At 46.5% G+C, this 70,643-nt stretch overlaps 2 protein-coding genes across 2 annotated transcripts; both read left to right on the top strand.

Annotated features, from left to right (window-relative positions):
- Window positions 1-13,467: 13,467 nt before the first annotated feature.
- On the top strand, window positions 13,468-31,297 carry LOC123062445 (protein DECREASED SIZE EXCLUSION LIMIT 1). Its single transcript, XM_044485966.1, has 13 exons — window positions 13,468-13,754; window positions 13,886-13,948; window positions 14,040-14,108; window positions 14,588-14,644; window positions 15,632-15,831; window positions 16,141-16,196; window positions 16,363-16,456; window positions 17,081-17,147; window positions 18,672-18,754; window positions 18,876-18,967; window positions 29,150-29,256; window positions 30,630-30,693; window positions 30,910-31,297. Exons 1-13 carry the CDS (start codon window positions 13,630-13,632, stop codon window positions 31,045-31,047), a joined length of 1,215 nt encoding a protein of 404 aa, XP_044341901.1. The 5' UTR covers window positions 13,468-13,629; the 3' UTR covers window positions 31,048-31,297.
- A 10,139-nt stretch (window positions 31,298-41,436) lies between these two features.
- On the top strand, window positions 41,437-45,721 carry LOC123062444 (probable serine/threonine-protein kinase PBL1). The gene is made up of 5 exons (XM_044485965.1): window positions 41,437-41,683; window positions 42,675-43,328; window positions 44,128-44,385; window positions 44,492-44,611; window positions 44,769-45,721. Exons 2-5 carry the CDS (start codon window positions 42,696-42,698, stop codon window positions 45,393-45,395), a joined length of 1,638 nt encoding a protein of 545 aa, XP_044341900.1. The 5' UTR covers window positions 41,437-41,683; window positions 42,675-42,695; the 3' UTR covers window positions 45,396-45,721.
- Window positions 45,722-70,643: the final 24,922 nt, after the last annotated feature.

Raw genomic sequence — 70,643 nt, 5'->3', positions numbered from 1 at the left:
CTCGTGGGCCCCCTGTTGCTCCATCGACGTACTTCTTCCTCCTATATATACCTACGCACCCCCAAACGATCAGATACGGAGCCAAAACCCTAATTTCACCGACGTAACTTTCTATATCCACGAGATCCCATCTTGGGGCCTGTTCCCGAGCTCCGCCGGAGGGGGCATCGATCATGGAGGGATTCTACATCAACACCCTAGCCTCTCCGATGAAGTTTGAGTAGTTTACCTCAGACCTTCGGGTCCATAGTTATTAGCTAGATGGCTTCTTCTCTCTTTTTGGATCTCAATACAAAGTTCTCCCCCTCTCTTGTGGAGATCTATTCGATGTAATCTTCTTTTGCGGTGTGTTTGTTGAGATCGATGAATTGTGGGTTTATGATCAAGTTTATCTATGAACAATATTTGAATCTTCTCTGAATTCTTTTATGTATGATTGGTTATCTTTGCAAGTCTCTTCGAATTATCAGTTTGGTTTGGCCTACTAGATTGATCTTTCTTGCAATGGGAGAAGTGCTTAGCTTTGGGTTCAATCTTGCGGTGTCCTTTCCCAGTGATAGTAGGGGCAGCAAGACACGTATTGTATTGTTGCCATCGAGGATAACAAGATGGTTTTTTTATCATATTGCATGAATTTATCCCTCCACATCATGTCATCTTGCTTAAGGCGTTACTCTGTTCTTATGAACTTAATACTCTAGATGCATGTTGGATAACGGTCGATGTGTGGAGTAATAGTAGTAGATGCAGGCAGGAGTCGGTCTACTTGTCTTGGACGTGATGCCTATATACATGATTATACCTAGATATTCTCATAACTATTCTCAATTCTGTCAATTGCTCAACATAATTTGTTCACCCACCGTAAAATACCTATGCTCTTGAGAGAAGCCACTAGTGAAACATATGGCCCCGGGTCTATCTTCATCATATTAATCTTCCAATACTTAATTATTTTCATTGCTTTTATTTTACTTTGCATCTTTATCATAAAAACACCAAAAATATTATCTTATCATATCTATCAGATCTCACTCTCGTAAGTGACCGTGTAGGGATTGACAACCCCTTATCGCGTTGGTTGCGAGGATTTATTTGTTTTGTGTAGGTGCGAGGGACTCGCACGTAGCCTCCTACTGGATTGATACCTTGGTTCTCAAAAACTGAGGAAAATACTTACGCTACTTTGCTGCACCACCCTTTCCTCTTCAAGGGAAAACCAACGCAAGTGCTCAAGAAGTAGCAGATATAAATCCCAAGTGAATCAAAGAATAGAGCTATGCTCCCCGGCAACAGCGCCAGAAAATAGTCTTGATAACCCACAAGTATAGGGGATCACAACAGTTTTCGAGGGTAGAGTATTCAACCCAAATTTATTGATTCGACACAAGGGGAGCCAAAGAATATTCTCAAGTATTAACAGTTGAGTTGTCAATTCAACCGCACCTGAAAGACTTAATATCTGCAGTAAAGTATTTAGTAGCAAAGTAATATGGAAGTAACGGTAACGGTGGCAAAAGTATCAGTATTAGTTTTGTAGTGATTGTAGGCAAAGATCAATATGTGAAAAGCTCGTAGGCAATGGATCAGTGATGGATAATTATGTCGGATGTGATTCCTCATGCAACAGTTATAACATAGGGTGACACATAACTAGCTCCAGTTCATCAGTGTAATATAGGCATGTATTCCGAATATAGCCATACGTGCTTATGGAAAAGAACTTGCATGACATCTTTTGTCCTACCCTCCCATGGCAGCGGGGTCCTATCGGAAACTAAGGGATATTAAGGCATCCTTTTAATAGAGTACCAGAACAAAGCATTAACACTTAGTGAATACATGAACTCCTCAAACTATAGTCATCACCAAGAATGGTCCCGATTATTGTCACTTGGGGGTTAACGGATCATAACACATAGTAGGTGACTATTGACTTGCAAAATAAGATCAAGAACTCACATATATTCATGGAAACATAATAGATTCAGATCTGAAATCATGGCACTCGGGCCCTAGTGACGAGCATTAAGCATAGCAAAGTCATAGCAACATCAATCTCAGAACATAATGGATACTAGGTATCAAACCCTAACGAAACTAACTCAATTACATGATAAATCTCATCCTATCCATCACCGTCCAGCAAGCCTACGATGGAATTACTCATGCATGGCGGTGAGCATCATGAAATTGGTGATGGAGGAAGATTGATGATAACGATGGCGACGGATTCCCCTCTCTGGAGCCCCGAACGGACTCTAGATCAGCCTTCCCGAGAGAGATTAGGGCTTGGCGGCGGCTCCGTATCGTAAAACGCGATGAATTCTTCTCCCTGTTTTTTCTCCGCGAACATGAATATATAGAGTTGGAGTTAAGGTCGGTGGAGCCTCAGGGGCAATTAGCTAGAGTAGCTCTATGCAAAGCATTGTAGACATAGAAAATTTGCAAAATACATACGACTCTAAATGTGACAGACCCATTGACTAAATTTCTCTCACAAGCAAAACATGATCACTCTTTGGGTGTTAATCACATAGTGATGTGAACTAGATTATCGACTCTAGTAAACCCTTTGGGTGTTAGTCACATGGAGATGTGAACTAATCACATAAAGATATGAACTATTGGTGTTAAATCACATAAAGATGTGAACTAGATTATTGACTCTAGTGCAAGTGGGAGACTGAAGGAAATATGCCCTAGAGGCAATAATAAAGTTATTATTTATTTCCTTATATCATGATAAATGTTTATTATTCATGCTAGAATTGTATTAACCGGAAACTTAGTACATGTGTGAATACATAGACAAACAGAGTGTCACTCGTATGCCTCTACTTGACTAGCTCGTTGAATCAAAGATGGTTAAGTTTCCTAGCCATAGACATGAGTTCTCATTTGATTAAAGGGATCACATAATTAGAGAATTATGTGATTGACTTGACCCATTCCGTTAGCTTAGCACGATGATCGTTTAGTTTGTTGCTACTGCTTTCTTCATGACTTATACATGTTCCTCTGACTATGAGATTATGCAACTCCCGAATACCGGAGGAACACTTTGTGTGCTACCAAACATCACAACGTAACTGGGTGATTATAAAGGTGCTCTACAGGTGTCTCCGATGGTACTTGTTGAGTTGGCATAGATCGAGATTAGGATTTGTCACTCCGATTGTCGGAGAGGTATCTCTGGGCCCTCTCGGTAATGCACCTCACTATAAGCCTTGCAAGCAATGTGACTAATGAGTTAGTTGTGAGATGATGCATTACGGAATGAGTAAAGAGACTTGCAGGTAACAAGATTGAACTAGGTATTGAGATACTGACGATTGAATCTCGGGCAAGTAACATACCGATGACAGAGGGAACAACATATGTTGTTATGCGGTTTGACCGATAAAGATCTTCGTAGAATATGTAGGAGCCAATATGAGCATCCAGGTTCCGCTATTGGTTATTGACCGGAAATGAGTCTCGGTCATGTCTACATAGTTCTCGAACCCGTAGGGTCCACACGCTTAACATTCGGTTACGATCGGTATTGTGAGTTTATGTGTTTTGATGCACCGAAGGTTGTTCGGAGTCCCGGATGAGATCAAGGACATGACGAGGAGTCTCGAAATGATCGAGCCATAAAGATCAATATAATGGAAGGCTATATTCGGACATCAGAAAGGTTCCGAGTGATCCGGGTATTTTTCAGAGTACTGGGGGAGTTACGGGAATACGGGAGTACATATGGGCCTTAGTGGGCTTTAAGGGAAAAAGAGGAGAAGCCACGAGGGCTGGCCGCGCCCCCCCATGGGCCTAGTCCGAATTGGACTAGGGGAGGGGCTGCACCCCCTCTTTCCTTCTCCTCCCCTTCTACTTTCTTCCCCCTTCTAGTAGGACTAGGAAAGGAGGAATCCTACTCCTACTAGGAGGAGGATTCCTCCCCTCCTTCCTTTATATACGTGGGGAGGGGGCACCCTAGAAGACACACAAGTTGATCAGTTGATCTTTTAGCCGTGTGCGGTGCCCCCTCCACCATAATCCACCTCTGTCATATCGTAGTGGTGCTTAGGCGAAGCCCTGCATCGGTAGCATCATCGTCACCATCATCACACCGTCGTGCTGACGGAACTCTCCCTTGAAGCTCTGCTGGATCAGAGTTCGTGGGACGTCACCGAGCTGAACGTGTGCTGAACTCGGAGGTGCCGTACGTTCGGTACTTGGATCGGCGGATCGTGAAGACGTACGACTACATCAACCGCGTTCTCGTAATGCTTTCGCTTACGGTCTACGAGGGTACATGGACGACACTCTCCCCTCTCGTTGTTATGCATCACCATGATCTTGCGTGTGCGTAGGAAAATTTTGAAATTACTGTGTTCCCCAACATGGATGTGGATAGCGAGAGCTCGGGCGCTTGCTCGTATGATCCAGCGCTCTTACCATATATAGAAAATGCAACCGGTCCCTCCGCATGCGCTTCCAAAAAAGGAAGCACCCTGGTCCCTTGCCACCATCTTCCTCCCACGTGATCGTGTTCAGCCAGTCTAGATATTGTTGTCACGTGCATTCGTTGGGGGTTCATAAATTCTTAAAGGTCATAACTTTTGATTCAAGCATCAAAACCCAGTTCATTTTCACCATTGAGTTTCTCACGGTGAGTTCTTCAAAACTAGATCCCATATGGGTAGGTTTCGTCAAAAAAAATTTTGTGGGCAACTTTGGGTGCAATGGAGGCAACTATAGTGTTATACTGAAGCAACTTATTCTTTTTATCCTAGTAGACTGTCTATTAGGTTGGTTTGCATAAAACCAGAAAAAACACAAAACATGAGACCTCTTTAGTGCTATATACAAAACAACTTCGTTGGACAATGTGTTTTTGCTAACATTATCCCAACTTGCCTATCATGGCTACTCGGTTGTCTATTGTTTGATGGTTAGTTGCCTACGGTTGATGTTTAATTGCCTATAAATGCTATAAATCACGTACCATTGATGCTCAGTTACCTGATATTGGTAATTAGTTGCTTATCATTGCTGCCCAGTTTCCTAACTTTGTAGAAATAGTTGAGTACAATATTGTGAAGTGGTTTATCATTATTTTTCTAAGTTGCCTACAAATACTCTAAAGTTGCCTCGATTCACCAGCAAGTTGCCTACCATAATAAAGCAATAGCAGACAAAAGAGTATCAACTGTAGATGGCATTATAGTACTATAGGCAATTTAGAAACAACGACTTATGAGCATGAACAATAAAAAAACTTAGAAGTACCAGTGGTGAAGTTAGGAGAATGTCATACAAAATTAACTAGGACACAAATGACAAGTTGCCTATTTTTAGCACTAAAGTTTCCTCTAGTAGCAAGAAAGTTGCTTATGAAGGTGATGTGATGTTATCTGCGTCTATTTTGAAGTTGTTCTCTATTACTAGTTCGTTGCTTATTGTTGGTAATTAGTTACTTTTAATGGAGTGAAGTTGCTTCTGTTTAGCACTAAAGTTGCCTTATCTGGTATTAAAGTTTCTTTTTGAAAAAAAAATCATCGAAACATATCCATGTGGGGTTTAGTTTTGAAGAGTTCATCACGACCTGGGTAGCCAATACTCACGCGCTTAGTAGTGTTGGCGGGTAGACTCCCCCCTAGAAAAGGAAAGCACACAGATCTTATACCATCCATCCCCACATATATAGTTTCAAAATTTGAAATCATGATAAATGACTTAGATCCCATAAAAACCTTTTAACACTGTAGGCAACTTAGGTACCTTATGGACAACTTCCATAGTATTGCGGGAAATTGAGGATCACTCGTAGCCAACTTCATAGCGACGTAGGCAACTTGGTTTCTGAAGCCATGTTGGAGAAGTTTCCCCTCTATGATAATCAACTTTCACAATATGGTTGGCAACTAAACAATCTACAACTTAGTTTCTGAACCATCATAACCACGTATTACACTAGTGCACACAACTAATTAGGAGGCTACGAGGCGAATTCACTTCTACACACGATGCAATTCCTCTAGCATCAAAGTCGTTGATCTTTAGCACTAAAGTTGCCTCATATAGCATCAAAGATGCTTTAGAAAAATTTTATTAAAACATAGTCATATGGGATCTAGTTTTGAAGAGCTCATCATGAGGAACCCAATGGTGAAAGCGGTTCTCCGTTCTGACACCCGGTTCAAAAATTGTAGCTTTTTGAAAAAATTGAAACGAAATAAATAGGTGACGTTAGCACATGCATGTGCATCGGCGGTGGCTATCCACATGCACGCTGGCACCGTCCCCACACACTGCCATCAACTCGTGTGTTAAATAGTCAAAGCATCAGCACATGCATACATCGAACGGCTCACACGCGTGCACTCGGCTTCGCCGAATTGTGCAGATGCACGATTAAGTATTTGGGCATATATAATCTTGAAATCCCCATAAAAGTGGTGCACTAACTCTAGTTTGGATAACAAACTCATAGAAATCTATCAATGAGCTGACCCGTGTCATTGTTTTTTACCCAAAAACCCCTGAAACTAGTGGAATTTGTATGATGAGGTCCTCAGCTTAAAATCCCCAAATCTACCACCATTTTGGTCGCAACAAAGGGTAATTGCATAGCTGGATCCCATCAGCGGTCGACTGAACCAACCAGCAGCAGCGTGTTTGGTTCTTTATGTCTAGATTATTGTTTTGCAGAGTATTATTTTCAAGAAATAGTTGTTCCCAGTTTTACCAATAGTTATTGTTGCCTTCTGGTAAAAATGTACCAAACAGTATCTCAACATGATGTCTCCACATCAATGAGATCCTCCGGGTCTCACTATGCTTAAAACATCTACCTGTTCAGGATCTTTTCTTTATATTTTACTTTCGTTTCAGCCATGTGGATAAACTACAACAGTGTATCCAATTGAGTTATAGAGTTTTGAGGTGTGCTATTTTTGTTCACATGACAATTGGGAAGACCTGACGAACCATCAAGATTTTGCTTTGTAACTATATATGTCCAAGTAACTGTGATGAATTCCTAAAAAAGTAAATGTGATGAATAGAAGGTTGCTTCCATCTTTTCTGTTATATCTTGCAGGTTGTTCTCAGAGTAATGCAGCGTAACAAGAAGTTATGTGGTTGCAGTTCTTTTATGAGAACAATGGCGGTGGACCTTCAAAGTAGTGAAGGTAGAAAACTTTGCATCTTCATATAGTTATAGTGATGTAATAGAAAGAATTCCTTTATTTCTCCTGATTGTAACTTGTGATTGTATTGCTCCAATAATATTTTTCGTATATATGGGACTAATGTTAAGTTTATTTCTGGTGGTATCTTTAAGTTAGCTTGCGTTTTATGCTCCGACTATACAAAATGACTAAAAAGTTACACGCGTCAGCGAAAATCGGCGCAGCAAAGTGCGTGTTAGCTTCTAGTAATTGCTATGGACAGTTAAAAAAAATCTGCTATGCATATGGATAGTGACACTTTTTCATTGTGCATAGAAGGACATTTATTATTGCTATGTACAGCAGTTTGGTAAACAACACAATTTTTGTGTTTGGTAAATCTGCTATGTACAACAGTTTGGTAAAAAACCTATTGTCCATAGAAATTATTGGTTGCTATTTGATTCATGCTATTTCAATGGACATTGAGCAGGTTCATATCAATTTATTATTGTTTCAATGTTGCATTGTAGATGGACAACAAGCAAAAGTGCTAATATTTGCGCTCGTGTCATATATGCTTGTCTCGATGATGACATGGCAGTTCTGTCTAGAAAAAGAAAAAAAAGCGTGTTGTCACATGTTATGGGCCAATAGATGAGAGCCAGTTGTTGATATATGCTATGTCTAGCGCTCGACGCCTACGCCCAAACACATCCTTAAGCGGCGTTTGGTTCACGGGCAAGGATACCTGGCTAATGATATCCTTGATCTATGGTTGGGGATAGCCAATTTTGGTCGGTTGGTTGTGAGGGATTATGTGAGTTGGATAATCACATTTTTTTTGTTTGGTAACGAGGATAGATGTGGCTAAGGATAGCCATTTGTGTGTTTGGCTGAGAGGATGAAAGAGTGGATGAGATTACCCCTATGATATGTAATTTTAGCAACATAGATATATCGAATATGGTCCCAACTTTGATTTCCAAATTTAGAAGTAAACTTTAACATCACATACCAACATAAAATGTCAACAACAATAATTTTGAAAATATGAATTAAAGTTCAACTTCATAATCCAACATCACAGACAAGTAGCAACTATACATAACAAACTAGTAGTGCATGAGATGGTGCTATGAAACAGTACATCATATCTGAATTATATAGCCCATAGTTCATAGTTTGGTTGAGAGCATCTCCAACAGCCACGCACTGGAAAATTTGTGTTTTTTTGCACGCGCAGCCGCTCCGAGCGCTACAGCGGAGGCACAAAAATTGCGCGTGCGGAATAAGTGGTTCAGCGCGCGGGGTGAAATGGCATCGTGTGCCGTTTATTTGTTGCGCCCGCTCCCGCGTGCTGCACACTCGAGCGCCTGCACCGCAACTTCCACCTACCCCAATCCAGGCGCTGGCGCCACCGCCCGCACCACCCCATTTGTTCTGGCGATCATTCCGGCGCTTCCCCGGCCTATCCCCGCGCCGCCGCTACTTCCCCCGTCTCCCTCTAGTCGACGCCGCCCCTCGCGTGCGCCATTCCTCCGGCGAACTGCTCCCGGGCGCCCACAAGGTGTTCGACAAAACGCTTGCAAGGTATGTATTGCTTCAACTTCACATTTTCACATGAATTTGGTGCGTGTTGTTTGTAGTTTTTATAGACTAGTTTAAATTCAACATTGTAGATGAGTTTGTCATATGATTCTTCCGAAGAAGAATTTGATATTGAAGAGGAGGAGGACCTTGCAATGATCCTAGCTATGCACATCAATAAAAAACCGAAGCACGGTGGTTCGGTTATAGGTCGGCAGAAAATTTGGAGGGATAAGATCGATGACGACAACAGATTGATGAGGCACTATTTTGTGGATAATCCCGTGTACCCCGAGTCGTACTTCCGGCGCCGGTTTGGGATGAGCACCGAGTTATTCAGGCGCATTGCAGAGAAACTAGCGAGCCATGATCGAGTTTTTCAGCAAAGGAGGAATGCCGCCAGAGAGCTCGGGCATAACACCTTTCAGAAGGTGGCAGCTGCTTTGCGTATGTTGGCATACGGTATTCTGGCTGATCTAGTTGATGACCATTTGGCCATGGGTGAGAGTCAAACCATCATGTGTGTCAAACGCTTCGTAACAGGAATTGTGCAAGTGTTTGGCCCGGAGTATTTGACATCTCCTAATGCTGAAGACGCCGTAAGGCTTTTGGAGATGAACAAAGCTCGCGGGTTCCTAGGTATGCTTGGCTCAATAGATTGGATGCATTGGAGTTGGAATAACTGTCCTAAGGCATAGCATGGACAATTCCACGGCCAAAAAAAGGGTTTCACTATAATCCTTGAAGCGGTGACCGATCAAGAGACTTGGATTTGGCATGTTTTTTTTGGAAGCCTGGATCTTTAAATGACATCAATGTTGTTAATCGGTATCACTCATGAATAAGATTGCAAGTGGTGAACTGTCACCGGTGCAGTTTGAAGCAAATAACCATACATACAACTATGGCTACTATCTTGCGGATGGCATCTACCCAAAATGGCAAACATTTGCGAAGCCATTGAAAAAACCGGAAGGTAAGAAAAATCTTGACTTCCACAATGCTCAGGCGACGGCTAGGAAATATGTGAAGAGAGCTTTTAGGATTTTGCAAGCCCGATTTTGCCATTGTGAGAGGACGGGCTAGATTTTGGGATCAAAAGATGTTTTGGTACATCATGCACGCTTGTGTGATCATACACAACATGATCATCCAGAATGAGCATGGCCAAGATTTAGACTACTCTCAATATGAGCTCTTGGGACATCCGGTGCGAGTGCGGCGGAAGGCTGTGAGGGTCGCCTGATTTGTTGCCTCCTATCATGCCATTCGATGTGCCGAAACGCATGATGATCTTCAGGAGGATCTCATCGAGGAGTGGCAGGCATGGAATGACCGACAAAGAGCATCATGATTTGTATGTTTGATCTTGTATGTTTGATGTTGTATTGTTGAACTATTTATTGTATTGCAAAATAAACTACTCTGTTTGAGTTGTAATAATAAAATCGAACTATTTATTGTTGATTTATTTTGTTTGTGTTTGATTTTCTTGGTTATGTTTGGAGTGCATATATTGTTTGTGCTAAGCGCGTGTAGTTTTTTTGCAGCGTCTGCTGGAGCGGATCGCGCGCGCTATACTTATCATCGACCGCCGGAGCCAGCGCTCTGAGACGTGCAAAAACTTGAGATTCCAGCGCTGTAAACGCTTTTTAGCGCGCCTGTGACCAGGGTGCGTTCGGGCCTAGGCGTCGAGAGCTGGACAGGACACAACCGCCTTCTCTATTTGTCTCACACTTAGCCGAGCGACATGGCAGACTGAGATCTAGTGACTTCACTTGGTGAAGTCACATTGCAACTTTAGCCATCTAATCTTCATCCAAAACACATCCAACGGTCTACATGAGACAGAGGCAAAAGCTACATGACTTAGCAGTTTTGCAGTCTAGCAGCAAACAACAGTACAGTCTAGCAGCAAACAACGATACAATGTGCTTCAATTCAGTTTGATTTGAACAGATTGTAATCCAAAAAATTGAACAGATTATACAGTACCATATTATGCAATCAAAGTTGAACAATTCAATTGTATTTGACACCGAATCCAGTAGCATTTGACATTAAAAGGTTGTAGCACATAATATTCGAATGCTACATCAAGAAATGCAATATTGAGTAATCATTCATGTACATAAAAGTAATCCATTTCACTTGTACACTTCGGCCAAAAAAGACTATGATTAACTCCTCAAAATACTGTAGTTAACCTGTCCAAAATAATACCTAACAACTTTGAAGATACTAGATCAGATCATCATAAAGATAGCATCGTCAACTCGTGAAGTTGTCAAGAGCTCGGTAAAGCTGTCAATTACATCATATTCTTGACACTTCTCACTTTCTCCTGTGGGACTTCCTCTGTCTGTACCATCATTCTCCACTTGCACTTGAGGCTGCACACTATCTTTTTTTCTTTCATTGTTGTTGCTGCCAATGAAGGGGAGCCTTGGCGCAGTGGTAAAGTTGCTGTCTTGTGACCATGAGGTCATGGGTTCAAGTCCTGGAAACAGCCTCTTACAGAAATGTAGGGAAAGGCTGCGTACTATAGACCCAAAGTGGTCGGACCCTTTCCTGGACCCTGCGCAAGCGGGAGCTACATGCACCAGGTTGCCCTTTTTTTTGTTGTTGCTGCCAATGTAAATGAAAAATCATTTTGTTAGTTTAGGATTGAATAACATTAGATAGTACATACATACTGCAACTTACCTTTGCTTCTTTTTTTGTTTTTGCCGCTGATTTAGGTTTGCTTTCTCCCCTTGTGTAACTTATCAAACCAAGTCTGCTGTTATGACCGGGCAGACTTATGTCCGTAGGAGGTCCACTGGCCAGGTTTAGTTAGGGGCTTAGCCCACAAGTTATCTATTTTATTTCCATCGTGGTTATATATATTAGTTGTAAGACTCTTTGAGAATCAAGCAATAATACTAATTCTATTGCCCGGCTCCCAGAGGAGCCGGACCCTAACCCTAGCCGTCTCCTGCTCCTTGCGTCGCCGCCTCCTCCCTCGCGCAGGACGGCGCCCTGCCGCCGGCGGCCGCGAGCTCCGCCACGTCCAGTATCCTCCTTCCCCTACAACCTCCGCCCTAGACCCGATAGGGTCCTAACCCCTACCATTTTCTTTTTCCTTAAATTTTTAGATGAAACCTCCTTCTTCTTCAGTTTTGCGAAACTAAGCAAGTCATTGGCTTGCTGCACATTTGGAACATTTTCTTGGTCATTGGAACATCCATTGGTAGCTCTAGTAGCTGATGCATTGAGTTTATCCTCTAGTTGTGGCCAAAGATAATCAAGTGCATTTTCTAACAACAAACGACATTCGGGAGAGTTGGCTATTTTATATGCCATATCGTGAAATCTATGAGACATATCTTTGTATCAAAGTTGAGCTTCCAATTTTGGATTTTCTACCACTTTCCTTCCTTATCTATCTTGTATACTTTCATTGCGTGCTTCTCTAGTCCATCTCTGTGGGACATAATGTGTTGGCAATGTCTTTACATTCATCAGATCAAGAACTTTCAAACTATGTCCACACAATATTCCCGCCCTATTGAACATTTGACAACTACATGAAGCTGTTTGGGTCAAAGGATCACCAATCACTATGCTAAAGAGTTCAGTTAGTATGCTGGAGATGTAGTTTTACTTGCACATCACTAAAATAAATAAGTTTCAGTTTAGCAAAGTTAGTTAAAATATGACTAACAGAAATCAGCTTTACTTAAGGACTGAATATGTACATGAGCTGAACCTGTACATGAGTCTGATCTAATCAGCTTGCTTAGGTACTGAATCTGTACATGAGCCTGATTGATAATCAGTTTGCTTATGTACTGAACCTGATCGGTACGAGTATCTGGACCTGTACATGTACTGAACCTGTACACCCGGCCAATCGGCCATACCAAACCTCATGTTCTACATACAGATACTGAACCGGCCAGCAGAGACATGTAAAATTACCTCTGCGAGCGTGACACTGACAACACGTTTGGTTGTGGGTAATTAGATCTAAAGAATGAGAATTGAAGGGGTATGAGACTTCAAATCTACTGTTTGGTTAGAGGGGTTGAGAGTTTAGAAGGGAATAGGCATGGGACTTTCGACTTCAACTCCCACCGTTTTATTAACAGAGAAGGAGGTGAGAATTGTTTTAGTGAGTCAATTTTAATCCTTCATCATAATTTATGTTAACTTTCCATGTCTAGTCCTTCGTCAATTTTCATGAACCAAACAAGGGAATATAGTTTCTCCTCAAATCTCACACATAATTCATATTATGTGCCAAAGAGAGAACTGGGAATAAAACATCTTATCTCATGTCTAATCTCAATACAACTCCCTACTCTAAGCTCCCATTCCCTTCCCAAATATTGCCAAACGCGCTGTGAAGCGATTTCTCTCCTTCAATGGCGCCAGCGATGGACTTCTCCTTGGCGGAACGAGCTCGCAGTGGCGGCGTGTCCCTCCTCCTCTCCTCCGACGGCGGCCGCCCCTTCTCTTCTCCAGCGATGGCGCGACCTGACCTTCCTCTACTCCGGCGGCAGCCCCCCCCCCCACCCCCACCTCTCCTCCAGCGACGGTGCGGCCAGCTCCCTGTACTCCGCCGCCGCGTCGCTTCGATTCCTCTCTGATGCGGCGGCGTGGAGAGGATCCCTTTTTCGCTTCCTCTCCGACGGGTCGGCGCCGCGGGAGAGTTCCGGACCTGACGCGCAAGCCCGCGAATCCCCAATTTCCTGCCCGCCCCTTGCCCAAAATGCTAAATCATGAAGTTTTTGCCTGTGTCTCATGTTGACCGTTGGATGCGTTTTGGATGGAGATTAGAATGCTAAAGTTGCAGCGTGACCTCACCAAGTGAAGTCACTGGATCTCAGTCCGTGACATGGCCAGCGACCGGGAAAGGCCGCGCCGCCGCCCGTCGCCGGACCCTGTGGCGGTGCTCCGGGGCCACCGCGCCGCCGTCAGCGACGCCTGCTTCCACCACGCCCTCCCTCTCCTCTTCTCCGGGTAAACTTCCTCCCAACCCCTACACCCCTCTCTGGTTGCCCGTATCATCAGCCGCTTGCCATGAACCCTTTTGAATGCGACTCTGCTGTGCTTTGATGCTTGGTTCATGGTCTCTGTTTTTCCTCCACCAGCGCGGCTGACGGGGAGCTCAGGGTCTGGGACACGGCGAGCCACCGCACAGTCTCCTCCATCTGGTAAGCCTGCTGCTTCTGCAGACTGCAGCGGTGGGTGTGATTCGGTTTCTTAGTGGTTGGGTGTGATAGCGTGTGATTCTTCAATTTGCAGGGCTCATGGTGGCGCGGCTGGGGTGTATTCAATCGCTGCTGGCGCCGGACTTGGGAACACAATCATTACGTGAGTGAATTGGGGTGAATTCTGTCAGGAGTGCTGGTTATTGGATATCTCAAACTTAGCTTACCATGTTGCTAGATAAGAAATTCCAGTACCATAACTAGTATAACCATGTCAGAGCTATATTTGAAACACTGTTGGTAAACCCATTTCAGGACTGTGTTACAGTTGCTGAGCATGGCTTTAGGGAAAACTATATATTCCTGAACCATCTAAGTGCATTCTAACTTCTACATAACTTCTTCTGCATTGTTGAATGTAGATGGAAGAGATTTCCTTTGAAGTATATTTCTTTCCAGTGGCGATCTTTTGTTGAATTATGATCAATATCTATGTTTTTTATATTGACTATACATGCTTGAACTGTCCAAGTGCCTTTTAACTTGTACACAGCTTTTATTGCATCACAGAATTTAGATGTAAGAGATTTCCTGTGAGGCTTATTTTGATCCTCAATATCCATGCTTTTGATTTTGGCACAGCCAGGGAAGGGATGGTTTGTGCAAAGGCTGGGCAATTGAGGAAGCTGGGCTCTCACGGTATGACTTTCTGCATCTGCAGTCGCAATATGCCAAGAGTTGTCATATTTCCTTTTCTGAAAGAAGTTGATAACTGTTTACGTCAAACATAAGCTAGGGCACTATCAGTCAGGAATAGGCTCCCGCTTACTTAAATTCAATGAAATACACATGCACATAATCTTTCAAATATTACAAATCGAACATTCCATGAAAAATTGAAAAGAAGTCTTTATTTAATAATTACAAGACAGCTTCTGTCCCTGAAGGCAGAACAACTATCATTCCTGATGTTGACTCTCCTCTGCAAATTGTATTCTGTAACTGCCCTTTGGCCACCAGAAAATACAGCTGCTTATTAGATTTAGGGATAGGGGCGGGGCGAAATAATATACCCGGGTAGGAGTGTAATAAGTATCGCTATCATACTAGGGTTCCTTATCTAATATGTTGAAAGTTTCTTTAACTACCAAGGTCAGATAATCAGTAATGCTATTGATTTTATGGTCAAACTCAATGCAAGCACCCTCAATATCACTTAGCAATGAGCAGAATCTGGATATGTTCTGAGTACCCTTTCATAAGAATTAAGCTATTCATGTTATCTGGTAGTATTTCGTCCTGATTATAGCTTGAAAGCACAACCCTTATGGTCCTTTCCTGTTTTTTGACGGATGTTACGTTGTTATAAACTTGTAATACGATACTTTTAAGTCCAAATGTATAAGGCTCTCATCCGTAAACTGTAGTGGCAACATTTTGAAGAACTTCTAAACAACCAGGTGATTTGTAGAACCTAGAATTATTCTTTTCTTATAAATATATCTGGACTCAACTATGAATGACCTAGACGCGTGGACACTTGTGATTTATTTTAGGAGATAAGACAGTATGTACAGTGTTCATGTGGAAATTTGGAAGAATATATACTTTTTAGCAGGGTTTGTGGCCCGTTCGTGTTCTATGAATTTCTGTGGGATTTATAATCTATTATTTGTGCTCCTGCAGGAGGCCCATATTTACAATCAAAACAAGTACATACCATTTCTGTAAGATGTCACTGGTTAAGGTTCCATGTTCTGCACATGACACACGAACCAGATTGAGTAGCTCAAATAGTGGCACTGAGCCGCAAAGAGTACCTACCGAAGATAATACAGGATCAGATGGTGTAAATCTTGCAGAAGGAACACAAGAATATGAACAAGGTAATGTGCGACCATTTTCGAATCCCATCACGTTTAAAAGCAGCAATAGCCTCTGAATCCTACATGAATTTATTAACTAGTGACTTATTATGGAAGTGTAAGCTTTTCGGTAATGGACAAATAAATAGCAATTTCATTTATTTATGTAGAGGAAAGGAAAGACTGCAAAGGAAATGGCGTAATATAACACTTTGTTGACTTTCAAATGTCACATCGTTTAGAAGAAGGATGTACTGTATGTGTCTGATAACTTCTTGTTTAGACAAGCATGCTATCTCTGCATTGTTGACTTTATTATGTATTTGTTAGGCAGTTCCTTTGATGGGCAAAATATATTGGCAATTGCTGGTGAAGAATCTTCTGAGGTTAGTTCCAAACTATGTTATCTTTTCACTAACTTAAGATCAATAGATAAATTGAGTTGGCTTAATATAATGCAACAAAGCAAGCCTGGCTGAACTTTGGTGTTTATGTTGTTACTTCTTTTGTTGTCACTGCTTTCATGGTGAAACTTCAAAACAAAACCTACAGGTTGAACTTTGGGACATTGAAAATTCAAGGAAGATAATGTGTTTGCCCCAAAGATGTAGTGCTAATATGACAGGTCACCTTACCAAGAAAAAAGGTTTGTCCTCACTCTTCACCACTCCAGTTGTTCAACAAAATACCATGGTGGGTTGTACCTAGTATATGTATCCGGTGGTAACTTCTCGCTTAGTAGAACCGTGAACTATTTAGACTTGACATCAGAGTAGCCTCCACCATTTCCACCATTTTTATTGTTTTAATTTTTTGTCTACCAGAAATCCAGAGTGTTTGGTTTGAGAATTGTCCCTCTTGGCCTAGATCCAGCAGCTCCACCTACATGATCTGTTGATTCATTGTTCAGTTTTCATGGAAGTTATAAATGCATGCCTTTATCTGAGATATGTACACGTTGCAATTTGACTGACCTCTCTGGTATCACGAATGCAAGGATGTATATATGTGATATAGGATCAATCCTTCTTCCATGGCATGAGACTCTCTGGCATCTTGTTTATTTATATTTCTTGTGCTGTTATAGTTTTCTTGTTGTTATTACAAGGTATAATGCATGGCTTTGTTTACAACTATATTGAATTTAAATAATAGTCTTTATCTGCAGAACAGCAATAAAAATCCCTCTTAATTGTTCTGTGTCATCTGTTTTTCCTGACTATTTATGCTTTTAAGTAATCGTTGAAAACTGTAATCCTGTTGTTTGTAGGTCTATGCATGGCTGTGCAAGCTTTCATCCCGTGTGAATCTGGAGGCTATGTTAATATTTTATCAAGGTATCCAGATCAACTTTTCAAAAACCCAATATGTTTGTAACTAATATTGCAAGATATTTTTATATGCCATGGCCTAGTGGAGTATCTGAACAAATACTATTAAGTTATTTTCAGTTAAAAAAACTATTGAGCTCTTTCTTAGGTCAATTGTGGCAAATGGCTTAAATATGAATCTGGTTCTTTTATCAGACCCTAAGTGTTAAGTGTTATGCAGTAATCACACATAATAAAAAATGTCATAAGCTGAACACATCTTATGTTTTATCTGGATAGTAACAATCACGTGGAATGGGAATGGTATTCAAATGCTTAGCATGGTTATATTGCACATGAATCTTCTTTCCAGTCACATATTTGAGAGAATGATGTAAGATAATTCATCTCCCCTCTATGGCAGAAGTTATACTTGATCGAATTCTTATTACAAGTGTAGTGATGGTGTTATGTGAAGTTGTACAAATGACTATATGCAGCATACAAATTTGTTCCTGCTTCGCAATGTTAATCATAACCATTGTTGTGTGTATTCCATGGGGCATGTGCAGCACATAGTAAAATGATATTGTTAATGCATATTGATTCGATTAGCTCACATGTAAAGATTTCAACTGTGAGTGTATGTCACTTACACAATTGAATTGATTCTGTTGTGAAACAACAAAGCAACTTTATCTTACAAATAAAGTCCATTAACTGAAGCGAGTATGCTTCAAGGGTTCAAGCATTTAGTATCATGGCATGAGTTTTTGACTAGTCACATTATGAACTGTAGTATGCTTCTAAATATGGTAAATTGATCTCTAGTACTTGATACGCTAAGCAATCACATAGTATGCTTGTGGAGCAGGTTAAAGCGACTTCGATAATTTTTCCAGAATGAAAAAAAAATTCTCAGCCTTTTTGCATGCACGCTGGATGTTCTCACGGAAATTTCATTTTCAAAGTTCAAACGATATGTCATTTTCAACCCTGACTACTGCTGAAGTTCATTATTCAACCTTGAATTCTGAAAACGGTTGCTTCTAACTTTAAACTGTCGAATCAGTTTATTTTACCCCCTGGACCCTATCCCAAACGGTTGTGCTGGCAGAGATGACACATGGCATCACTTTTACACTCAACTTAAAATATAGAAATCAGGATTCTTTTAATAATAAAATTGCTTTTTTGGGGCACCCTAGAACTCTTTAGGAAATTTGGCAAATAGTTTTTTTCAGATTGACTATTGATTCATTTTCAGTTTGACTATCAGGAAAGAACTATATAGGAAATTCAGGATTTCATATTGACTATTAGAAAAAGTTTAGCTACATGTCATCTGTGGAGTATTGAATATGCCTTTTCTTATTGAGTTTTGACTATTTATGACTTTTTAAAAAGTTCATAATTTTTCAACGGGGTAGGGCCAAGGGGGTGAATTAAACTGATTTAAGAGTTTAAGGTTAAAAACAACCAGTTTGAGGGTTCAAGGTTGAGAAGTGTATGTGTTCATTTTATTGATAAACATCGCTTTTACGCCACCAGTTATGAGGATGGAAGCACTCTCTGGTGGGATGTACGGAAGCCTGGGTCACCTTTATCTTCAGTGAAATATCATTTGGAATCAGGTCTCATTCTACACCCAGTTTTAATTCAATTGTGTAACTTGCCATTTTCAAGAGTAGTTAATTTGTATCTTCCTTTGATGGAATGAAACAACATATGATCTAATAAGATGCAGGTGTGCAGCTTTATCCATTGCTATTGATGGTTTATGCACCGGTGGGATCTCAGGAGGTGCTGATAATAAAGTAGCCATGTTTGCCCTTGATCATCAGCAGGTGTGACATCAATTATTCTATGTTCTGTTTCCTGCTATATAAGATATCATGAAAATGCATGCTGTAAGTGCAAGTCTTGGTTATATATACTTGTTGTAGCTGACAAACCCGAGTTCACTTTGTAATCTGTATCCTTTGCGTATTCTAAGTTATGTCACTCTCAGTACAGTTTTAGTAATATTCTCAAGTATATCCCGACACAATCATACATCCAGAAAGTGCTTCTAACAATTTATGATTACGCTAGAGACATGTAATGGTAGAACCAGGAGTCCTACCGGATCTGCTCCGGAGGTTGTAGGGGAAGGATGGAGTGGGACGGGGCGATGATCGGGCGCGCCGGCGGCTGAGCGCCATCGCGTCGGAGGGAGATGGCGGCGGCGGCTAGGGTTCCGGCTCCTCTGGGAGCCGGGCAATAGGGATAATAATATTCTTATTGCTTAATTCTAAAAAGAGTCTTACAGCCTATATTTATAACCTAGATAACTTGCATAAGAATTAACCTAAGATAACTTGCATAAGAATTAACCTAAGATAACTTGTGGGCTAAGATTGCCCGGTGGGCCTAGCTAAACCGGCCATAACACTTCTCCCCGCCTGCACAAACAGCTCGTCCTCGAGCTGTAAGGTGGGGAAGCGCTTGCGGAACTCCTCGAGGCGATCAACCAGCGTCAAACACCTTCTCGACAGCTGGGGCGGCCAGGTCGGCGGCGACGGCGTCCTCCGGAATGTAGTATGCAACCTCCAGGTAGAAGAGTCGCGGGCAGGCATGGCCGGGCGTGTAGGGCTCGTCGCAGTTGAAGCACAACCCTTGGCGGCGACGCTCGAGTAGCTCGGCTGAGGTGAGCCGGCGGAACGGGCGCGCCGCGAAGCATGCGCAGGCCGACCCTGCGCGGAATCCGGCCCGGGTAGCGACCCAGCGGTCCGGGACGGTGATTCCTGCTGGATGGCCACCGCGTGGCGTTCGAACGCGCGGGCATAGTACATGGCCGACTGGAGATCCTGGGGTCCCCGAAGCTCCACGTCCACGCGGATGTGATCCGGAAATTCACCGACAAAGAGGTCGGCCCGCTGCTGCGCTGTCATGCCCGACGCATGGCATGCTAGGGCCTGGAAACGGTCGGCGAAGTCTTGCACCGTGGAGGTGAAGGGAAGGCGGCCGAGCTCCGCCATGCGGCTCCCGCGAACCGGAGGCCCAAAGCGAAGGAGGCAGAGCTCGCGGAAGCGCTCCCAGGGGGTCATGCTGCCCTCGTCCTGCTCGAGGGCGTAGTACCAGGTCTGGGCTGCACCGCGGAGGTGGTAGGATGCCAGCCAAGTGCGCTCCGACGCGAGCGTGCGCGGGCCACGGAAAAACTGCTCACACTGGTTGAGCCAGTTAAGCGGGTCCTCCGTGCCGTCATAAGTGGCGAAATTGATCTTGGCGAACCGTGGCGGTGTCTGGGTCGGCGCGCCATGGCCGACCGGCTCGGCGGTGCGGAGCAGTGATGATGACGGCGCCCGGTCAACGGTGGGGAGGCCGTCGTAGGCCCTCGCAGAGCCAGGCGAGGCCCTAGACTGCAGCGTGGGTACCGGTGGGTCCTCGGCCTCTGTGTAAACTGGCGGTGGCGACGTCCCGGTTAGCCAGGCCGGGATCGGGGACGGGGACGGCGGAAACCGGACCTGCTGGATCGGAAGTCCTCGGTGTGGATTGGCCCAGTCCGGAGCTGGGCGGCGGCCGTGGGAGTTGGACCGGCGCGGTTGGCGTGGCTGGGGCCGGTGCGGGCCAGTGCAGCCACTGCGGCGCTTGGCGCCGCGAGAACCGGCGTGGGCCACTGCGGCCAGGACGGCGCTGGGGCGGTCGGCGGCTGGAGCGACGGATGGGCCCCGACGATCGCCGCGGGTACCGAGTACCAGGGCAGGTGCAGCAGCGGCGGGGGCCCGTCGGTGTGGCCCGCCTGGAACGGCAGCAGGGGCGTCCCGCTCGGGCCCGACGCGTTCTGGATCGGCCAGTGCGTCGCCGGGTGGCTGTAGGTGGGGGCGCAGCCGGCGGGGTGGTGTGCGGGCCAGCCAAGTACAGGGAGATGCCCTGGACGGCCGTCACGAGGTCCCGCAGGGTGCTGGTCATCTCCTTCGGCGTGAAGACGGAGGTTGTCGGCGGGGCGGAAGTGACGGGGGCCGGCGGCGCGGAGGTGATCGGGGCCGGCGGCGTTGGGGACCCGACAGTGGTCATCGGAGCGGTGATGATGATGGGCAGCGGCGGCGTGGGTGTTGATGACGACATGATCGAACCCGAGTCTCTGGATACCAAATTGGTAGAACCAGGAGTCCTACCCGATCTGCTCCGGAGGTTGTAGGGGAAGGATGGAGTGGGACGGGGCGATGATCGGGCGCGCCGGCGGCTGGGCGCCGTCGCGTCGGAGGGAGATGGCGGCGGGGGTTAGGGTTAGAAGCGGCTAGGGTTCCGGCTCCTCTGGGAGCCGGGCAATAGGGATAATAATATTCTAATTGCTTAATTCTAAAAAGAGTCTTACAGCCTATATTTATAACCTAGATAACTTGCATAAGAATTAACCTAACATAACTTGTGGGCTAAGATTGCCCGGTGGGCCTAGCTAAACCGGCCATAGCATGTAAGAACTGAGATGTGCTTCCTGTGGGAAGGATTAGTAGGCAATAGACTATCAATTAGGGGTCGAGTCCTGACTGCCTTCTACTTGTAGGGATAATAACAAAATGTTTCGTTCCGGGGAAATGGGAAGGGTAAAATAAAAACGTCGACAGCCTTCTATCGTTATCTGGGGTGTGAAAATTTCATCTAGGTGAGGAAAGAAAAGGAAAAACATGTTTTTAAAGTTATCTCAGGATATCTTTGCGTTCATCAATTCTATGTAAAAATTGATGCCTCGGTGTTATGTATTATATCCTCATTTCAGAAGGTTGATGAGTGCTTGCATATCCAAAATGACAGCTACGTTGAGATGTCAGTTTATCAGTTTTTCGTACCTGGATATTAGCCCAGATTTGGAGCAATATGTCCATGTGATAATTCATACATGTGGTGCTAACTAGTTTACACAGTAAGAAAATTGAGCATGAACCATAGCCATCGTAGCCGTAGAGCAAGGCCAGCATGCTCCAGGTCCTGGACACCCAGGCCTCCGTGCGATATGGGGCGGCAAACGCGGCGCCAGTTGACATGGCAGTGGCCTTCATTGGCGGCAGCGCGGCCGGCCCACAAGAAGCCGCGCTCAATCTTCTCAATTTGACGAAGCGTCTTCTTAGGCGGCGCATAGGCGAGTAGTTGATGCAAGGGGATGGCGCTCAGCACAGACTTCACGAGCACAAGCCGCCCAGGCTTGTTCATAAGGTTGGCCTTCCAAGCAGGGAGCCGGCCAGCAATCCCATCAACTAGGGGCTGCAATGGGGCAGCAATTGGTCGGCCTACCGTGAGGGGGATCCCGAGGTAGGTGATCGGCAAGTTGACGATGGGGCAGCCTAGGTGCGCAACTGCTATTGTCGCCTCATCTGTGTCACAGTGCAGCAGCGAGGCGGAGCTCTTGGCATAGTTCACCCTTAGGCCGGAAGCGCGGCCGAAGAGCGTCAGGACCTCACGCACGGCGATGATGTCGCTAGGCAAGCAGTGGCAGAATAGCACCACGTCGTCCGCGTACGGCGACATAGTGGGAATGGAGCGCCTCGGGTGTAGCCGTGCCATGACTCCCATGTCAATAGCGCGCTTGATGAGCCTGCCCAAGATGTCAACGGCGAGCACAAATAGCTGTGGTGACACAGGATCACCCTGCCGGAGCCCCTTGCGGTGCCAGATAGGGGGCCCTGGCTCCCCATTCATCAGTATGCGTGTGCTTGCCGAAGATAGGAGGATGGCGATCCACTCCATAAATCTATTTCCGAAGCCATATTGGCGCAGGGTCTCCATGAGGAAGGGCCAAGCCAGGGAGTCGAAGGGCCGCGCAAGGTCAAGCTTGAGCAAGACTCATGGGGCACCCAACTGGTGGAGAAGCCGGGCTGATTGCTTGACTAGAATGAAGTTGTCGTGGAGGCTCCTGCCGGCGATGAACGCATTTTGGCTCCGGCTCACAAGGCTGTCCAGCTTCGGGGCGAGTCGTAGGGACAGCACTTTAGCAAAGATCTTTGCCACTAGGTGAATAAGACTTATAGGCCGGTAGTCATTCAGAGTGGTCGCGTCCGCGCGCTTCGGCAACATGGTGATCAGTGCTTGGTTGAGTTTGCTGAAGCCGCAGCCCCTCATCCCATAGAGCTGCTGGAAGACATCCACAAAGTATTTGCGTACCGTGGTCCAGCAGGCACGCACGAACTCGGCAGTGAACCCGTCCGGTCCGGGTGCCTTGCGCGCCGGAAGCCGCTTGATCGCCTCCCAGATTTCTACAGCGCTAAAGGGAGCATCAAGGTCTGCCAGGTCAGATGGCGTGATCAGCTCTGATAGGTCCAGCGTGCATTCACGGTCAACTGTGGTGCCCAGCAGTGCATCATAATGTGTGAATGCCGCTTCTGCCATGTGCTCATGATCGGTGACCACCTGTCCGTTAACGGTCAGGCTAAAAATCCTATTCTTCTGCCGCCTGAAGGAACATTGCCGGTGGAAGAAGGCTGTACTGGCATCACCATCTTTCAGAGTGGCTATCCGTGCACGCTGCCGGGCAAATGTGCGCTCCATGGACGCGAGGCCAAGGTAGCCGATCTTGAGCTGTTTGTGGAGCCAGTCCTCATGTGGTGTCAACTGCCAGTCTTCCCGAGCTTTGTCAAAGCGCGAAATGAGTTCGCGCGAGATTGCCATCTTATGCTTAATGTTGCCAATCGATCGTGAGCTCCAGCTTGTCAACTTGCGTGCTGTAGCTTGCAAGCGAAGCATCAGTCGGCGAAAGGGGTCAACGTCATGCACAGACCTCCAAGCCGTGTCCACCGTCGCGTGGAAGCCGTCCATGCGCAACCACAAATCCTCGAAATGAAAGCGCCAAAGGGCAGCCGGGACCGGGGCACAGTCCAGAAATAGCGGGCTATGGTCCGAGATCACAGAAGCGAGGCAGCGAAGGTTGCAAGCAGCATGGGCTTCCTCCCAGTCATAAGTGCAGAGCACTCTGTCTAGATGCACAAGTGTTGGGGGGGGGGGGGCTGCTCGTTCGACCAGGTATACCAGCGGCCATTGAGATAGACCTCTTTCAATGCAAGATCATTGATCAGCCTCCGGAATCTGCCCATCATACGCCTATGAAGGTTGCCATTGTTCTTGTCTTCGTCGCGGTAGATTAGATTGAAATCCCCGCATAGCATCCAAGGTCCCTGGCAAGCGCTCCGGATGTCACGTAGCTCATGGAGGAATGCGATTTTATCCATGTCTTCCTGCGGTCCGTAAACCACTGTCAACCACCAAGGCGCAGCAGAGCCAGCGGAAACCTTGGCGGTGATCACGTTCGTGGAGAACTCTGGGTCCGTGATGCTCACGGCCCTGCTCCTCCAGGCGAGGAGGATGCCGCCTCTCGTGCCAATCGCTGGCAGGTACACGTAGCCATCAAACTCTGAACCAAGTGTGTCCAGGATCACCGAGGAGCAAATCATGGCCATTTTTGTCTCCTGGAGACAAACAATGGTCGCATCGGTGGAGGCCAGCAGGGACCGAACGGCAAATCTCCGTGCGCGGGCGTTAAGGCCACGAACATTCCAAACGACAATCTTAAGGTCGTGATCCATATGCAACAAGATCGACGATAAAAGAGTGCCACTCAACAAGATATAAGTCTCGCAAGCATCGACGCTACGCGTGGAGACGATCGGCGGAGGGGCCACGTCGGCAGGGAGCTCGCGGTCGACAAGCGCGGCAATGGCCGAGAGGACGGCGAGCGGGATGGGCGCGGCGAAGATGCCGTCGTAAGTCTTCATCTCTGCTGCGGTGATCCGCTGGTCTGTGCCCACGATCCTGAGGGTGCGGAGGATATTAACTTGTGCCCGGCGTTCAGCAGTTGGCGGCACTGTCGTGGGCGAGCGTGCTGCGGAGGCTGATCGTCCCCGACGAGGGGTGAAGTTCAGAGGCCGCAGCGGCCTTTTCCCAGGCGCAGGCAGGGCGGCTCCGATATGCTTTGTTGCAGCAGCCAAGAAGTCGCCAAGCGTCCATGCCCTATCAGCGACTCGAGCCGTGGAGCGGCGTAGGGCAACAGGTGGAGATGCGGACCGGCCAGCAGAAGCACGCAGGGAGGCGTGGTTGGGCGTCGTCTCTTGCGCATCCTTGTTTGGCCTAGCCATGGGCGGCACGGGCTGTTGCGATGGCCCAGCGCGCGCTGGGGTGGGCGTGGGCGTCATGGGCCGCTGTAGCAGAGTGAAGGGCTGTGGGGGCAGCGGCCTTGGCCCATCATTGACGACCAGACGGTGGCTGTTGGCGGGGGCATCGTGGTGTGTTGGCGCCGGGTTCGAATCATGCGTGCCCGCGCCAGTCGCGGTCGCGGGGGACCGGGTAGCAGAAGCCTCCAAACCAGCGGCAGGCGCTGACGTTTGGGTATCGCCGCTTTGTCCCGACAAGATATCGACTTTGTCTGCGGGAGAGGAGGTGGGGGCGGGCGGCTGGGAGTCTGGCACTTCACTGACAGAAGTAAAAGCATCTGGATCCCGAGAGGGCTGTGGCAGGCCAAGCCAGGGCTGCACCCCACAGTAGCGGTCTCACGCGCGCCAGGCGACGCGGAGTGGCAAATTTTTGTGTTTTGACCCCTTTCTGAAACCTATTCGAGATTTGACCCTAGTTTGAAATTTTTTCGAGATCTGACCCTTTTGCTACCGCCAGAGTCCATGACGGTAGGGTCTAACAGCCTAACGCCAGGGACTTTGGCGGTAGGAAACATCGCTACCGCCAATGTGCTTGGCGGTAGGCACGAGCACGCACTGTGTTCAATACTTAGGAGGTTTTTGGCGGTAGGGCATGCAACCCTACCGCCAGGGACCTTGGCGGTAGGCTGTTATACCCTACCGCCATGGTCCCTGGCGGTAGCAAAAGGGTCAGATCTCGAAAAAATTTCAAACTAGGGTCAAATCTCAAATAGGTTTCAGAAAAGGGTCAAAACACGAAATTTAGCCACGCGGAGTCCAAGCCACGGGATGAATCTGGTGTGTTCTCCACCAATGGTAGGTCGGCAGCGCGTGGGACCAATGGGGGAGGGGGCCCAGCCGGGTCCACGTCCGCAGCTGGAGCGGCACGGTCAGTAGGGCCTTCCTCCACGTCTGCGGCATCATTAGCTTTGTTGGCAGGCCAACTCTCCAAAAGCAGCCTTTCTTTCCTTCCCGCTTTTCCTTTTCTGGCACGATGACGAGGTCGACGAGCCCCACGCATGCAAGGCCAAGGTAGCATCTCCTTTTCCGGCGCATGTACGGGCGGTGGCGCGTCCTCCCATGAGGAGGTGGAGACGCCGTCGGCCCGCGCGGAGCGGCCGTCAGCGCGCCAGCCAGTGGAGTCGACCGCCATGCCGTCGGCGCGTCCAGAGGGCTGCATGTCGGAGCGGCGGCGCTTGCGGCCACGTCGTCGCTGGCGTCCAGGGTCAGGGCGAGGGCCAGGACCGGAAGCATGCCCAGGGGCAGCGCCGTCGTTGCCATCTCCGCCTTGAGCCGCTCCGAGGGCATCGCGAGCCTGAGCGCAGTCAACCTCGGAACGCACGATGGCGATGGAGATGGGGTACATGAGGGTGCGGACAGTCGGGGCAGAGGAGCTGGAGCGGGCCGGGATTTGCTCGACAATTTCGAGGGTGGTGGCGCGTCGGATGCCAGCGGCGTCGTGGGTTCGTCCAGCTAGCCGGAACATGGCGAGGTCGGCACGGGAGCGTGTCCGCGGGTGGAGGCGCTCAATCCAGACGCTCCGCCCCAAGATGTGCTCGGTCGTGGCCAAGTGCCGGCAGGGATGCCGCGGAGCTCAAGCTCAACGCGGTATTCGAACCCACCGCAGCCGGCATGAGCTAGCTTGCACCATGGGTGGAGCGACAGGGTGAAACGTGGGCAGCTGATGAAGTGGTCACCGCGCATGCGGTCCATGGAAGCTCTGAAGCCGAAGATGATGAGGAAATCCTCAGGGCGGTGCGTGTGGACAGTGAAGTCGCCTTCCTGGAACTCAAATGTGCTTTAGAGCAGCTCGGAGACGTCGCCGGAGGACACCCGGGGCCTGTTGCCCGTGATTGTGTCCACCATCGCACGGGAGAGTACCCCCTCCGCCTCTTCCATCTGGACGGAGCGCGCAATGATGACCCGCGCCGGCTCGGCAGCGGTCGCTTGCGGCGCCGGAGCAGGGGGTGGTGGTGGTGGCATAGGGCGGGGAGGGCTGAGGGCGGCCGGAGGAGTGCGGCCGAGACGTCGATGGTAGTCAGCGCAGCCGCGGGAGTCATGCCCGAAGGTGAGGCAGCGCCTGCATCGGATGTCGTTGGTCCAGTCACGAACCCGATGACGGTAGTCGAGGCAGCGGAAGCAGAGTTCGGCCACCTCCTCCGGCGACCGGCTGCGTTGCCGCTGCGGGGTGGGGCTTGGCATCCGGGCGCGGCGCGGACGGCGGTGATTCCTGCGGCGCGGCTGCCGGAACCCGTCGTCGTCGACCACGGCCTCGCCCGATACACGATGCACCTCCGAGCGGGGGCCGAGGCGGGGCCAGGCAGGCAACCGGGCGCCCGCCGGCGCGGCGGTAGGGGCAGGCAGCGCCGGGGCAACGGTCCGAGGCGCCGGCGGCGTGCGGACGACGTCGCTGTAGGAGCGCGCGGAGGATTCCCCCTCTGAGTCGAACCAGCACCCGTCCCCGGAGGAGACACGCTCGCCGGAGAGGGAGCGGGCATCGGAGGCTGCCATGGGGGAAGGTGGGGAGGGGGGGGGGCTACGGGGGAGGGCCACCGGCGGGGAGTCGACGGCAGCGAGGCTGGTGGTGGGCGGGCTCAGGCTAGGCGAATATCCATCCATGAGATGTTTCTTTTTCTCGCGCACTGACCATGAGCGCGCCTGGAATGGCCTGGACCTACAATTCTCTGCGGCGGAGCAAGCGCTCTTCTTCGCGTCCACCACGATGACCCTCGGAAACGGAACAACGGCATATTTCTGGGAAGACCGCTGGATAAATGGGCAATCCATTTGCGAGATTGCCCCGGCACTTTACAAGTGCATACCCAAACACCAGCGCAAAATCCGGACCGTCGCTGAAGGACTGCAAGGCCATAGCTGGGCCAGGGACATTCATGGGACCCTGGGCATACACGAGATTGGCCAGTACCTTCAAGTCTGGCTGGCGATCGAGCATATCACGCTCTCGGACACCCCTGATCAGCTAGTTTGGAGATGGACGGCCTCCGGTATATACTCTGCTAGCTCATGCTATCTTGCCACCTTCCAGGGATCCATGACTTGCTTCTCGTGGAAGCTCATATGGAAGAATTGGGCGCCGCCAAGAGTGAAGTTTTTTCACTGGTTGGCCAGCCAAGACCGGTGCTGGACGGCCGACCGCTTGGCTCAACGCGGTCTCCAGCACCAGCCAAGATGCCCACTCTGTGACCAGGCTCCCGAGACGATGTGCCACCTCCTCTTGGAGTGCCCCTTCGCCAGGCAGACTTGGCACGAAATCGTGTCCTGGTTACGGATGACCACTGCAGGGCCAAGCCACGAAGATTCACTGATGGACTGGTGGCTGCAGGCAAGGCAAAACACGCCAACACTGATGCGTAAGGGCCTAGCCTCCATTGCTCTGTTGACGCCATGGATGATCTGGAAACAGCGTAACGAATGCATCTTTGAGGGCGCCCAGCCCCTGGTTCAGGTCCTGGTCTTGAAGATCAAAGAGGAAGCCAAGGAGTGGGCAAGAGCGGGCGCCCACGGCCTACGCGTCATCCTGCCGCCCACCTGGGACGTGCACTAGTTTCGCTGACCCTGATTTGTAATTTGTAACTGACCTCCTAGGAGGATTGTATCAAAACTCCACCTTTTCAATGCAATGAAATGCAAAAGCCCTTTGCATTTTCTCGAAAAAAAGAAAGAAAATTGAGCATCTCTTTATGTTCTACTTCATAATTCAGACTCAATAGCTCGACATGTCAACTACTTGTGTGATTGTAATTGTTGCATTCGTTTCATCACAAGCATTACCTGTATTGGAGTGCTTGCAATTTCATTTAGGAATCAAGAAAACTGAAATTCCTAACCGAAATGTAGCTGTCTTGATTACAGGGCACGTTTTCTCTCAGGAATGAGATAGAAATTGAGCGACCCGGTATAGCAGGTATAGCGATTCGGCCAGACAACAAGATTGCAGCAACTGCTGGTTGGGATCACAGGTTTGTTCCCCCATTCTTAGCTTTTATCGCTGACCAGGGATGCTAATATAACCTTTTCTAGTGGCTTCGTGGATCTGATTGCCTGAGTCAATAACTGCATCTGATTTGAATATAGAACTGTTTATTGGTAGGTTATAGATATACTTGAATGGAATCGAAAGTAAATTAATCAAATGTATGTCTCATGATTTCCATGGTGGACTAGGCAATCACAACTCCCATGCTTCGGCTCCCTGGCAGAATCAATCAGGGAAGTCTCACATATACCATGAGTCTCACCTACACCCTGAGTCTCACGTACAGCATGAGTATCACCTGTACCCTGAGTCTCACCTCTACGGTGAATCTCACATATAGTGCAGGGTTGCAGTTCAGCTTCTTGTCACACTTCCACTACCAAAGGCTTGAGCACCGCCAGTCTTTCTGGAAACACTTTTTTTATTCAATTTCTAGTTTTGAACTGAAAAGAGTGGTGTTTGTCACTACGCCAGAGGCAAAGTGTGTGTAACTAAGAACTAAACCATAAAAAACATTAGTCTGTAAAAGGGGTTCTTCATGTAGTTTCTAATATTTTCCAAACATGGCCTGTAAAAGGGCTTCTCCATGTCAAACACGCGATCACCTAGAAATACATAAAACAAAAGATACATTCAATCATAGTATCACCTGTATAAGGTAGTATCACCCAGGAAGCTAGTATGACCCTGATATGTAGATACATTCAATCATAGTATCAGCAGGACGTAAAAAAATATGCTTAGCATCTGGCTCCATCCCCTAACTCTCAACGCTTGCCAGCTCCGCTGTGTCTTATTCAAAATTGGTGTTCCACACCACGAACAGCAGAGCAAAAACAATGTCTTCATTTATCGTCTACATGCAAGCCATGTCGTGGAGTAGAACAACATGTATGAGATACAATAAATTATTAAATTTATGAAAAAATGTGTATGCAGTCTTATCCAAACTCAACGGCTTTGTGAAGGGTATCCTGCTGGACGAGGCACTGCGCCGCGAGTGCGACCTCCATGTAGACCACCGTTGATTAGCAAAGCTGATTTACTGATAGCTGATTATGTCGCGGCAACACCAGTTGTCCCTGATTACCAAACTGATTTAGTGCTGGCTGATTAGGGTTTCAGAAGTAAGTGACACTTGCAAGACAGAGAAGAGACGTCACATCCTGTAGATGACAATAGAATAGGTGCAGAACATAAAATAGGCAGAGCATTATGTGCACAGAATAGGAGTTAAGCAAAGTTGGACAAGGAGTAGGCGATGTCTGCATGACAAGCATGCTTCTAGTTGTTTATATCTGAGATTGTAATCCTTGCGCATTTGTGTAATCTTTCAAGTGTTTTACATCATTGCAGGATTCGAGTGTATAACTACAATAAAGGAAATGCTCTAGCGGTTCTGAAGTATCACAGCGCTGCGGTATGCAGCTTCCTTCAACTAAGTGCTGTTGGCATTTCCATTTTGCATCTAGGGTCCCTCGATCAGTCAAAAATGTCAATTTCAGTCCTCCTGTTTACTTTAATTGGATTTGAGTCATGAGATCGATAATCAGCTCACTTACTTCCTTACTACAACGTGGTCCAATTCTGCTTGATGTGTAGTTTAACTTACATGCTGCTTCTTTTTTGCTGGCAGTGTGCCGGGGTGACTTTCTCACATGACTGCAAACTGTTGGCCTCATGCTCGGCGGACACCACGGTTGCGTTATGGGAGCTGTATCCTCCGAAAACACCCAGCCAAGTTCTCATCGCAACAGAGGGGGTTGAGAGATAGAATCTGATCATGGTGTCATATGACCATGATATCTGTAACTTGGTGGAAAATCATATCTGTAGGCTTCAATATATTGATAAAGAAATTTCCATACATGTAGAGGACAGAGTAAACACGTACTACATGTGAAATTTTCGCGGGAAAAAGGATGTGATTATTTGCGGTCTGTGACATAGTTATTGTAACTCAATGTCACTTGTTGCACAATAACTTATTTCTCCATGCTTGCAAATGTATTTTTTGTATGAAATCTAAGTTTGTAGAACTAAACTGTTATACGATGATCATGGCCTGGTAAGATAGTTTCCGGTCTGAGCGAGGTGTGCTGCTAATTTACTCTGAGTGAAAGTGGATGACCATCTTAAGAAGTGAATGAAAATTCTGTTGAACCCGGCCACTCTCAAGGCAAATTACAAGTTTATAATGCCAGAAACTACTTTGTGAACGGCAGATGCGTGGCCGATTCAGCGCACAGTTTGAATCTCTCATAAAGGAAGCAGAAAGTGTGGAAGTGACTGACAAGAAGCTAGCTGAATAAGAACTACTGTGGATCAGCGAAGGTAACATACAAGGCAATCGTGCGGCCGCCCAGTAAACCAGCTGGACATGGTTCAGAAAAGCCACTCTCCAGCATTTGGCCAATTCTACTGAATACTACAAGATGCCAAAAGAAATCACAGGTGTAGCGTTTCGAAGCGATCGGGATCTTCACTACTTACTCGACCCGCATGTTCTTCTGTACTGGTAAGTAAAGAAATGACAGTTTGCTGGCTGTTTGCACCCGGAGAAAGATAGTGTGGCGCACGATGTGGAAGTGATAGGTGATCAAAGGGTGGCAGCATCCAGGACGAGGTCAGCGCTTGCGTTCAGATTCAGTCCCCGCCCACAAAGGATCCAAGTAAGGAGACATGGTAACATGGCCGTGGTCAGCGCTTGCACTGTTTGCAATACTACTCTAGAGGATTCATGTAATCGCTCATTTCGGGATGCCAATCAGTGTTAAGTGAAAATGGGAGTCGATGCTCCGGACAGATCAAGAAAACCATGAAGATGTTATGGTGCGGCGTGAAGCCGGGAATCTGGCCACGAAGCTCACAATGTACTAGCAAAACAGGCTGTTGCCTTACTATGATAAAGGGCACCTGACGGACGCCCGTGTTACTTTGAGGAAGAAAAACAGTTGTACTGCCATGCATTGCAAAAGAGAGTTCAAGTCTGGTACAGATGTCAAGAAAAAGGATCACGGGGCATAGAGCCTGCCCAAGTGAGCACAGATGTAACGACTACTCGCCGATGATGAGCATGAAGCCCGGCTCATTGTGCTGGTTCGTCGCCCGCCCCCAAGCCAAGCCAGATTTTGAACAAGAACTGAAGGTGAGTTTGCCAACAAAACAAAAGAAGAAGAAGAACTGAAGGTGCGTGCCCGTCGTGTCTGATGCCTTCTTCACCTGCGCCTCCGCGAAGAGCTGCCGCTCGCGGTAGATTGCCCAACCTCCAGCAACTAACAGATGACCCGTGGTAGCTAGGATCGCTGACTGATGGATGGTGCCGACTGCCGACCACCGAGGACGTTGGACGCACAAAAGAAATCGGGTCAGACGCCGACGAAAAGTCCGGTAGCTGCGTGCCGCCAGAACTATTGAAACCACGGAGGAGAAGTTCCTGTGCGGCCACTTGCGATGGTCATTCTGAGTCGGTCCGTCAATTCTACGGTTCTCTTTTACGCACGAGCAGTGGAAGAGATTCAACACCGTTGTCCCGGACCTATAGAACATTCCAAGTGTGTTTATAATTTTACATCGAAGAAGCGCGTCCTGAAGAGCATTCCGAGCGACCCAACTGAACTCCGCCGCCGTCTGGAATTCAGAAATACAGAGCATATACAGACACCAAAGAAGGAGCCACGCCGCCTCGCCACCACCCCGTGGCTTCACGCAGCGTCACCCGTACGTGTAAAACATTTGCGACTCACTGCCGTGCCATGTATCCATGCGCCACACGTGTCCAAGCGGGATGGACAGGTGATTTGTTGTTACTTATCCTTTCGACTGCACTACGCTCTGTGCGTTCACGTCCTTGTCCACGTGAGGTGAGGTGAGTGTGATACATCGGGGTTTGGTTTTTCAAAGTTTGCGTCGGAGTACTATTCTATCGTCTCTGGCGCCTGGCGGTTGGGTCTGCTAAACTCTGTTGACCGGCGTGGGTTTGTGCGTGCGTGCGTGCGTGCTTATCTTATCTCGCGACCACGCCATTTGTATGTGGGCGTGGTCTGCTGTTTCTGCTCAGCATCATTATAAACCGCATAAACTTACTGTTGCCTTGGTTACCACTACTACCAGGAAGCCACGGCTTTGAAACAGTTTTATCTGAAGGGGACGTAAACTAAACAGTAAGCGCATGCAACAAAACGCGGGCTACGTACGTAGACCAAACGCCAAAGACAGGGACCCTCTTGAATTGGAGTACCAATAAAACAGAGCAAAACAGCCTACATAGTCCATTCATTTACGAATGTTAACCTAAGAGGCTTCCAAAGAATGCTCCAACGAGGATGGCAGTGCTTTGCGTTACTAAAGGGCAGGGGCAGCCTGATTTCTGGCCATTTTTCATCATTTGGCACACGGGTTAAAGAATCTTTCCAAATGCAGAACCTGGCGGCTCCACTGGACAAAGGCAAAAAAATAAAAACGAAACTGCCTTGCGTACGATATTTTCCTCATACGATTTTGTACCACAAGACACAGGCCCGTTCCCAACGATTGGGCCCACTACACCAGAATAGTCTGCTCGTACGCAAAATCGTATGAAGTTTGATCATACGTATAGCAGCGCTCAAACAAAAAACTCGGTCTGCTCCTCGTTGCCAAGGACGCGTGGCAGCAAAAGGGGATCCAGATCCGGAGTCGGGAAGGGCGTCGTCACCCGTCGCCGTTGCGCTCGCTCCAGTCTCTAGCTAGCGCTCCGGCAAAGCGCAAACACGTCTCACGTCTGGACGTGCCCGACGAGGTGCGGCTTTCGTTGCGCAATGTTGAGATTTCCGCGATCGTCCTTCCTGTCGTTTGCTCTACGTGCGTGCTCCGGCCTCGTGACCAGCAAACCGATCGATCGGTGCGGAGGCAGACAGGCCACTGACGAGACTGACCGACTCACTCGATACGGGGGAAATTCATGTGAAAAAACGTAGATTTCTCACGGCAGCATCAGGCTAGTAACTTAGACTAGTAAAGTAACATGTACTCCCTCCGTTCCTAAATATAAGTCTTTTTAGAGATTTCAAATGAACTAACACATATGGATGTATATAGACATATTTTAAAGTGTAGATTCACTCATTTTGCTTCGTATGTAGTCACTTGTTGAAATCTCTAAAAAGACCTATATTTAGGAACGGAGGGAGTATATGTTACTAGTCTATGTTACTACCTTCATAGTGGGTAGTGTCATACATGTGGTAACATAAAGGGCTTCATTTATTACTTTTTAGACTCATTTCACATTAAAAACCGCTATGTGATGGTAACATATTATGTTACTCCATTTGCATCTCTTCTTATTAATTACTTGCCACATCATATTTCTTATCTATACAACATGCATGTTATTATCTATATTACTTCCACTATGACTAGCCTCAGGCGGCGACGAGCCAAGAGGCGGCGACGAGCCAAGCGCAAGCGGTCGAAGAGGCAGAGGTGTGAATTGAACGCGAGCTCCGGCGGTCCAGCTCAGTGGGGATCAGCATATTTTATATCTAACCAGCAACGCACGGGCAACATGAAAATTGTGCTAAGTTAAGCACACACGCGTTAAACGACAGATCAACATTACCAGCGGACGTGTATGTGAACACGAAGGTGGCCGTGGAAAAACGAATTCCTTACTTTGGACGCAGGTACCTTTCCGCTTCAGCACGAAGTGCACGTACGGGTACTACTACTATACTAGCGTGCAGGTGTGAGAGCGTGAGACTAGACTTCCGCGGTGTTTGGAATTCAAGTTTAAGAACACACTAAGAGCATCTACATCCGCCTCATACGTTTGGGTGGGCCGCCAGATCACTGACTAGTCTCGATATTTCACCCAAACAATTCCCTCAATGGGTAAACCCAGCGGTCCGGCGGATACCTCCTCTGTCGCTGCGGCGTAAACGTCGCCTGGCGCCGCTTCGGCTCGTCGCCCAAGATCAAATTTTGCTTATTTAAGCCGGTCGGCGTCCCGCAACACTAGCCCACCCTCCTCCTCCCTCTCTCTGCGTCAATTGGAGCCCATCGACCTCCTCCCTCTCCCACTCCGGCGCTCCGCCATGGTCTGGAGGAAGATCACCTACTACAGAATGCTCACGCCAGAGCGCCAGTACGAGATCCAACAGGAGATCTGGGAAGACAAGCCGCGCGCGCCATCCGCATTGCTGCCGGGCTCCCTTCGGCGAGAGGAGGAGGAGCAGCCGGGGGTAGAGAAAGGAGAGGAGCCGGCTCCGATGAAGGTGGAGGAGGCAAAGCAGTCAGAGCCGGAGCTGCCGGAGCAAGAGTTGTCAGGCTTCAACATGGAGCAGACGGAGGTGGAGTTCGCCGTCGCCCAATCGAAGAAGATGGCAGAGCAGGAGGCCATCTTGAAAGTCCATCCAAAATGAGGCATATGTAAAGGCTAGCCGGACGTTCCTCCGGTAGGAGCAGGCGGCGTCCGACGCGCTTTTCGCTGAACTTGACACGGAGATAGAGGAGAAAGAGGCCGGAGCGGAGCAGCCGGGCTGCCGTCCATGCTGACAGAGCCGAGCAAGGAGATCGTCGACATGTTCGACAAGGAGTGGCCAGGTGATCAACATACTACCTCTCTCTCAGTTTACATGGCGTGCGCGTACCCCTAGGTCGTCAATTTGACCAATCTAATACAAGTCATATATTACAAAAAATATACCAACATAAACTTTGGAGTTTCTACTTTCAAAAGGTATAATTTTTGTATTATATAGTTTATATTAGGGTGATAAAATTGACAACCTAAATATACGCGTTGGACTTATAAACTGAAACGGAGGTAGTAATATATATGTTTATTTAATTTATATGTATTTATATGGATTTAAGAATCTAATATGAGATGTCTGGATACGATTCGTGAAATCTGAGACGTGTCATATCACTACATGCAGACGCGCCCGGACGTGGACATTTGAGGGGCTATATTTCACGTAACCGGCTGCAGTACACAGTCAAAACAGAGCATTTAAACTAGAATTTACTACTACTCCGACAGCGGGCACATCAAATATGACGGCATCGCTATTGCAAACTTTGCAAGGCGCACCGGTGCGTGCGACGCCTCGAGATTCGTGCGCCTCGGGGGAGACGCATGATTGCCCAATGATGCCCCCAGGCGGCTCCATCAATGCCCGAGGGTGGTCCTCCACAGCTTTACTCCCGACCGACCGCTGGGGCCGCCGGGCCGCGCGGCGCCGGACGGGCGCGATGCGGTCAAGCGCCGATCCCGTCGCCCCTTCCCACGTTTGACCACACCTACGCCCCCTCCCCTCTTGGAGCACCACCGAAACCTCTTGGATTTTTATTATTTTTTCCGTCTTTGACCAAGCTGTCAGCGTCCCGGTGGGCCCCGCCGCCACCGCAACATCTATGACCACGCCCCCTCTCACAAAATATTCCGTCCGCTCTCCATTCTCTTCTCGATATTTTTTTTTACTGTTCTACTCCTACTACATCCTTACTCATGCTGCTTCTGTCTTCGACTAATCAACCTCCCATGCTTACGCTAATTGCTTCTGCACGGATCTGAACGACGGGTCTTGTCAGGATCGGAATCCAGTAATCCGCAAACGGGTGCATGGTGTGGATCGCATCGTCTACATCTGGTAATTCGTCCGAAGCACTCGAGGGTTTCTCGTGTCTTTGCTTCCGTGGTACGGCTGGTCGCCATCATCTGGCAGCGTAGAACGTACTACTGCTGCACTGCAAAACTAACCCACCTGGCCTAGGAGCAGCCGGTCAAGCTTGCTAATAATTGCGGCAGAAAGCTCGCCCTAGAGCCTAGATCGATCGTACTCCGCCGTCAATGCCGGACCAGGATCATCCACCCGTTCAAGAGCCCGAGTACGAAACTTTGAACGACACACGACAGGAATCAGCCGTATAAAAAATTGGAATCACCCATGACCCATCTACGAATTCCCGCCGTAACGCCGTTCTCGTCGCAGTATTTTTATACGAAATTGCTTCACACGACACAGCTTGAACGATCTGCGAACGATCCCTTCTCCACGCATCAGCTAAAAAGAAAAAAAACAATTGCCTCCTGCCTGCACGGACGCTGTTGAGCTGCCACATGGGATCGTGCATGAGTCGGCTGCAGGTTTGTCGTCCATATAGCAGCGCTCATTTTTATAAGCGTGTGCTCTAGGCGCTTGTAGGACCGGACGGTCGTCTACGTTCGGGTTTCTAGAAGAGCGTCGTTTGTCACCAGGGATTAGGTTATTTTGTCCAGTCCAGTTTTAAAGAATTTGTTCGATCCAACAATGAGGCAGAGCTAGCCGACACGAGGCACGACAGCTTCGGCGAGAGAGATGCCGATCCTTTTCACGGATGGCAAAGCTACCTTCTCTCTCCGTCCCGTCGTCAAGGGTTTCAAGGATTCAAAGCCATGAAAATGACCCAAAACCGGCATTTAAAGTTAAAATAAAATACGGAAAGCAGAAGAGATCAACATGTGTTCCTCTGAGGATTTTTTTTTTCTTTTTGAAAAGGCTTCGGCTGATTTCTTCCGTCCGGTAGTCCCTTTGAAGGGAGGAGTGGCGAATAAGCAATGACTACTCGTCAGACGTTCAAAGCCATCCCCGGCTGCAAATTTCGCGTTCTTTTTCCATCCCCTTGAAAGCAAAAGAGAGGAAAACAAAGAACGGGCGAAGGAGAACTGCATGTATATCCTTGTCGAGTTCAGCAATTGCAACACCCTCGCTTAAGGCATCAATCGTCTCCCCCAGGTCGTTTTCCTCTGTTCTCGGTCACTAGGATTTCTATATGTGCCGAATATATTGCTTCACTGCTACTAGTATGATTTTTTGTTTATAATGAGTACCAAGACTTGTGTTTTTTTTTTTAGCTGATGCGTACAAGAGAGAATTGCAGGTACTCCCACAGTAAAGAAATATAAAAGCCTTTAAATCACTAAAGTAGAAATCTGAACGCTATTATATTTCTTTAACAGAGGGAGTACTAATCATCCAGTCTAGGGATAACTTGGAAATCTTGCTAAACTAGATTCTTGGGCCTGGATGTGTAACGTGTGAGCTGAATAACAGTAAGAAAAATATATTTATAAAAGCAATAGCTACGACCAAAGCAATGGGGCCAACAATATGCCCATGCTGTGGTTGGGCTAAAGTTTTATGGTTTATTGAAGTGGGCTATCTACAATGAGGACCATGTTAAAATTGCTCATCTACAATAACTAGATGATACTCTTCACGTCGTTGTGGGAATCAATTGTATTTCAATGAGATTTGATTGTGTAGAATATAAATACTTAGATTAATAACACATGAACCAAAATGAAAAATACATACAACTTATTATATTGGTTATGTAGAGTTGAAAAATAGTTATTGAATACAAGTAGAATACTACTTCCTCCGTCACGGTTTAGAAGGCGCGCTTGGAAATTCTCTGGGACCTAGGTGGTTATCTATTGGTTGTCAGATGAGCTAAAGAATAGCATTCACACTACGCATGCATATAGAAATTGTATATCGGAGTACTAATTAGCTACTAGAAATAAATGCAATGCGCCCTAAACATTGTCTATTGTGGAAACGCACGCAAATTTAATTGTGCCTTCTAAACTGTGACGGAGGGAGTAGAATGAAAAATGTTTTCCCATGCATGGTGGCAAGTGGTGGTGGGTCTTTTTTCATGCCTGGTTGTATATTGAGCTGAGCTTTATCCCATCCATAATTGTATGTTGATATGATATGCTTGCATGTTAAGATAAATAAGTTAGTGGAGATGACTCTCTTAAATATATAGGATAACATGAACATATTTTTTTCACGTGTATGAATAGAAAAAGCATCATTTCCACGTGAGTTTAGTTCAAAAACATGCCATGATATCTCTTTTTTAGTAGAAATTTTCATAAAGGCTGCGACAATTCATTCCATTTTTGCGGTCTTCAGCCTGAAAACCTTTTCGATTCTATTTATCTTTTTACTATAAATAGTTTGTTTCCACTCCATGAATTTTCTTATTCTCGTTTCTATTTACGTCGGGTATCCGGCATGAAATCACGTTCCATTTCTACTATAACATTTTCTCCATTCACGAAATTTTTGTTTCCATTTTCGTCTCCGCCAGGTGTTCAGCATGAAAAACGGTTCCGTTTCCACTAGAACATTCTGTTCATTTGCAAATTTTTCATTTCCATTTCTGTTTTCGTAGGGTGTTTAACATGAAAACATGTTTCGTTTCCACTAGAGCGTTTTATCCATTCGCGAAGGTTCGTTTTTGTTTCTGTAACCGCTGGATCTTCAGTATGAAAACATGTTTCATTTTCATTGGAACATTTTTACAGTTCACGATTTTTTTGTTTCCGTTTAGGTTTTCGTGGAGTGTTCAGCATAAAAACATGTTATGTTTTTACTTGAACATCTTTTCCATTCACGACATTTTCGTTTCCATTTCTATTTCCTCCTGATGTTGTTCAACATTAAAACATGTGCCGTTCCCACTTGGGCACTTTATCCATTCACGAATTTCTCATTTTCGTTTCTATTTTCGCCGGGTGTTCAGCATGAAAACATGTTCTGTTCCTACTATAGCATTTTACCATTCACGAATTTCTCATTTTCATTTCTGTTTCCACCGGGTGTTTAGCATGAAAACATGTTGCGCTTCCACTATAGCGTTTTATCCATTCACGAATTCCTCGTTTCCGTTCTATTTCCGCCATGTGTTCAGCATGAAAACATGTTCTGTTTGCACTAGAACGTCTTTTCCATTTGCGAAATTTCCGTCTCCATTCCTTCTTTTGCCGGGTTTCCTTCTTCATTCCCGTATCCAAATTTACAATATTTTCTATCTTCCATGAAGCTGATTATGTGCCCTAAGGGGTCTTTTATCTTTCCGCTCATCAGCTCTAGCCCCTCCTACACCCCATCTTAGGAAGATAGTGTAGCTAAAGGGGAAAAATGCGTCAGTAAAAATTTCGGCACACATATTTTTTATGCACCAATAAAATAGTTTACGTTGTTGGTTTACACACGTCTATATATGCAAAAGAAAACAATTTTTTTGAGGCTCCAATTCCCAATACCGGCTACCATGGGACTCGGGATTCAAAACAGCTTTTCTTTCAGTGTTATTTCTTGCGGTGGTTAACCTAGACTTCACGCTTTCACCAGCTCCAAAACTGCGAGTATACCACCGAGGGGTAAAATACAAAATAAGGATCCACCAAGCTACTAGAAAATGCCCAAACATTTCTGTGGCTGCGAATGAAGAGGGCGGTTTGGAAAAATGCGGCGGTAACAAGGTGAAATATAAAAATCCGTTTTTCTCATTTCCGTTTCTGTTTTGAACCGGGTGTTTAGCGTGAAAATGTGTTCCGTTTTCACTATAGCGTTTTATCCATTCACGAATTTCTCGTTTCTGTTTTCTGTTTCCGCCGGGTGTTCAGCATGAAAAGATGTCCCGTTTCCCACTATCGCGTTTTATCCATTCACGAATTTCTCGTTTCCGTTTCTGTTTCCGCCGTGTGTTCAGCATGAAAACATGTTTTTTTTCCACTAGAACGCCTTTTCCATTTGCGAGTTTTTCATTTCCGTTCCTTCTCTTGCCGGGTTTCACTCTTCATTCCTGTATCCAAATTTACAGTATTTCTATTTTTCATGAAGCCGATCCCGTGCTCTAAGGAGCCTTTATCTTTCCGTTCATCAGTCGTAGCGACTCCTACACCTCATCTTAGGAAGATAGTATAGCTAAAGGGAAGAAGAAAAAATGCGTCAATAAAAATTTCGGCACACATATTTTTTGTACACCAATAAAATAGTTTACATACGTCTATATATGCAAAACAAAACATATTTTCGAGGCTCCAATTCCAAATACCGGCTCCCATGGGATCCGGGATTCAAAACAGCTTTCCCCCCGGTGTTTTCTCTTCCGGTGGTTAACCTAGTTTTCACGTTTTCACCAGCTCGAAAACCGCGAGTATGCCAACGAGGGGTAAAATACAAAACAAGGATCCATCAACTACTAGAAAACGCCCCCAAACATTTCTGCGGCTGCGAATGGAGAGGGCGGTTTCGAAAAATGCGGCGGGAACAGGGTGGAATATAAAAATCCGCCTCGCCTCGGAGTTGCTATCGCCACATCTCCGGCTTTGACCAGTGCCCACCCCGCTGCCGCTTCTTCTTACTCCATCCCCTCTCTCACCTCCATTCTTTACTTTTCTCCCCCCTCTCAGCACTTCAGCAGCTCCTCCTCCTGCTGCTATATCCTCCCTCGCCCCGCCATTCGCTCTCCTCGTCTCGCCCCACCCCCGTCCTCTTCCCCCGACGCCCCAGACGCCAGCCTCCGCCCGAGGAGCGGGCCAGTCTCCTCCCATTTCGCACGCGCCGGAGCGGCTTCCACAGGTGCGATCTTGGTCCATGTCTGTTCTGTTTGCTGTTTGTACGGGCGCTTCTTCAGCCCCTTGTTCGCCGTTCATGTCGCGAGTTCCGGAGCTGCTCGGCCTGGATCTCTCCCCATTTGGGCCGGCACAAAGGCGCCGCTGGCACGTTTGACCGTTTCCTCGCCCGCGCCCCTCGCATTGTAGATTTCGGGGGACGGAGGCTTAGGATTCGTCCTGCATGCTGATTCTTGAGCGTTTTGGTGATCCCCCCTTGGTGATTTTCAGCCTGCCGGCCATGAGCTGCGGCTCATTACGGCCGCGTGCTGGTCAAATGTTCCGGTTAATCCGGGGGCGGCCGGTTCTTGGCAGGGTTTGGTGGGGTCAATTACTTAGTTGAGGAAGGTTGCTTATTTTAGCTGGTCTCTTGACCCAGTTTGTTATTTGGGCAGATTAGGTGAGGGCTCTGACCATTCAACTCCGTTCCTGCCGAGTTGGTGGCTTGATAGATAGTAGTTGTAGTTGCCGCTGTGGGCATGCGCAATTTCTGCGAAGCTGCATCGGAGACGGAATTAATAATGGACGGTGTTTGGAAATTGAATGTGGCGCCTGTGGACCAATGCGTCGAACCAGCCAGGCCACGTAGTATCTTTGGTCCTAGCTGGTGCCCGGGGGTAGATCAGTTCTTGGGACGGTAGAAGTAATTTCTACTTCTCCGGCAATGATTTTTGGAGGCTTCGGAATTTAGTTGTTCACAAAAGTGAAATATAAACAGATCAGTTCATAGGCGTTGTACTTGATCGGAAAAATCATAGCTGGGTTGGCCGCTCGTGCGAGGCCTTGGTGCCTTTTTGTAGCTTAGGTGTACTGGATTAATCTTTAAGCAACATGGATGTGGTACACCACAGCTTTTTCTTGTGTGTTTTGCCAACTGCTAACCGCTGTAATGCAATGCAGGACCAGTTACTTTTGCTACTACTATATGCTAATTCATCAACCCATTTCAAATTCTGCAGGAGCTTTTCGTCGGTGTGCATATGATGGGCTGCTTCACTGGCCTGAGGTCCAAGAAGAAGAAGAGCCCTCTTGTCGCAAGCAAGAAGCATGGCGATGCAAGGGACACATCCCTGAGGCTCCCGGAGCCGGAAGCTCATGTGCCATCTCTGCAGTCGGCGCCTCCTAGTTTCAGGAACAGGGCAAAGATCTGCCAATCGGCCAATAAAGTCTCTTACAGCAGGGCACGTGTGCTGTCTGCTCCCTCCAGCCTGATCCTGGTTGATCAGGATGGCCTTCCGTATGCCGAATTCGATGATCAGGATGACCCTAGGGGCAAGGGAGGAGCTATTAAGGCGCATCGGTTTTCAAATCCGCTGCCCCTTCCTCTTCCCTCACCAGAAGGCAGTTCTTTGAGGAACTTTGGTAGCTTCAAGGCTATCAATGCAAGTGGGCCACTTGAGGTTTCAGGTCCTCTCCCACTGCCTCCGAAGAGGTCCGATGGGCTTAAGAACTTCTCGTATGATGAGATTTCCACTGCTTGCCAGTGGTTTTCTAGTGATCAGTGTGTCTCGGAAACTCAGACTTTGACGTCATATAAGGCATCGTTCAGGGATGATTTTGTTGAACCAAAGAAGATGGACGCAATAGTTGCCCGATTACTCCCGTCCAACCAGGTACTGTTCTCTATCAAGTTTCATGGTAATACTTTCCCTTCTTATTTTGGATCATGGAGATTTCCCTCACAGTTTTGCTAGTCCGGCCTGTTCGCCAATACACTTTCTGGCACACCTACTATTTTTTTTTCTTTCCATGTGATAACTTGTTGAAATTTGCCTATCCACCATGAATGTATTATGTTTGCAGTATCTGTTCTGTTTACAAAGCTGAACTTAGGCTAGAGTGGCCTGCTGTTTACATCTAGGCATGTGACCTATGCTTATTGATGCAGCTCTGCCCCCTGTAGAAATAGGCTGATTTTAATTTTGCAAATACAACTTAGGACCATAACATCGGTGGGTTAAGTAGCATGCTTTGAAGGAAGGAAATGTGTTTGATCGTCCTTGTTCTCTTCACTATGAGATATTTGTACCCCTTCATGATCAATCTTGGCTTTATCACTTGTGAGCTGTTTGTTCACTAGCAATGTTCTTTTGGGAGGTGGTGTTTCATGCTTTCTCTTGCAAGCGATTTGGTGGAGATTTACTTTCTCCAAGGTAGATGACTTTGCCTAATGATCCTTGGTAATGTCCCGTCCAGCTTTACTGGATGTCGACATTTAAGGAATCTCCAAAAAAAAAAACTAGTAGTCTGAGATTGTTGGTTAGACCTTCTAGATAACTGGATACCTTTCACCATTTTAGAGAAGTTGCCACCTACATGCCATGACTACTATGTTTCTTGGATCACCTTGTTGTAATATTGAAAATTTGACTAATGAGGCACTGATGCAATATATTTTTCACCACTCTGCAGAGTTTCAAAGAATTTAAGGCACAAGTAAATACGTTGGCATCACTTCAACATCCCAATTTATGTAAACTCATCGGCTATCATGCAAGAGATGAATCTAATGAAAGGATGTTGGTTTATGAGCGGCTCCATCATGGCAGTTTAGACAGGTTACTCTTTGGAAGACCGGAAGGTCGTTTGATGGACTGGTCTACACGTTTGAAGGTTGCCCTTGGTGCTGCTAAAGGTCTAGCTTTCCTACACGATGAAGGACCCTTTCAGGTAACTTGATCCAAACCCTTTGACATGACCAAGAAGTTACCATGCTCTCTTGCACTTTGTTTGGTAGTTATTTCTTATATATTTTAACATGCATTTCTATTTACAGGCAATGTATGATGACTTCTCAACCTCAAACATCCAAATAGAGAAAGATTTCACGGCAAAGCTGTCGGGATATGGTTGTGTTGGCTTCAATTCTGAGGAGGAAAGATCTAAGGCATCTGTGGTAAGGTTCACACAGCATGTTCCTCCACAGTTTACATTGGTTCTGGCTTGCATGCTTTTAATGCAGTAAAAAAGATGGAAATAATATTAATACATCGCATTATGTTCATTTACTTGTCAACATCCCAATGCTTACGGGAGATGTTATTCTTGGGCAGACTGCTACAAACCTCTCAGAGGAAACCTTGGAGAAAGGGGTACTGACTCCCAAGAGCAACGTATGGAGCTTTGGAGTCGTCTTGCTCGAGCTAATAACAGGAAGGAAGAACCTTGATGTACGTTCCACCAAAGAAGAACGCAATATTGTCAAGTGGGGCAGGCCTTTCCTCACGGACGATAGTCGCCTATCCCTCATCATGGATCCCCGTATAAAAGGACGCTTTCCTCCCAAGGCTGCTAGGACTGTGGCAGACATCATCCTGAAGTGCCTTCATAGGGATCCATCCGAAAGGCCTACGATGAGGGCCGTCGTGGAGTCTCTAGCAAGCGTCCAGGACATAAAGGTCCCCTGCCGGTATCCTCTTCAAGTACCGTCCGCCGCACCGAGGAAAGTGATGCTAAAATCCACGAGTCTCAACGGCATTGTTCCTCAGCATCCTGTCATGACCTTCTCGCCGTCGCCTCCTTCGCGCAACCAGCACCTGGTGTCACCGAGATCATCGACGTCTGCGCTGCTTCCCCCAAGGAACTGCTCTTCCACCATCACCCTGGACTACCCCAGGGTAAGCTCGGTCAAGAAATCGCCCCCCAACATCATGCGGAGACCTGGCGTCGAGGGTTTTTGATTGTCCATATAGTGTCGGATTTTCTTCTCTTTGCCTTGATTTATTTGTTGTTTTGGTTAGCCTAGCGAGTGATCTCAGTGCTATGGGATATACTATGTTGCAAGGACATGTGAAAAAGGGCAGAGTGAAGCGTAGATAGTAGAACCAGCTTGTAGATACTTGTCGTTCTCTGATTGGATGGGGGTCATGGAAGAAGTGTGTGTTGAGTGGGGCTTGTAACCCCACTATGCAATAAACGTGGGTTGGTTGGTCGGTCGGTATTTGCTCGCCGTCAAACATTTCAGCTGTTTCTTTCTTCTCTTGAATGCTAAGTTTTGTTGCTGCTAGTCGTGGAATAATAGCGGTCTACTGAATGTTCTGCTGTCCACACGTTGATATCATGTTGCAGCAGCCGGTTAGAGATGTTGAATTCCTTTCTGTGGAATGTTGATCTCGCCGTTGCAATTGTTGACCTTGACCAGCCTACTTGCTTTTTAATCTGTATAGTGATGATGTGCTTGATTAGGGTGATGTGTTAGCGTTTTGTAGATTGGACTGGTACAGTAATAAAATGCCAAGAAGACGTGATGATGTGTCACAAAAGCCTTGGAATTCCATTTTGTTCATCTTTTTGTTGGCGGTCGGAATGTTTCTGACGTCTGAAACACTAGTGAGCTGTTTTGTTCAACTACAGCTATGTTTCTTCTAGCGTTCCCTTTCTTTCTCTTGTGTTTCCTGTTCGTCGGTCGCCGCCCCTGAGCTCAGCTGGTGGATGATATTAGTCCTTTTGACTGTTTTTGCTACGGATTGGGGCGTGACGACCAGAAGTAGATTGCGATTGAGCAGGAAAAAAATGGGTTAATCCAGAGTACCGGCTGCGGAAAGATGGCTTGAGTTTTCAACCCGAAATCTTGCATAGTTTGATCGGGCTCACCTAAGTGCAACCCTCTCTGTCGTGTTACTTTTTGCGCGGGCTGTAAAGGGCGCGACAGCATGAGAAGGTCCGCACCTACCTAACCAGATCCAGTGTGAGGTAGTAGTTTGATTGATCGAGTAGACCAGACGTGACAGTAGTACTCCCTCTATTCGGAAATACTTGTCCTAATAATGAATAAAATGGATATATCTATAACTAAAATAAATCTAGATATAACCATTTTAGGACAAGTATTTCTGGACAGAGAGAGTATTTACCAGGCTCCACTTCAACCTAGCACCGCTGTCGACGGTGCCGCATTACAACATACTCAGTCCATGTCCACACCAATCCTCTTGAGAGGATGAATCGAGTCGCCCACTCCAACGTGCTCCTCCAACTCCAACATGCAACTTCGTCTTTTTTTTTCGATCAAAGGGGAACTCCCCCGGCTACACACTTCATAGAACTTAACCACACAAGCCATACAAAGCATCTGGTCTAACCCACCCAGGTTCCAAAAGCTCAAACCAACAACCAAACAGATCCGCTAAAAGACAGTCTTACAGGTTGAGGGAGAACAGACATAACAGTGAAAGTAACGATAAATCTGCCACATTTTTCGTTCAGATCATGAGAGCGAAGACCACATGGATCTCATCTGCTATCTTTGGGTTGTTCTTCAACTCCTCCAGTGTGGCGCGACCCCCGTGTGTCATTCTTTGAATGGTTCTTGCCCAGGAAAGATGACCCAAGGTTTCTTGACATCTCGGTCTGGTTCCAGCTCCAGAGGCGATCTTAGTTTCACCAACAGATGATCTCTGAGTTGTGTCATCTGCCCCCCCTTAGCTCCTTGTGAGGTTTCACCCATGCCAAACCTGTTTGACACAAGTCCATTTAATTCTATTAAACACAAGTGAGTTCTTAGCATTTCACAGTCCTCACAGGACAGCAGAAGAGACTACATTCAATTGCATAATTTTCTTGTTACAGAGCCAGCAGGCAGCTAACTCCAAGAAGGAATGGAAACTCCTATAAAAAAATTACCTCCACCTCCTTCCAAATTATCCTAGCAACTACACAATCAAAGAAAAGATGATGTACAGATCCTATCTCAGTACAGCGCACACATTCCAGGGGTTTTGGAATTCCTCTTTTCCTCAAGTTTATCACAAGTCATTATTTTATTCTGAGAGAACAACCAAAGAAACTCTCATATTCTAGGTGGGATTTTCAAACTCCACACCACATGAGTGTAAGAGGGTGTTTGTTTCTAGGGACTTAAAAAAGTCCCTATAAGTCCCATCTAAACCAAACATGAGGGACTTATAGAGACTTAAAGTGGGTATTTGGAACTTATGAAATAAGACTCTCAAGGAGGGACTTATAGGGACTTATAGTTGTAATATGATCTTTTAATCCATGTTAAGTCCCAGGAACCAAACAAGTAGGGACTTTTTAGGGACTTGAGACTTATAAGTTGGGACTAAAAAATGCTTAGGACATATGAACCAAACAGGGCCTAAATAGGCTGCACACCTCTAAAATTAATAATGGCATATAGAGATTTTGAAGAGTAAATGCTTTTAGATTCGTACCGCCACATCAGGTTATCCTCTTGCAGAGGCGGAGACAGGGGGGTGCGAGCAGGGGTCAGACCCCCCCCCCCCATCGCCTCGCCCCCCCCCCCCCCCATGACGCTTCGTTAGTAGGTACTAGTATTACCAGTAGTTTCTACGTATAGGTGTCATGTGTACAGGCCACTTCTGATCTTTTTGTTGTTGGACATGAAAACTTTCTAGCCCAAGTGCCCAAGTGCCCAAGGCCCAACGTGGAACCATCAACCGAGCCTCGATTGCTAGATGTACGTATATATATCAAAAAAAAGAGATTACCTGCTATCGATCTACCCTTATCTTCCCGATAATTTCGTTCGTGCGATCAAGTCTTCTGGTTCTGTACCTTCCTACGCCGCCGCCCGCCCGCCGCCGCCCATCGCTGGTTCACCGTCGGCTCTTGCAGTCTTACTGCTTTTGCCGCCGTCGCCCAGGGCAGTGGTCCAACACTTCAGTGCATGCGATTCAATCATAAGACAGAAACTACTTGTGTACTTCATCGGCATTATACATACATCAACAGATCAACTTCAACTCGGAATCAAGGTACGGCACTGAATCACTGTTAATCTTGGTGAATTAGCGCAATTTCTACAGAGATAATAGTTTAATTTACTGCTTTGATAAGGTAGCATAATAGTTTTCTAATGCCACTCCTTGTTTAATGTTCCAATGACTGAAGGATGAAGAGGAAGAGTACAGCAACAATAGATTTGTTTTTCAAGCCTATTGCTTCTAGCTCTAATGCAACTGAAAATGCAAATCCACCGGAGGAGCAACCTGTTGTAGATGATACTTCCAGCCCTAATCTAGTTGATATGCAAACTGATGATCACAATATTGTGGCACCACTAGAAACTTTAGAAGAAGGTAGAACTAGAAGCACAAAATATGTGAGGGATCCTGGTACACGCCAACAGATTTGGGAACTCCATCCCGATAAGCAGGATGAAGCACGTCGATTCTATATTTCTAAGGGCGCTTTTCATCCATACATGAAAGAGTATCCATATAATGGAACAACAAAAAACCGCCGCCGATTCCAGTATAGTTATTTCATTGATTGGCCTTGGCTAGAGTATTCACTTGTCACACATCGTGCATACTGCCTCTATTGTTTCCTCTTTACGAAAAAGCCAACTGGAAAGTGTGGTTCAAGTGCATTCACAGTGGATGGATTTATAAACTGGAGAAAGGTGAATGATGGCAAAGATTGTGCTTTTATAACCCACATGGGAAAAGATTCCAACTCAGCTCATAGCTATTCAGCCCGTTGTTATGAAAATCTGAAAAATAGATTGAACCACATTGACAAGGCGATGGTACAAGTATGTACAAAAAAGGTTGCAGCTGCAAGGTTAAGACTTAAAGTCACAATTGATTCCATTAGGTAAGACTAAGTTTATTTGTTTCAACAATTAACCTAGTATATTTTGTATTTATGTAAGACTAACATGTCCCTTGTCTGTTATTTCATTAGGTGGTTAACATTCCAAGCTTGTCCATTTAGAGGCCATGATGAATCTCCAGGATCCCTAAACCAGGGTAATTTTCTTGAGTTGGTAAAGCTTTTGGCTGCTTATAACAAGGATGTTAGAGATGTTGTCTTGGAAAATGCTCCACAAAATGCCAAGTACACCTCACACCCCGTTCAGCAAGAAATCCTTGGTTTACTTTCCAGGAAAGTGCATAAAAGTATTAGAGAAGAAATTGGCAATAGCAAATTTTGTATAATGGTGGACGAGTCTAGAGATGAATCTAAAAAGGAGCAGATGGCACTGGTCATTCGGTTTGCTAATAAAGAAGGGTACATAGATGAGCGCTTCCTTGACATCATACATGTTAGTGACACTGCTGCATTGACTCTCAAGGAGGCAATTTGTACTGTCTTAGAAGATAATAACCTGAATGTACAAGATATTAGAGGTCAAGGATACGACGGCGCAAGTAACATGCGAGGGGAATGGAATGGATTGAAAGCTCTAATATTAAATGAGTGCCCATATGCTTATTATGTGCACTGCATGGCTCATCAGCTCCAATTGGCTCTTGTTGCAGCATCACGAGAGGTACACGAGGTGCATAATTTTTTTCAGCATGCAAATTTTGTGATAAATGTTGCTAGTGCGTCATCTAAACGGAATGATGAGTTATTAGCTAATCAAGCTGCTGAAATTGCACATGGCGTTGAATTGGGTGAGCTTGATACGGGAAAAGGGGCAAATCAAATAGGCTCTTTACAGAGGCCGGGAGACACGAGGTGGAGTTCTCACTTCAAGTCAATTAATAGCTTGAGGAAGATGTTTGCTGCTACGATTGCAGTTCTACGAAGTGTAGCAAATGATCGTTCAGTCACAAGATATTCTCGTGGAGATGCAGTGGGCGCCCTAAAGATGATTATCTCTTTTGATTTTGTATTCATTATGCACCTCATGGAGAAAATTATGAAGATCACAGATGTTTTATGTCAAATGCTCCAAAGGAAGTCTCTGGATATTTTAAACGCATTAGATTGTGTTGCAAACACAAAGTTTCTACTTGCTGAACTAAGAGAAGATGGCTGGGAACCACTTCTAAAAGAGGTTAAATCTTTTTGTCTGAAGCATGATATTGACACCCCCGATTTTAGTTCCAAGTATGTCTCTTTTCCTATATCTAGATTGGAATATTAATCATCACAAGTATTTTAATCTAATATATGTTGCCATTTGTAGGTACGTTGATATGACTAAATCTCGAAACAAGCATGACAACACCACAACACTTCACCACTATAAAGCAGATGTATTCAATGTTGCCATAGATCAACAACTGGTCGAGCTAAATGACCGGTTCAGCATTCAAAGCACTGAGCTATTGAGGCTTTGTGTATCCTTGAATCCACTGCATGACACATTTGATGTGATAAAGATATGCACTCTAGCAGAAAAGTTTTATCCTGCTGATTTTTCTAACCAAGACTTGGCTCGGTTAGAGTCTCAACTTATCCATTTCAGAATGGATGTTTGCTCACATCCAGACCTAAAATGCTTGCATTCACTTGCTGATTTGACTGTTGGTTTGTTCAAAACTGGTAAAGTTCAGGACTATTCATGGTTGATAGACTATTGCGGTTGGTTATTACTCTTCCAGTTTCAACGACAAACACTGAGCGAGCCTTTTCTGCTATGAAACTAGTGAAGACGCGTCTTCGAGGCAAAATGGGTGATGACTTTCTTCAACATTACATGATTGTCTACACTGGAAAGGATATAGCTGCAAAAGTCACATCTGATGAGATTATCCACATTTTCGACGATGGTACTCGTAGAGCTGAATTTCAGTTGATAGATATGTAACTTCTTTTTTTTTTGCTAAATATACGTTGTCATGCACTCATATCAATTCTACTATTGAGACTATATTCTTGTGTGGTGTATAATTTGGAATGATTATTATCTGTCTCGCCCCCCTCATGTTCAAATTCTGGCTCCGCCCCTGTCCTCCTGTTCAGAAACGAACTATAGACTAGGCAATAGTTTCTAGATCAAACCATTGTAGCATAAGCTCATCATCAGAGCCTGCCTTTCGCCGTTCAAAAAAGAGAGCAAGAAAAAACCTTCACAACGGCAGGCGGGGAGGCTCGCTCGTTCGTCGCGTAGTGGGCTGGTTGATCCATGCACACGGTAAAGCCGGTATCAGACGGCCGGAATCAAGTCATATCATGTGGTCATGTACTCATGTCAACGTGATGCCGAAGTGTCATAGTCTAAGGAGTATAGCATGCATGCACATGGTTTTGCAGACGTGCATGCAGCGTCGTGTCCTTCGCCGAAACGTACGCTCCGACGCCGACCAGCGTCCCTCCCACGTACGCGCCAAGCCCGCTTGCGTGGCGGAGGTGCGCACGCTGGTGCTGCGCTTGGCAAGCGAAACCCCAGCTGTCGAATCCACGGTGCTCACGCATGCTCTCATTCATTCTCATTACACGAATCTCATGACGTTTACATTCCGTATATATTACAAAAGGTTCAACAAATTAACGCGCGGTAACTAGCGAAGGTAGTCAAGCAGGCGCATCCGTGGCGGCTTCGGCGTCGCCTGCTGTTCCTCGCTCCGGCCGTGTCCGCCCAGGGCCGGCCCTGGAGTTTTGAGGGCCCCAGGGCGGACGCCATGAGTGGGCCCAGGGGCTGTATGGAGGAAAATAAATAAATTCTATAGTTTGATATTTTTCTGAGGGAGTTTTATAGTTTGATATGCAAAATTCTTGCAAACCCATAAACTATGATATATTTTTCCGTTGTAAATAGTAGTCCGTCCAAATTACTTGTCTTTGGATTATGGATGTATCTAGACACGTTGACTAAGTACATTCGTATATACACAACGTGTCTAGGTACATCCGTAGCTAGACAAATCTAAAACAAGTAATTTAAAATGGAGGTTGTGTCTGATAATAATAGGTTGTGGTGCTTCAATAATATTGACATCTAATTGCTTTAGATTGTCAATCCAAAAATAAATTTATTCATAACCTCCTTCGAAAATTTAGTTAACTGATGTGCTCATTTTCTCATTTTTGTTTTCTCGGAACTAGATAAATGTTTTTAGGCAACATGTTTATGAAAACAAAAAAGAGCACTCCTCAACTTTGGAGTAAATTAGCAGCAATAATGTGTGCTCCAACGCTTGTGTATTCTGGAGCTATCCAAGTCCAAAACATTGAGACCAAGCGACCAAGACCACCTATCTCCTCCAAGGCTGCAAGTGTTATAAAAACAATAATACAATTTAATTATCATCAACCAGATTAAAATTGTGGGCTAAAAGAATTCATAATTTTTTACCTCTGTCTTTAGGCTGTTCCTGGCCCTAGCGCAGCCGGCAGCCGTTGCAACGCTCCGGCATGCGGCAGAGTTGCATGGCGTTCGCCCGCTCCGTCCTTCGTGTGTGACAGGAAAACGAAGCCATGGGCCTCGAGCGAGTGAAGATTTGCTAGATTGGGTTTGGAGAATTGAAGAAGAAATCAAAGTAACTGCCATGGAAAGGTCATTCCCTCAAATAAAAACAAAGAAACCAACAGCCACGGCTCCACACAAACAGGTACACACACATATAGCAGATCCACATTCTGGAACGAATTCAGCTTTTTTATGACTTTTTTTTAGACTACAACGAATTCAGCTATGTATGCGTTCTTTGGGCTTCTAATCTACATATCACGGGTGGGCCTCTCAGGCCTTTTCTGCTGTACCCAAGCCTTTCATACATGTATATGGCCAGGGTCGGGCCCCTAGTTTGGCTGGGCCCCAGGCCGTCGCCCCTACTGCCCTGGCCCAAGGCCGGCCCTGTGTCCGCCCCACGCGCCGCCCAGCCAGCAGAGGACCCGCTTCAGCGCCTCCAGCAGCCAAGCCCTCCGCGCCCTCGGCTCGCACGGCGCCCGCCTCTCCGCCTCCTCGACACCACGAGCGGCCGTCTCCTCCCGCGCCAGCGCGACGACCCGGGACGGGCTCGGCTCGGAGTAGCTCCGGCGCAGGACGGCCCGGCTGAGCTGGGCCTCGATGGCCAGCCGCTCGTACTCGTCGAGCAGCGTGCTGGGGAGCACCGGCGCCGCGCCGCCGCCGATCGGGTCGAGGCGGCCCAGCGCGGCGCAGACGCCTAGCTCCGTCGCCAGGCTGCTGCTGACGCTGCGGCGGTGTTGTTGCGCCGGCTCCAGCGGCATTGCAGCGCAGACCCCTAGCTCCCTGGCGAGGCTGCTGCTGTGTTGTTGCACCGGCATTGCTGGTGATTGTGAGTTTGTGACACGCGCTCGAGAGGAGATGGTCGTGTCCTGGCCTGTCTGGGCACGCGGTGACCATGGCGCGGCTTGGTTGATGTGCTTTAACACAACTGTTTCTGTTCTTGACGTGGGGAGCGGGACAGGCATCGTGTCCGAGCTTTCCTAGCTGTTTTACCTGAAGCGGGATATGGAAATTCTTCTACCGACTCACCTGCACGGTTAATGTGAATCCAAAAAATGGGAATAAAATTTAGCTGGCTCGAACTGCAAGTCATTGTGATATACACACGTTTCGATATTGTAACTCGTAACCGAAAAAGGAGGGAGAAGATCTCCATCCGCAGAACTCTACGAGCTGTCAAGAATTTCGTTCAGTCTAAGGGGCTGTTCGGCAACGCTCCGGTCCACAACTCCCGGAGCGGAGTTGGCGGAGCTGTAGTTTAAAATGGTGGAGTTGCCATTTAGCCACTCTGCAGATTCTAGGAGCGGACCGTTACCGAACAGGGCCTAAATATCTGAAACCCGACTTTTTCGTTGCAGATTACTCTCTGGCATAGATTGCAGCTGACTGAAGGAGCACCCGGAATCGGACATTGCGACCCCGGCGACCAATGAGTAGATTGACACATTTCCTCTGGCATTGATGCCACGTCGAGTTTCATGAACCGACCTGGAAACAGGCTATTCTAGAAGCTTCTGTTGAATTGCTCTATGGTGTGACCCTGGAGCATCAACCAGTTACTACTGCTGTTTACTCTCCAGTCTGAAGCAAAAGGATGGTTTCACATCTAGTATAAATCAACTATGTTTCTTACAAGGATAGATATCACTATATGAAGTTGCATGTGGGCATTATGATTCCAAATTGACACCCCAAACTGCTAGTGTTATCTTCAATTTTCATATTGGATGAGAGATGAATATCGAGAATGGGACATATTCTCCCTTTTCCATTCATAGATATCTATACTCTTATATGTAGACTTTTGGATTTTTGTGGATTGTGTCAACCATTTGGAAGGACATGTTCACTTTCTGAAACTTGCTTCATCCATGCCCCTTCAATGGGGCTTTAGTGCTCGGTTTCATGTTTTGTCCTACGAACGTCAGAGCTAAGCTGTAAGCTGTTTGAAATATCATCCAAGAAAATAGTGAGCTGTCAGAACTGGATATCATATAAGTTAGGTTGATGGAGATAAGGTGATATTTAAGCATGCAAATGCTCAGGAAGTTGGGTGTCACCATTTACTCTTCCGGTTTACCCTGTCAATATATGTCCTGGAGCAGAAGTGCAGATTTGCATGCCCCTTCCAGTTATTTCTTACTGATGCATTGGGCAGTTTAATTTAGTTCTTGTTTGCTGCAGTATTCATTTGGTAGATTCTTACTCTGGACACTTGTTTTTGTTTCTTAAGTTTTTTTTTGGGCGAATACTTGCCCATTTTTTGTTTCTTAAGTTGCCGTATATAATCTTTAATTAGCATGGTTCTACTGATTTTGTTTTGGTTCTGTAATGTCTATCGCCAAGTGAAGCTACAATTGAGCAATAAATATACTTGGGGGGTTATGTACTGTATCTGTATGTATGTTAAGTGGTGAGGACAGGGAGTATGTCCTACACGCTGTGCAACATTTTTCAGACTGGAAACAACATTTCAGCTTTCACTGTGCTTTTGTTGAGGCTGTGTGGACCTGTTGCAAGTGGGAGGACAGATCTGATGGCTACAACCTACTTACAGGGATGATGAAGTAGTTTCCAGAAGCAATATCACCAGACCAAAAAAAAAAAGAAGACCTGCTCAGTGTTTAATGTAAAATGGCCTTTCCACAAAATTTCAGTAATAGCAGCAACTATGGTCGGGGTGATTAAGTTGCAGTAATACTCTGTAAAGTTGGATTAGGATTGGCCTGACAATGTGAAATGGTACCCTGGAAGTTTCTATATGCTGTTGTTACCATGTGATCTACACTTTTACTTTTTCTTAATCGCAGCCAGTTAATACCCCAGCGCAGTTGCTTGATGACAGATGCATTCGGAGTTTTGCATAGCAAAATTCATCTTTGATGAGCTCCTGAACTCTAGATGGCAAGGTTCATGATCCTGTCCTTGAGGCATTACGCCAAATAAAGGCCTCTATGGCACTGTGTAACACCCTCGATGCGGCTATATCTCCTACGTGTCGAAGCATGACTTAGAGGCATAACCGCATTGAAAGCAATGTCGCAAGTGAGATAATCTTCGCAAACAACCCATGTAATACAATAAAGGGAAAGAATACATAGTTGGCTTACACTCGTCACGTCACACAAATACATAAATAACATTACATTCATCCAATTACACTCAAGGTCCGACTACGGAACCAAAATGAAGAACAACCCCCAAATGCGACAAAGACCCCGATCGCCTCAACTGGGCACCAATACTGATCATTTGGGAAAAACACGTAGTAACGACGAGAGTCTTCATCGAACTCCCACTTGAGCTCGGTCGTATCATCTGGAGCGGTATCATCGGTCCCTGCATCTGGTTTTGGAAGGAATCTGTGAGTCACGGGGACTCAGCAATCTCACACCCTCGCGATCAAGACTATTTAAGCTTATAGGAAGGGTAAATGTATGATGTGGAGCTGTAGCAAGCGACTAGCATATATGGTGGCTAACATACGCAAATGAGAGCGAGAAGAGAAGGCAAAAACACGATCGAACAACTATGATCAAGAAGTGATCCTAGAACAACCTACGTCAAGCATAACTCCAACACCGTGTTCACTTCCCGGACTCCGCCGAGAAGAGACCATCACGGTTACACACGCGGTTGATGCATTTTAATTAAATTAAGTTTCAGGTTTTCTACAACGGGACATTAACAAATTCCCATCTGCCCATAACCGCGGGCATGGCTTTCGAAAGTTCAAATCCCTGCAGGGCTGTCCCAACTTAGCCCATCACAAGCTCTCACGGTCAACGAAGGATATTCCTTCTCCCAAGACAATCCGATCAGACTCGGCATCCCGGTTACAAGACATCCTCGACAATGGTAAAACAAGACCAGCAAAGCCATCCGAATGTGCCGACAAATCCCAATAGGAGCTGCACATATCTCGTTTTTAGGGCACACCGGATTGTCCAAACTTCCGGTAGGCCAACTCAGAGTTGCCCCTGGTGGCCACCGGCGGCTGACAGGTTGGACCAACACTCAGAGGAGCACTGGCCCGGGGGGTGTGTGTGTTAAAATAAAGATGACCCTCGGGAGCGCGACTCCCAAGGGAAAAGTAGGTGGTGGTGAGGCAAATGGTAAAACCAAGGTTGGGCCTTGCTGGAGGAGTTTTATTCAAAGTGAAATGTCAAGGGGTTCCCATTATAACCCAACCGTGTAAGGAACACAAAATCCGGGAACATAACACCTATATGACGGAAACTAGGGCGGCAAGAGTGGAACAAAACACCAGGTATAAGGCCGAGCCTTCCACCCTTTACCAAGTATATAGATGCATTAATATAAATAAGAGATATTGTGATATTCCAACAAAATATGCATGTTCCAATAAGGAACAAACTCCAATCTTCACCTGCAACTAACAACGCTATAAGAGGGGCTTGAGCAAAGCGGTAACATAGCCAAACAATGGTTTGCTAGGACAAGGTGGGTTAGAGGCTTGGCATCACAATATGGGAGGCATGATATAGCAAGTGGTAGGTATCGCAACATAGGCATAGCAAAAGAGCGAGCAACTAGCAAGCAAAGACAGAAGTGATTTCGAGGGTATGGTCATCTTGCCTGAAATCCTGCAAGGAAGAAGAATGAGTCCATGAAGAAGACAAACAGACGTAGTCGAACGGGTCCTCACAAACGCGACATTATCGGAACCAACCCGAAGAAGCAACACCGGAAAAAAACACACAACATAGTAAACAACCAACATATGAACATGGCATGATATGCGGGATGCGATATGTGATGCATATGCATGATTTGGAAAGGAATGATTGAACCTGGCCTCAACTTGGAAATCCAAGAGTTCCACTGGAAAGAGGGGATGATTTTGGTTGAAATCGATATAAAGATCACCGAAATCGGATGCACGGTTTGGAAATGGCAAGTAAAACAAATATGGCACTGGTCTGCGATTAACATCAAGTAACCTTCTAAATGCATCAAGAGCAACGTGCTACAACATTCCAACATGACAACAAAATACATGGCAGGGATCCACTCAAGATGCTTGACAAAATATGAACACTGAGCTACGGCTAATTCACTCAATAGCAGGTTCAAACAAGTATGGCAAAAGTGCAAAAGATAACAGGTTACAGACTTAGTGAAATTAACAACAAGTCAGGAATTTATCATCAGGAAGCAATGTTTAGAGCATGATAACTACATGCTACAGGAACATATCATGGCAAAGCAAGGAATGGCATGAAGCTACTCAACGCATAAAACAAAAGTCCCTTAGTGACCATGAGCCAAAAGGGATCAGAAACTACAATTGCAAGCATGTGAACATAGCAAAAACATAAATAGATTCAGACTTTGTGAAAACTGGAGCATGGCAAAACAGATAACGAGTAGGCATGTTTACGAGCTCGATGCACTCACTATGAGGCATTGCATAATAATCTAAGCATACACTCAACACATAGACATGGCATAGAAGTTAGACATGGTAAGAACAACAACATAGCATGCACAAATCAACTACAACAACCTCGGAAAATTGCTAAACATGTTAACAATCTGCCAGGAACATTTTATAGCAAAAGTAGACCTCGATTGACTCAAGCTAGGGTGCTCCATAATTGCAAACAAAGACATGGATGGATAGAGCACCACCATATCTACAAAACATCCTTACTGATCATGCTCAAAAGAGGCACGGATCACTAGGAAACAACATGAACATATGGCATAAAAATAATGACAGGGCAAGGACTTGGTGAAATTCTAAGTCCCTGAAATCAGCATCATTGAGTAATCTACTTTGCATGCTTATGCTAGTCACCACAAAGATCACAAAAAAATATGGCATACACCCCTGTAAAGATGGCATGACATTCTTCAAAACACATGTAGAGCTCAGGATCATAGCATGCACACATTAATCATGGAAAAAATGACAAAAGTGCATTTGCTGAAACAGATCTAAAACTATCCTCACATAGCCCTCTTCCAACAGCATTTAAGGCATCAAGATGATCTCAAATGAAAATGATGAAATGATCTCCTCGCCGAGGCGAACATTTTGATATGCTACATGCATGAATCGGAGCAACAGTTGCAGTGTTATGACATGCCAAAATATGCACAAAACATTAGGGTTAGGAGTGGAAAGTCAACCGAGGTTGGATCCAGATCCAGATCGGATCGGGCACGGAAGTCGATGACCGCCGAACGAAGAACTCGCCGGAGTTTAGCTCGAAGTCGCCGGAGGAGGGCCGGATCCGGTGGCCGGAGAGGGTGCCGGCGACGAGGAGGGCCGGGCACGGCTGCAAGGCGCGGCGAGGCACCGGCGATGGGCGGCGGGTGCAGCGTGCCGCGGTGGACGTCGGCGGCCGGCAAGCTCCGGCCAATGGGAGTGGGGCGGCGCGGTGGGGGAGCAGGCGGCGCGCGGGGGAGCGAGCGCTCGGCCGCACGGTGCGAGGCGCAACCTCGGGCGGCGGTGCGGCTTCGGGCTCGCGCAGGCCCCGGATGGGCTCCGCGGGCCGCAGCGGCAGTGGGAGGAGAGAGAGGGCTGCGGTGGTGAGGTGGCAGCGCGTGGTTGGCTGTGGAGGGGGGCGCGGACATGTCCGGTGGGGGAGAATTTGTCTGGTGGCATGAGGTAGGAGGAACTAGGGTTTGTACCGCGAAAATTTCGGGGGAGGTCACATATTTATAGGTAGAGGGAGCTAGGAGAGTCCAAATGAGGTGCGGTTTTTGGCCACGCGATCGTGATCGAACGACCTAGATGATGGAGGGGGTTTAGGTGGGTTTTTGGGCCACTTTGGAGAGGTGTTGTGCTGCAACACACACGAGGCCTTATCGATCCCTCGGTTAACTGTTGGAGTATCAAACGAAGTCAAATGGCACGAAACTTGACAGACGGTCTACCGGTAGTAAACCAAGGCCGCATGGAAGTCTCAGACCAATCTGAAAATGTTTAACACCCGCACACGAAATGTCGGGGATATACCCCGTGGCGTAAACCGGCTGGAAGTATAACCCGACCGGACTGGACGACTCACTGGTAACCCGCCCGGAGCTTGGCGGTTCACGGGCTACCGGTCTTGGCGGTTCATTAGTAACCCGGCGGGCGGGTCAGATGGATGACGAGGCCCATGGCCCAGAAGGCCGGTTCATGTTTAATGGTGGGCCGGTTTAGGAGGAAAGGCATGAGGAATATTTATCTTACAAGGAGTTAAGACCAGGACTTGTATCCGGTTTGTATTAAAGATAGACTAGTCCTAATCCTAATAGGACTCCACATGTAACCCGCCCCTCTAACTTATATAAGGAGGGGCAGGGCTCCCCAAAGAGGGACAAGCTACAAGCAAGAAGAAACAATCTTAGGGCTAGACACAAAGAGGAGAGCCGGTTTACGGCGACTCCCTCGTGATGATAATGAGACCTAACCTCAAACAACATGTAGGGTTGTTACCGGATGATATTTCCCGGGGCCCGAAGCTGTCTAAATCCCTGTCTTGTGTTGCGTCTCTCGTTCCGATCAACCCCTCTCAAGCTACCGCATAGATGCGCTGGCCTCGCGACTAAGTCCTGACACTAAGAACATCTGCCGTGACAAAACTAAGACAGTTGGCGCCCACCGTGGGACTGGCACACGGTGGTGATGAGTTCTTGAAGGGATTTCTTCTAGGGATCGAGAAGCTCGCAATTTTTCTGGTGAAGAAGAGCCAATTTGAAAAAATCGACATCAGAGGTTAGGATTACATGGCGCGGCACGACATGTGCTTGTGATCCGACGATCCGAAGCCAGATCAGTTTTTGGACGGATCAGTTTTTGGAGCACGTTCTTGAGGCGAAGGAGTTTTTTCACTGGAGATCATATCCGTACATACGACTACGACTTGTGGTCTAATCGGAAGCAGCAGTACCAATCCATCAAAACCTGCCGATTTGTGCGTACGGCGACGTGTACATATGAGGAAAAGCTGCGGTTGCTCCACGCATCAAGAAACAGGAAGCGACATGTTAAAAAAAAGGGAGGAGTAGCTACGACCTGGAGAAGGACCGGAACAGGATTGGTCAAACCTCCACAATTCAGAGGAGGACTCGGCCATGGCTCGCGAGCGCCTCTGCCGCCTCTGGCCACGGACTGGCCCGGTGCCCCGCCTTGTCGGCCTCCCACGCTGGCGTCTCCCCTGCCCTTTGCCTTCGCGCCTCCACTACTACTACGGCCATGGCCTGTTTTGAGTCGCCGCCCACTACTACCTCTAAAGCGACGGCCGCGCCTCCGACCTACTTTGCTGCAGCAGCCGCCGCCACAAACCGCCCGCGCCGGGCCGGGTTCACCTTCACCTTGAGCCGTTGCACGCACCTGCCGTCGAGCCGATGCTTCTGCCGGGTCCGAGTCACTGTTTTGTCCTCCGCCTCTGTCGCTAGCGCTTCCGAGACGCCTCTGCTCGTTTTCGTTCCGGATGCCTGGCGCGCCAAGTCGCCTACGAGCCCGACCTCGCGTCGCCTCTGCATTCCGGTCCATTGGCGCATATAACCCGTACAGGGCTTGGACAGAGAACAAGATAGGCGTGATTTCACTTGTGAGGATTCAGTTTCATCAGGTTACACTAGTCTGTATTTCAAATCAACCATATACTGATCACGGTGTAAGAGCTGAAGGCAACATGGCGTTGTTTTAGTCAAAAACATTCAAGGCAATGCTGTAGTTGAAATCCAGAAGAATGTCATTGCTGAAAGGAGTCAAAGCCCTATTTCATAGTTAAAAGGAATTGATGCCATTACTAATCAAAATTGGCTGATGATTTAAGAGGCAAGATCAACTGATGTGCTACCGCTACTACCTCACCTTACGTGAGACCCGCCCACGCTAACACAACCAGCGCCAGGCCTGAAGCCGTCCACTGCTCCAAGTCGCCGAAGTCATGGGCTGGCCGCGTTTCCGCTGTCGCTCTGCGCCTTTGCGCGTCCTCACCGGCTCTCAAGCTGCGGCTGTGCCCGAGATGTCGCAGACGCGACCCGCCGCCGGCTACACCTGCTGACCTCACCACGGCGGTTCACTGCTACGCCTGCCGGCTTGCCTGCCTCTTCTACCGCGCTTCGCTCCCATTAGCGTTAAACCGCTCCTAAAGCTAGGAACTGGTGTTAAAGAAAAGGAGCTAGGCAACATCTGCAAACCATTGATCATTAGAGTATTATATATACACCTGATGGGCTATACTATTGTCAGTTTATTGGCGGATATTACATATAGATCATCTACCATACGAACAAATCAGGTGCTATTTTTCTAAACTTTTACTGGTATAATTAAGTATCATTCAAAGTTTTTTTCACGGTATGCTATGCTATACACAGGTCAATTGACTCATGGCCAAGGTATGATCCGGTCGTCGTGCGCCGGCGTCGGAGGCGACGTATACATCTGCACCGCCTGTGCCGGGTGCTTAAAGACCTGGAGAATAACCCAGAGGTTTTCTGCTTGAACCGCCGGGACCATATTGAGTTGCCGACCAGTCTAAATCGCCTTTGTCGCGATGAACGGGTCATCCGTTCGAACAAAAAACATGAGGTGATGTCCGTCCGGTTTGTTTTCATAGCACATATTAATTTTTGTGTGAACAATTACTTTGGCATGTGATATTTTTTGACGCAGGACAACTGTTCATTACAAATGAGGCGTTATATTACGGGCACGGAGCACGCGCTAGCAACGTTCTGCACTGGCGTTTCGTCCGTGTCATACCACCCATTGAATGAATGTGAGCAAATCGCCGTCCCTATGGCCCGGTTTACATCAGCTTGCCGGGACCGCACCCGCGATTAACTCGCCCGACTGTGCCGGTTTACGACACCGGTGCCGATTTTCCCCGTCCGCACCGGTTTACAATGCCGTGGCCGACTCATTTTGTCTGAACCGCCTCTGATGCTGCGGTCGTCTTTGTCGTCCGTCTCTTGCGGCCTGGTCTACATCAACATACTGGGTCGCACCTGTCTGCATGAGCTGTTTGTTGAATATAAAGCCAGTCACTGCTTGGGTAGCCCGGTTTCCTTTCAACAAATTGGAGGCAAATTATCATATACTATTGACCGCCGTCTGCACTGGATGGCTCAATGGGCAGGCGCACAAGTCGCCGCCACTACAGTTTGGTTAAACTTCAAATCGCCAGTTGGAAGGAACCATTGGCCGAGTTGTTGACACGGCTTATACAGATCATTTATAACCCGCCACAGTCACCTCAACCTTCTGTGGATTTAGGTTGTGCTATCAACGCCAATGTAGGGTTGTTACCGGATGATGTTTCCCGGGCCCCGAAGCTGTCTAAATCCCTGTCTTGTGTTGCGTCTCTCGTCCGATCAACCCCTGTCAAGCTACCGCATAGATGCGCTGGCCTCGCGACTAAGTCCTGACACTAAGGACATCTGCCGTGACAAAACCACGACACGAAAAGAGGTAGAAAGGGACACCGGGTGACATAGGAGCGCCGGATTGCAAAACGGACAACGGGGAAAATGCTCGGATGCATGAGACGAACATGTATGCAAATGAAATGCACATGATGACATGATATGAGATGCATGATACGCAAGCAGATGACAAGGCAACAACAGCGAATAACTGGAGGACACGTGGCACATCGGTCTTGGGGCGCTACAACACTCCACCACTACGAGAGGATCTCGTCCCGAGATCTAGAATGGCACCGGAGGGAAAAACGAAAGAGAAAGAGAAGAGGTAAAACTAAGTTGCTTCTCTGACAAACGAGTGAAACCAAAGAACCTTTAGATGTTGAACAAATTGAATGGAAGAAAACAACGAAGATGCACAAAGTTGAAAACACTCCGTTAGAAAAGTGGAACAAGGATCATTACTAGGACCCTGTAGGTTGAAAAACATGAGAAAAGGGTTGCAATGGACAAGAAGTACATCCAAACACTCCGGTAGAAACGAGATGTACAAGGAACGATAAGGATCAATCACTATGACACTCCGGTTAAAACAAGATAGAGAAGGAATAAGACTGATATAATTTGGGCAGCACTCCGACTGAAAAGGAAGGAATAGAATATGATCTTGGCAAAACAAGATGATGGGTCGAAGATAGCAACATCACAATGCCTCCGGATGAAGGAATAAAAGGTAGATCGTCGGAACAAAAGAACGAAGAATAAAACACCATCTTCTAACTCAAATGAGCTTGAAAAGCATCTGTAGGATCGAAAGTATGTCTAGAGGGGGGGGGGGTGGTGATTAGACTACTTGAACAAATAAAAATCTAGCCTTTTTCCAATTTTAGTTCTTGGCAGATTTTAGCTATCTTAGCACAAGTCAAGCAATCTCCACACAATTCAAGCAAGCATGCAAAAGAGTATATGAGCAGCGGAAAGTAAAGCATGCAACTTGCAAGAATGTAAAGGGAAGGGTTTGGAGGATTCAAACGCAATTGGAGACATGAATGTTTTTGTCGTGGTTCCGATAGGTGGTGCTATCGTACATCCACGTTGATGGAGACTTCAACCCACGGAGGGTAACAGTTGCGCGAGTCCACGGAGGGCTCCACCCACGAAGGGTCCACGAAGAAGCAACCTTGTCTATTCCATCACGGCCGTCGCCCACGAAGGACTTGCCTCACTAGCGGTAGATCTTCACGAAGTAGGCGATCTCCTTGCCCTTACAAACTCCTTGGTTCAACTCCACAATCTTGTCGGAGGCTCCCAAGTGACACCTAGCAAATCTAGGAGACACCACTCTCCAAGAAGTAACAAATGGTGTGTTGATGATGAACTCCTTGCTCTTGTGCTTCAAATGATACTCTCCCCAACACTGAACTCTCTCTCATAGGATTTGGATTTGGTGGAAAGAAGATTTGAGTGGAAAGCAACTTAGGGAAGGCTAGAGATCAAGATTCATATGGTTGGAATGGAATATCTTGACCTCAACACAAGTGTAGGTGGTTCTCTCTCAGAAAATGTGTATTGGAAGTGTAGGTATGTTCTGATGGCTCTCTCTATGAATGAAGAGTGGGTGGAGAGGTACATATAGCCTCCACACGAAATCTAACCGTTACACACAATTTGCCAAACTCGGTGGGACCGAATGGTTAAACTCGGTCGGACCGATTCAGCAAACCTAGTGACCGTTAGGATTTTTGGTGGGACTGAGATGCAAATCGGTAGGACCGATATGGTTAGGGTTAGGGCATAACGTAATCTCGGTGTGACCGATTACACAAACTCGGTGGGACCGATTTTGGTAATAAGCTAACCAGAGAGTTGGTCAGGTAAACTCGGTGGGACCGATTCGCTCATCTCGGTGAGACCGAAGTGTTACAAAAGGGAAACGGAGAGTTTACATTGCAATCTCGGTGGGACCGATCGCTCATCTCGGTAAGACCGAAACGTTATGAAGGGAAACAGAGAGATTACAATCCCATCTCGGTGAGACCGAGATCCCTATCGGTGAGACCGATTTGCCTAGGGTTTGTGGCAGTGGCTATGGCATTAGAAACTCGGCGGCGCCGGATAGAAAGAATCGGTGGGGCCGAGTTTGACTTTTGGTTTAGGTCATATGTGGATGTCTGAAGGTAGTTGAGGATTTTGGAGCATATCACTAAGCACTTTGAGCAAGCAAGCCATTAAGCAACACCTCATCTCTCCTTGATAGTATTGGCTTTTCCTATAGACTCAATGTGATCTTGGATCACTAAAATATAAAATGTAGAGTCTTGAGCTTCAAGCTTGAGCCAAAATTTTTGTCCTTAGAATTTTGAGGGATCCACTTTTCTCATCCATGCCATGCCATTCATTGAGCTTTTCCTGAAATATTAATCTTGGAATAATGTTAGCTCAATGAGCTATATGTTGTTAGGAATTACCAAAACCACCCAGGGATAGTTGCACTTTCAGCATCTTGAAGAGAAAGGTCGAACGGAATTGTTGAAAAAAACAACGAAAGAATAAACTTGAAATGGGATTAAAGAATACATCTTCAGTTATGAGGTGACAACCTGCCACGCACGGGAAAAAGAATTGGATTGATATGAACAAGGAGACGAGAAAATATTTCACCGGGAGGGTAGATGGATAACTTGGATAATATATTATCACCATTAATAGCATTAATCCTTAGGGAAAGCTTTAGGTGAAATATAACCCCAGATAACTCCAATGACGAGATTGATGGATTTAAAATACCTCATTCTTAACAACATGTGAATCATGAAACATGAACTCAAATTATCAAGAATGACATAAAAGCACCTCCAATGATACTGTAGAAAGAAATGCACTCCAGATTGCAAGATGAAGAATGCTTGAGCTCCTTTGAAAAGAAATCTCAATGGACACTTCGAGAATGAATTAACTCCTTGATGAACCATCATGTAGAACCTTCACGAAGAACTCCGTTAAACAAAAGAATGATCAAACGGAAGGAAAGAGAAGTTGAAAACATAAAGTGAAACCTTGTAATGATTTAGATGGATCTCCGTGATGATGAGAGCTTGGAACTCCGGGAAAAGAAAAGATAAAGCATCTCGAACTGAGAATGTGATATGATGAACCACTCCGGAAAAAAGAAATTGAATAAACTCGATGAAACAAGAATAAGAATTACATTATGCTTATCCTTCACCAATTCAAATTGATGACAAGCAATGGATTTGGCATACTACTTATTCTCGTAGAAATGATTAAGATAGATACATCATCAACTTGGGAAGGTCTTCAATGAACCGTCGGTAGTATTGGAACAACGAATGAATTGATATGATAACAACGGAAGAGAATCCTGGAAGAACCACCGTAAGAATTGAAAATGAACGCAGTACTTGAGACAATCTAGATACAAGAGAACGAAGGGATCATGACTGATTAGAGGATATTTGAATGATGCACCGGTAACATTGGAGAATGATAACTGAAAGCTGAGAATGAATAAAACTGAATTGATGGACTCCGAATAATCAAACTGAGAAGATTCTTGAATTGCTTCGAATGGGTGAAAAGAATTCTGACAATCGAAAACAATCATGAGAGGATGGCCTCGAACTAGAACCACGAATCTCTGAGAGAACGGATAAGATATGGAGGTAAAACTCTTCTTCGGTCTTCAAATGTTGAGAAAGACGATGAGAAAGACCACCATGAATTATTGAGGCACTCCGGAATATAGAAGAATACAAAAGTTGAATCAATAATGAATTTGAAAGATCTTGGAGAAAGACATTTGACTGATGATAGCACATACTTACGTCAAACTTTGAAATGAATTTGAGAATAACTCCGGAAAATAAGAAGAGTCAGGTAAGATCCTGGGAAAAGACCTGTGGGTTAGGGCCCACTCAAAAGAAACACCGTTGAACGATTGCTTGAAAAGAGAGATTGCACCAGTTGAATTAAAAGGCTCTAATGAGATAACAACCTCGAAAGAGTTTGAACGAAAGCAGAGTGGAAACACGAATCTTCGAGATATCTTGAGCACTCCGGAACAATTGAATAGCAAGCGGGGAATGATTAAGAGGTGCACCGGCATTAGAAAAGCATTGGGCAAAAAGAAAAGACTATGCTCAATACCAAAGCTTGAATTGAATCCACCGGAGAAGGAAAAGAATTAAGAATGATGACCTTAAGGCTCCGTTAAAATCTTCATGAGAATCACCGGATAAGAACATTGACGTTAAAGGAATGGAGAGGCTTCACATGAATAAGATGGATACTTGAATAAGAAATCTTAGTCCTTGAAGAAAAGGGTGGGTGGGTGGGAAAACAAAGGCAACTTGGGAAGGATGAAACAGACACTGTTGAGAGAGCTTAGAGTAGATCTTGCTGATGTTGAAATGATCGGATCCACTTGAAGAGAAAACACGCCGGTTGGAAAAAGAATTGACATGACTATCTCGATGATGAAGAAGGGTTAGTATTCACAAAGGAGTATGAGGACACCGCTTAGGAAAGGTCTGGAATCAACACTTGACATTGAAGCAACTCAAATACCATAACTCAAAACAAAACAAAGGATTGGCTTGCAGAATAAGCCAGAACAAACATATGATAGAGATTTCATCCGAAATTTTTGTGGTGGGGCCTACGGGCTCGATCGTACAACACCATCATGTACAAGGCATTGCACATGACATACGAAGCGTCCCTGAGTCGGCATAGCCAAGGACTCTTTAAGACACAATGAGACCACTGTAAAACCAACAGTGGATAGGCGGACCACTAGACGTCGAACCCCAATTTCATATCATACATCTGTCGGAAAGATATCCTACGAGCTACTTGAATTCCCACTTATAAACTCCCAAAACTTTCCGGTTATGCAATCAGGTGTTGGGGATACAGGGGAAGCATAATATCTCAGCCAAAACTAGCAAATCATACATCCAGTTGTATCCATCCTTCAACACATAACCAAGAAACCTTCGGAAATCGTTTACCTCAACCTTTGAAAAGCATCCGTTATACGAGTTATGGCAATACTCCCGAACTCCCGCCCCAGTACTGGGTGGCATCGAGGTTATCTCACCAACAACTGCATAAAAGAGATTTTCGATGTCGGCGAAAAAAACTCAGGTATTCTAAAATTGCAACGATAAAATTGTGACAACAACACCTCGGAGCTCAACTCCCCGGGACACTGCCACAACCCCTAAATGTCAGGAGGCACCAAGAACAATGTTCTCGTCACAAAACCATCGGAACGGTTCCAAGATACCCGCGTGATCCTAAAAAAAATTTAGTGAAAATTTGAGAAGAGAAGAGTCAAAACTCTACGTCAGGATGTCTCACCAGAGCGACGAAGGGACTGAGGAGTAAAAAGAAATCCTACTCTCCGATATATATAATCCTAAATGACTCAAAACATTTTTCTAGACTCAACAACGCCATCGATTCGATCAAGCTGGGGGGTTCCTAAGGTCCGGAAAGGCTCTGATTACCAACTTGTAACGCCCTCGATGCGGCTATATCTCCCACATGTAGAAGCACGACTTAGAGGCATAACTGCATTGAAATCAATGTCACAAGTGAGGTAATCTTCGCAAACAACCCATGTAATACAATAAAGGGAAAGGATACATAGTTGGCTTACACTCGCCACGTCACACAAATACATAAATAACATTACATTCATCCAATTACACTCAAGGTCCGACTACGGAACCAAAATGAAGAACAACCCCCAAATGCGACAAAGACCCCGATCGCCCCAACTGGGCACCACTGCTGATCATCTGGGAAAGACACGTAGTAACGGCGAGAGTCTTCATCGAACTCCCACTTGAGCTCGGTCATATCATCTGGAGCGGTATCATCGGTCCCTGCATCTGGTTTTGGAAGGAATCTGTGAGTCACGGGGACTCAGCAATCTCACACCCTCGCGATCAAGACTATTTAAGCTTATAGGAAGGGTAAAGGTATGATGTGGAGCTGTAGCAAGCGACTAGCATATATGGTGGTTAACATACGCAAATGAGAGCGAGAAGAGAAGGCAAAAGCACGGTCGAACAACTATGATCAAGAAGTGATCCTAGAACAACCTACGTCAATCATAACTCCAACACCGTGTTCACTTCCCGGACTCCACCGAGAAGAGACCATCATGGTTACACACGCGGTTGATGCATTTTAATTAAATTAAGTTTCAGGTTTTCTACAACGGGACATTAACAAATTCCCATCTGCCCATAACCGCGGGCACGGCTTTCGAAATTTCAAATCCCTGCAGGGGTGTCCCAACTTAGCCCATCACAAGCTCTCACAGTCAACGAAGGATATTCCTTCTCCCAAGACAATCCGATCAGACTCGGCATCCCGGTTACAAGACATCCTCGACAATGGTAAAACAAGATCAGCAAAGCCACCCGAATGTGCCGACAAATCCCAATAAGAGCTGCACATATCTCGTTCTTAGGGCACACCGGATTGTCCAAACTTCCGATAGGCCAACCCAGAGTTGCCCCTGGTGGCCACCGGCGGCTGACAGGTTGGACCAACACTCAAAGGAGCACTGGCCCGGGGGGGTTAAAATAAAGATGACCCTCGGGAGCGCGACTCCCAAGGGAAAAGTAGGTGGTGGTGAGGCAAATGGTAAAACCAAGGTTGGGCCTTGCTGGAGGAGTTTTATTCAAAGCGAACTGTCAAGGGGTTCCCATTATAACCCAACCGTGTAAGGAACGCAAAATCCAAGAACATAACACCGATATGATGGAAACTAGGGCGGCAAGAGTGGAACAAAACACCAGGCATAAGGCCGAGCCTTCCACCCTTTACCAAGTATATAGATGCATTAATATAAATAAGAGATATTGTGATATCCCAACCAAATATCCATGTTCCAACAAGGAACAAACTCCAATCTTCACCTGCAACTAATAACGCTATAAGAGGGGCTTGAGCAAAGCGGTAACATAGCCAAACAACGGTTTGCTAGGACAAGGTGGGTTCGAGGCTTGGCTTCACAATATGAGAGGCATGATATAGCAAGTGGTAGGTATCGCAACATAGGCATAGCAAAAGAGCGAGCAACTAGCAAGCAAAGATAGAAGTGATTTCGAGGGTATGATCATCTTGCCTGAAATCCCGCAAGGAAGAAGAACGAGTCCATGAAGAAGACAAATGGACGTGGTCGAACGGGTCCTCACAAACGCGACGTTATCGGAACCAACCCGAAGAAGCAACACCGGAAAGAAACACACAACATAGTAAACAACCAACACATGAACATGGCATGATATGCGGGATGCGATATGTGATGCATATGCATGATTTGGAAAGGAATGATTGAACCTGGCATCAACTTGGA

The sequence above is a fragment of the Triticum aestivum genome, chromosome 3A (genome assembly GCF_018294505.1).
Source record: "Triticum aestivum cultivar Chinese Spring chromosome 3A, IWGSC CS RefSeq v2.1, whole genome shotgun sequence".
Taxonomy (NCBI): Eukaryota; Viridiplantae; Streptophyta; class Magnoliopsida; order Poales; family Poaceae; genus Triticum; species Triticum aestivum.
The sequence above is the reverse complement of the archived record's forward strand: the minus strand, read 5'-3'. Positions and strand labels throughout refer to the sequence as shown.

Bases quoted from the DNA above. Each gene is read 5' to 3' on its own strand.
- LOC123062445 (XM_044485966.1), top strand. From the start codon at position 13,630: ATGGCCAGCGACCGGGAAAGGCCGCGCCGCCGCCCGTCGCCGGACCCT. The intron at 13,755-13,885 runs GTAAACTTCCTC...TTCCTCCACCAG, and splicing joins CTCCCTCTCCTCTTCTCCGG to CGCGGCTGACGGGGAGCTCA. The intron at 18,968-29,149 runs GTGTGACATCAA...TCTTGATTACAG, and splicing joins TTGCCCTTGATCATCAGCAG to GGCACGTTTTCTCTCAGGAA.
- LOC123062444 (XM_044485965.1), top strand. From the start codon at position 42,696: ATGATGGGCTGCTTCACTGGCCTGAGGTCCAAGAAGAAGAAGAGCCCT. The intron at 44,386-44,491 runs GTAACTTGATCC...TTCTATTTACAG, and splicing joins ACGATGAAGGACCCTTTCAG to GCAATGTATGATGACTTCTC. The intron at 44,612-44,768 runs GTAAGGTTCACA...ATTCTTGGGCAG, and splicing joins AAAGATCTAAGGCATCTGTG to ACTGCTACAAACCTCTCAGA.